Genomic DNA, 52,343 nt, shown 5'->3' with positions numbered 1-52,343 from the left:
TGGGGCCACATAGGTCTGAGGTCCCAAGGAGCTCTGGATGCATTTGATTTTTTTTGCACGTCTGATAGGGCAGGTGAGGTGACAGGCCTTGAAGCCTGAGAGGGCCCAGGGTGGAGAGGGCACCCCTCAAGTACTAACTCCTTCCAGACTGGGGGTGAGCTGACTCAGGGCCTTTTAATTTTTCTGTGTTGGATATAGAACCCAGAACAGTGCATAACTGGGAGGTGCTGAGCCTGGAACCCGGATCTTTCCAACTGCTCTTCTCTGCTCCCCTCATCTCCCTCTAGTCGATGCTGTGCCTCCTGTGGGCAGGGCTGTGGCTTTTCCAGCCTCATGAACTCCCTGCAGCAGGTCAGGCCAGCCCTTCTCCAATGGCCCCTGACCTTTGTAGTCTGCAACTATATCCCAGCATGTTCTAATACTCAGGTGTCAAGGGAGGTGGCAAGAGCTCAGATCCGCAGGACGTTCCTATGTCAGGGACTGTTCTGAAGTCTGTCTGCATCTATTGTATCCTGGGGCTCAGCCTGGATACCTGCCATGGGTGGGTGTCTGTCAAAGCAGGGGAAATTGCAATGACAAATGTGTGTGATGTGGGGTCACATGCAGACCCCTCAGCCGCTCTCAATACATATTCAAGTCAGCAGGTCCTCCCTTCAAATGCTGGGGAAGCTTGGGGTTCCCATGAGGCCTCAGCCTAGTTTAGGAGATACAGAACCAGGTACAAACACTCCAGTCTTGTGACATGAGGGCCAAGTCAGAGAAGGCCAAGAAGCTGGGGAAGTTCTTGAAGTTTTGTTTTGTTCAGGAGGGAATTTTTGTAATTAATGTTAAGAGATGAATAGGGGTCTATGGGTAAATAAAAGAGGGAATTCCAAACAGTCAGAACAATTCATTCAACAAACTCCTGCATTATTCCCTCAACATTATGGGGTCAGAAAGAGAGGGAGGGACGGGGAGAGAGAGACATAATTGTCTTGGCTGTCAGACACACAAACCCCCACTTCACATTCTTATCAGCCCTTTAGAAAATTTCTCTTGCCAGAACACCTCCGGGTTAGCCATGTCTGATCTGGAGTGAGTCACTCCCTCCTCAGCTCGGTGTCGGGACTGCCAGTCCTCGGACATGAGCTCCCTGTCCCTGGATGGAGACTGCATCCTGCCCTTTGGTTCTGAATGTCCCTGATCGTGCCTGAATTCAGGGGACATACTGCCGTTCCAAGCCAATCAGAAAAGGGTCATCCATCTGTCACTACAAGCACGGGACCGAGTGCACATTCATGTCCTCCCTCCTAGTTTCTGGTCTCATTCTGTTCTTTCCTGCCTGGATTTGGAGGAAGGACAAAGGGTGTGGGGGTGCCTGGCTCTGGGGAAGCCCCAAACCCCTCTTCTTGACGGAACTCTAGGTTCTAGGTGGGTTCGGACTAAAGTCCCAGGAGGAAGGGCCTGGACAGGGATCTTGTTTGGCAACCTGGGATTCAACGGGGACCCTGACCTGGGGGATCACCTCGGGGAAGAATTAGGGAGAAGGGTACTTAGCAGCGATGGGGGCTGGGCCATCTGTCGGTGCTCAGCCCACCGTGGGGGTCGCCAGCTGCCCGTGGGCACGCTGCGCTGAGGGCTGGGTCCTTGTGGAGGGGCACCCTCGGCCCCAGGTGTGCGCTTGAAGGCGCATGTGCTTTTGAGAGCCCATTCCGCACTTTTTTTTTTTTTTTTTTTTTGCACAGATACCATAAAGGCTGCGTCCGGACCTCCCAGGCAGCCCTACCCATGCGCTGGGCACCGGACCCTCTATGGCTTTTCCAGGGGCAGGAGGCCGGGCCTCCTCAGTCAAGGCCACTGAGGTGGAGGGGCGTGGCCTCTGGGGAGGGCGGGGCCTTGTTGTCTTCCAGGCCCCGCCCCATCCTAACTGGTGCTAGGGCGCAGGCGCGGCACCGCCCTCCTCGACAGAGCGAGTGTCGGATTTGAGCTTGACGAACTCCTTGGCCACTTCGTCGTTGCTGCGCTGCGACAATATTCGCAGCACTGTAAGCCCAGTGTCGTCCATGTGGATGCGGCGGCCGAGCGGCAGCCAGCACGCGGCGCTCCCGCGCTGGGCCAGCTCCCGCAGCTGCAGCACCGCCAGCCCCACGGTGCGGTCCTCGCGCGCGAAGCAGTAGTCCTTTACGCACACCTGCAGCTCGTAGCACTCGGGGCCCGCGTCTGCGCTCAGGGAGCTGTGAGGAACGACCTACTTAGCGAGGGGTGACCAGCGAGCCCCTCACACCACACCGTCTCCCCCACAGGAACCCACCAACGAACCCCTCACATCACACCGCCACTTCCACAGGAGCCACCTGCGAGCCGCTCACAGCACACTGCCATGCAGGTTCCTACATAGTGACCCTCAGAAGCTGGCAAGCAAACCCCCTCTACTCTCGTCGGGCCACTCGGACAAAGAGCCGGCCAACTAGGCCACGCTCACTAGTGAAAACCACTGCTCAGACTGGATCCTCCCAGCGCATCACTTGGGGCAGGCTGCTGAGGCCACCCCATTGCCTAGCTGAGCTCCAGCCAGGGCCTCGCCCACACCACGCCTCCCTCCTGACCCCTCTTTGGCCAAGCCCACCCCTCTCACTCTCCCTCGCCTCTCCTTCCTGTCCACGCCCCCTTCCCGGCGTTGCTGTACCCTGCCTTCCGCTCACTTCTCCGGGGCCCCACTCGTCAGCCTCCAGTACCTCCCCAGTATCCACCTCTGCAGCATGTCGCACAACACTCAGAGCCAACTACTTTAGATGACAAAACCAATGACCGGGGCAGGCTGTGTTCTCAGTCACCGAACCCTAGTGACCTCAATCCTGTGCCCAAGATCCTCTTGTCCAACCTTCACCTTGTCCTTTCTGCCCCAACCCCAAGCCCATTGACCTCCCCAGGGACCTGCCTGTCTCAGAGGGACCTTAACCCTAAAGTCCCTCTACACATGCACCTTGGTTGTGGCTCCTCCCACCACCCTTGGGTACCGGTGGCCCACTGGCCCCGAGGTTCATCCGAGGGCGCCCAGACCCCTGCAGCGCCCGACTCACAACTGGAAGCTCTCATTGTACTTGGGTGCCCAGCTGTTGTTTTTGGATTTGGTGGCGAACTTGCGTTTCTTGTCGCTGAGCTGAGGTCCAACAATGTTGACCTCGATGAACGGACGGAAGATGCCAGAAGTCTGCCACTTGAGGTCGTTGGCAGCCACCACTGTTGGGGGGGTGGGTAGTGGGGAAGTCTGGTGAGGATCCCCAGTGTGACAGATGAATACTCTGGCTTCCCAGGTAGGGGAAATAGACTCCATTCCCCAGCAAGTCTCTCTGACAGGAAGGAAACCACGGCAATGCCTGGACATGGCTGGAATTCATGGTGCAGCCATACCCTACTCCGGTTTATCTCAGGATTTCCCCATTTTCTAAGCCATTAAAGAAAAAGAAAAAAAAATTCCTGCCTCCTCTGCTTAAATGGGCTTGTATTTGGTCCCCTGCCTGTAAGGCGACTCACCCTTCACTGTGACTTTCTGTTCTCCAGTTCCCGGATGCGTGAACAGCTCCACATGGACAGACACTTCACCCACAGGGTCCTCCACACCCGAGCCTGGGTGGGACAGGGAAGATGTCTGATATGAACTCCGTTCTGTCCCTCCCACCCAGGAGGGACCTCAGTCACCTCCCCCACCATGTGCTGGCGGCACCAGGTCACTAAGGCCCTGAGGGCACTGGGGTGGCAGGTGCCAGGCCGTGGAGTTTTGTCCCTTCACTGTGTGAGGCAGATCTCTTAACCTGAGCCAGTGCTCCTGCTTTGTTTTCTCCTTGGCTCTCACCACCTTCTGAGCTTGCTTCTCTCCTGCTTTGAATGCTTCTGCCTCTTGCCCACCTTTTCTCCATCTCCCTTCCCTGTGTGTCCATCGAATTACCTTGAACTCATCCTAGCCCTGGGTGCGGGGACACAGACAAGTCCTGACCTCCCCAAGAGGGCCCCCTGTCCACTTCATTTCAACCCCACCCACAGGCTCCTCCCCAGCATACCAGGAATGTTCCAACCCTCTACTCCTGGTCTAACAGGCAAACTTCTGTTCCCACAGGGAAGCACTCAGTAGCAGTCAGAGAGCAACTGCTGTCCAAACAGGACTTCCTGCCCAGACTGCTATGACTACCCTATGGATGGTCATGTGACCCAGGTTAGGCTATATAAACTCATTCCTGGAGTGCAAACTGACCAACTGGAGCCTAGATCCCCCTGTTCCTGATGCCAACAAACCCCTAACCTTAGTTTTCCTAGCCAACAGATTTACCTGCTTGTGTGGTAGCCATGCACATGGCGCTTCCCAATCACCACTAAGTGTCATGGGGGCAGTGATGTCAACCTGTGAGTGGTCAGTTTAAAAACTACTGTCCCGATCACCTGTGACTCAGAAGCATGTCCACAGGGCCTGTGGACCTGTGACCGCCAGCAGCTCACCAAACTGCCCCATCCCCAGGCAGCTCCCCACTCTTGGGGCACCCCATGCATGGGCATGGCAAGGAAGATCCCGCCAGTCAAAGGTCCATTAGGTTACCTGTGCTGGATGGGAAGTGATGAGGGTCAGGGATGGAGGTCAGGGGACACCTGCAGCCCCTAAAGGGGGCACATGGCCCCAGCACTGTCCAGCCCAGGCGGCCACCCATATCATCTCAGATACCTCCCCAGTCACATGCTCAGCCCCCTCCCCCCAGGCTGATGCTTCAGCAAGCTCAATCCGGGCCAGAAGTGGGGTGCTGGGGAGTTAGACATGATGGGTTATGTAAGAGGTCAGGCCATGGCCCAGGCTAGTAAGATGAGGGAGGGACAGTGTGGCCCCACCCAGGTTTGCTGGCTCCACCAGGAAGGCCTGTCACAGGCTCCACCCTCTTGCCCCATAACCCAGGTTCCCTGGCAGGGGAAGGAGGCTGTCCCACCCTCAGCTGCTCAAAAGCTGGAGAGGTCAGGTGTTCTTTTTGGGTGGGTGCATGTGTGGCCAAGGCTGGCTGGAAGCTGGAAGTTGTGATCCTCTGGCCTCAGCCTCCTGTGTATGGGAACCACAGGTCTGTGCTATGAGGCATGCCTAGAATTGTCCTAGAGTTGTCCGTTGGTCATGACCGTCTCTGCTTTTCAGATGACAGAACAGTTGGACAGGAGGCTGGCTGCAGAAAGGCTGACCCTGAATCTGAGAGCAGTTCATTCTTTAGTTTTTTGTGCTTTGCTGGGAATGGAAGCTATCCCGTCCAGCCTGGGGTGCCTGTGGCTTGGGAAAGGGGATGTAACTCCTTCCCCATGTGGAGCCAGCAAGCCGCCCTTCACAGTGTGCAAGGACACAGCGCTTGGCGCCAGGAGGCCTGTGTCTTACTAGCCGGGTGAGGGGAAGGAGGGCGCAGGCACAGGGCACCGCGTGCGGGTGTGGGCGGCACAGGCACGTACCCATCTCAGGACAAACGTCTTCACTAAGGGTAAACCTAGTCCCCTTTCCACCATGGACTGACCAGGGTGGACAGGGAGGAGGAGAGGGGGAGGAGTGTGTGTGGCGCAGAAAGAGGACAGCGAGTGACAGGGAGGAAAACGACAGAGAGAGAGAAAGAGAGAAAGGGGAGAGAAAGAGAGAAAGAAATGTCAGTGCAGACGGACGGACAGACAGACAGCCTCCCACTCCGGGAACACCAGGGACACCAAAAGCAGCAAGAACAGGAGGGGAAACTGAGACTCGGGTTCCACCCCCTGTGCGGGGATGGTGGTGGTGGATGACGACCTTCCCTACTCCAGCAGGAGGACAAAGCCTGAGGCCACCAACCTCTGCCCAGCTGGCACTTTTGGAGTAATTCTGAATGGTGGTCCCTAGGAAGGCGTGCTAGGACCCTGGAGCCCTGCCCTGTGGTCTCAGCTGCTGCACGAAGGCTCAGAGGGACGGGGACAGAAGCAAGACACAGACAGAGAGAAGAATAGGGAGAGATCTGTGGCCCAGCACCTCCCAGGTCCCCACACCTCCCAGGTCCGGGTGCTTCCATCTCTAGGATCTGACAATCATTCCACATCCACGTAGCGCGGAGGCCCCGCCCCTAAAGAGGCCTCCAAGACATCAGAGATTTGACCTAGAGCTGTCAATCATTCCTTACTAAAGGCATCACAGAAGTCCCACCCCTGAGCGACAACCAGGTGCCACCATTCATTCTATGGTTCCAGAACATTAGAGGTCCCGCCCCTCGAGGACAGTCACTTGATTGCCCTAAAAGACTGGTCCCACTCTGTACGGTCCCTTCCCAGAAGCCAATCACCCTTGTTTCTTTGCCTGGAAAGAATCGCCTTTGGCGCTTTGAGGTCGGATGCCCCGCCCCCATTGTGATCAATCACCCAGGGGCCAGCAGCCGGGCGGGGCGACTCCGCTGGCCCAGGAGAGTAGTGCAAGGTGCCCTTACCCTGAGCGGACTGTGTCTGCACGAAGGTTTTGATGAGCAGGTCGGTGGCCTGCGTATAGAGCGACAGGGCGTAGCGCAGGGACTGGAGGTCCGGGCTCTTCTCCAGGAAGGTCTTCTTGAGGCCCACGCCGCCCGCGTGGAAGTATTGCTAAAGATGAAGAGGCTGCTGGTGGCTCTCAGCACCTCCACTAATATCCACTTCGCTCACCCTCCGGGTCTTCACCAGGCCATGGCTGCCCCAGGACCTTTGCAATTACTGCACTCTCTGGTGGAAAGGCTCTCCCTGCCCACTACCGGTTTACTTTTTAACTCATGCGTTTCCCAAAACTCACTTCCTCGTACCCTCTCTTAAAGTCCTCTGTGGTCCCTCTCTCACCTTGATGGTATCCAGGGCCAGTTCTACCACAGCGCATTGCTTTGGGGTCAAGCTCTTAGCTTCTTCACGTACCATGTGATCCTGTATGGATGGCAGGAAGAGGTCAGATGGGCAAAGATGATTCTAATTTTGAGATCTTGAGTCTTGACCTTCCATGTTGGGGATCAAATGACCTGTACCCTTGATCAAGCTGAACCTGATCACCTCTTTCCAAAACATTCAAGGGTGTTTAAGTGATGTCCAGGTTCAAGAGTAGGAATTTTGTGTCTTGGTCTGTTCCTCACCTTCAGTTTGGACAGCTGGCCCAGCTCCTTGGCGGCATTGAAGATCATTTGTGTTCCCTGTGGGAAACAGCAGACAGCTGAGGTGATGGTGTGAATTTCCTAAATGGTTCCCCCACCCTGAGTGACCCCAGCCCTCCCTGCCATCTTGGTTCTTGTCCAAAGGTTCCTGGTGACATCAGACAAAGGGATCAGGAGCCTCCAGTGAGATCCCTAGAGAAGCCAGGTTCCATGGGAACACTGTTCAACCTCACACCTACAATGGCCTCACAGTTGGAAGACATAAGAGAAACAGGAATGAGGGGGGGGGGCGTGTGTGCGCGGAGAGGGGAGGCACCCTGAGGGAATTTCCCTCCACTTGGGGAAATTCTACTCCAAGCATCAAAAAGACTCCTCAGGCACTGGCATCCCCAGAGACCCACCAGATGGCAACTGTGGCTGTGATGCCAACAAGCCAGGCAGGCCTAGATGAAAATCCCAGCTATGCAGCCTCAGACAGGTGACTTAACCCCTCTGAGATTTGTCCCACACCCCCAATAGTGGGGGAATCATGACCACCTGGTAGCCTTGAAGGGACATAATATGTCTTTGGTGACTGCTGTCTTAGTCTAATCACAGGCAATGCCTGACAGACTGGATCCCAGCCTAATAGTCTGCTGAGCTGGACAGCTTCATGCAGGCGCCCTCTCTGAGCCTGGTCTCTCCCCAGCTAATTAGCAATTTGTTGAAAGGAGGGCTGCCCCAGGGTGTTCTGGTTGGGCTATTTAAGGTGGGCCAGACCTTTGGAGATCACTAAGGTTTTTGCTACCTCAAGCTGTCATTCAGTTCTTGAGGGGTAGAAGCCCAGACCTCACACACTTCAGGATGGAAACCAGCAGCATCTGGGCCTTCAAGTTCATCAAGCATTCTTCTGCTGTGCCACACACACCCTCAGCCCCATGCTCTCAGGATTCCCTGAGGTTATGAGCCGGAGTTACCAGAGCCCAGCTGTCTGGGACTCAGTTTCCCCTGTTGCACCCACCTGTGTTCTGTTGCAAAGCAGGGGCCCTCTTCATCCCCCACACCTCCCATTGCCCTTCCCTACCCACCCACAAGCAAGCCAGACAGACAGAGGAAGAAGAAATAACAGACAGGGCCACAGGACGCCCCCGACAGCACAGACCACAGAGTGGAAGGGGTAGGAAGAGAGAGGGATGGGGTGGGAGCCAGACAGACAGTGAGAGGCTGGGCTTACGTCTGAGTGGCTTGGCAGTTTCACCCTGCCCTGTGGAGAGAACCAGGTGGAGGTCAGAGTTCTGGTGGCTGCTGGGAGGATACTCAGTGGGACTTCCCTACCCCCTAGAGTTACATCATGAGCTCCCTCCCAGTTGCTGAAGCAGATACTAGCTCTACCCCAGCTAAGACACTTGCCCTTGTCTCTGAGTGTAGACTCCTTAACCAGAGCACACAGTAGGCCTTAGAAGGCTGCAACCCCAGCCATGGGTGCTTGTGGCACTTGATGAGAAAGCAAGGAAAGAGAGGGCTCTAGGTCTCTGCACAAACTCTGCATGCACCAAGCCTTAGTTGGGGAGGTCTGACCACAGAAAACATCCTCATAAACCCTTCAAGCTCCAAGCTCCTTCAGTGTGGATACACACGCTCTCTCTCTCTCTCTCTCTCTCTCACACACACACACACACACACACACACACACACACTCACACATATGCATACACACACACAGAAACACATAGATACACATGGTCTCACACACACAGACAAGCACATACATGCACACACAGAGATAACACATGTGCTCACATGCACATGCATGTTCACACAGACACACATGGTCACATATGCACACACACAGTCAAACACATGCATGCATACAAAGAGACACACAGGCTCACAAACACACACACAAGCACACATGCCTGCACACACACATAGTCAAGCAGTTGCATACACACACACATACAGAGACACAGCCTCACACACTGTGTAAGGGGAGGTCTGACCAACTCATAAACCTCACACACACACTCACACATATGTATACACACACACAGACACATGCATGCACACACTGAAACACACACAGGCTCACATACACACGCATACATGCTCGCACACACAGACAAGCACTTGCATGCACACATAGAGACACACATATACACACCCTCTAGACCTTCAGACAGTATCAGCAGATACTCAAAATCATCAAAAGTTATCAAGTCACATGTGTAGGAGGCTCACAGGACAGAACACACATGTTTTGCATGGTCACATTCAGACTCACATACCCTTGACCACACATGAATGCACACATGGACAGTGCCCCTGGAAAGCTGCCTGGGGAATGGGGATGCCCTAGAGCCAGTCACAACACAAACACCCAACATCAAGGTCTAAGGCACCTTGTACTAATGTACAATCAAGCCAACTACCCACAGCCCCATCTCCTTACAATAAACATCTATTAAAGCAACAAAAACACAGCACTCATGCAGGGCCATCCAGGGTGTGACCCCTGGAGGCCACAGACATCAGCTGAGCCTGGGGTTGTGCACACACACACCCTGACTCTGGAGGATGATCTGAGCCCTGGCTTCCAGTTCCTAGGGAAAAGATCAAGAGCCACCTCCCACTGTGACCTCAGCTGACCTTTGCATGAACAACAGGAGCACTCATACCCGGCACCCAGGGCCCGGCAAGCCAAGGCCCTCATTACCTTTTCTAGGCCCTTGCCATGTTTTCTCAAGAGGGTGCCCTGCAGAGACAATGTCACAGCGAGGTCAGGACTCAGGCACATCACACTCACCCATGTGGGGACAGGGGCTGCACTGCCTAGGGATTGGGGAAGGCTGGGGAACTGTGGGGCTCACTCTTAGATGAGGAGGGGGAAAGGAAGGAGAAGAGAAGGTGTATGATCCAAAGGGAGGAAGAAGTGAGGAGGGAGAAGGGAGGAGTGTAAAGGGGGGAGAAGGAGGAAGCCAGAAGTCAAGGAGGAGGGAGGGTGAGGAAGATGGAAGAGACAGACAAGGGAAAAAGAGGGAGGAGGTTGGAGGAGGATGGGAAGCAGGGAAAAGGAGGGAGAGAAGAAGGTGAAGGGAGGGGAGAGGAAAGAAAGAAGAAGAAGAAGAGAAAAGAGAGCCAGAGCCAGAGAGAGCCCAAGGTAAAAGCCACTGTTTAAATATAAGCCATCTACATTTGGTGTACAAAGGAACCCACTGGACCCCAGGGAAGCAGAAGCACACCACTCCACACTGAGACAAATCTGAACCTGAGCCCATCTCTGGCACCTGCTTGTGTCCTGAGCCTGGTAGTTTCTCTCCAGCCTTGGCTTGCCTCATCAGATTGATTGGACTGAGACCTTCTCCTTCAGAGGCTGTCACAAAAGTGAGTTATGACAGACACTGACCTGCTGCAAGCCGTCAGTGTCATGTGTTCCTATATGCTCTGCCTACAGCTTCAATCTGGGCACTGGACATGATGCCACGATGTGGCTACAGAGACACAGGCTCTGGGAAGGTGAGCTTGAGACAAAGTAAATGTCATCGTGGCCTCGTCTGAGGTGTGTGCAGCGTGGGGTCTGCAGATCACTGGGTGAGCATTTGGACACCTTGACGGCTCCCCTTTCACTCTGACAGCCCAGCATCCTGGTATGAAACTCTACTTCTTCCATAGTCTGAGCAAACTGTTGACACCCATAATGCCTGGCAGCATGGCCACACCTCCCAGGTATGTTGGTGTGTCTGGGGGGACCTAGGGGAGCCATGGGGGCCCACTGAGAGAGAACACAGCATGGTGGAGACCTACATGCAGCAGGGAAGACTCCACCCTGCCTCTATCTGCTCCTGAGACTGGGTGGCTTCCATCCAAGGAACAAGGACACAGTTGGACATGACAGAGTAAGCTGACAGTGTGGATATAGGCACTGCTTCCAAGTCTGGGAAGGGCGTGGTCTCCTGGCCCCACCCCCAATGCCCCACCCACCCCAGCACACAGATACAAAGTAAGGGCGAGGGGAGGAGTGGGCACTGGGAGGAGGGGGCGGCCCCAGTCCAGACACACAGCGGGGGGGAAAAACAACGATGGACAGACAGACGGACAAATGGGTCTCTACTTACAATCATCTGCCAGCCGGAATGGGGGCAGGATGGGGAGAGGGGAATAAGTCACTGTGAGTGGCCCTGGGACTGAGAGGACACTGAGGCACTGACACCCCACCCCCAGCCCTGGCCCTTTCCAGAGGGTCCTCAGCTCCCAGACACAGGCGCCTGGCTGAGATCTCTCCACCCTCTTCTATCTGTGAGCCCACCTAGGGTTATCCTGCAGCCAGCCCTAGGCCCTCAGCCTTATCATTACCCTTGGAAAACATACCCAACTCCCCACCTCAGATGTCCCCAAGCTCTCTGACCAGAAATCAGGGAGACACCAGCTCATGATAGCTACAGACACTGATGGACTCTGGCCTTCCAATCATCCCCAGTGACTGTGCTCACCCCTGAACACTCACTCCTGAGTGACTGCCCTGAACACCGGTGTCATTGTCCTGGCCCCCTCTCTTGAAGACACCTCTCCTGGGCTTCCCTTACAGAGATGGCCAAGTGTCCTGGGACCCAAGTCTCACCGTTTGGTCTGTGAGCGGTGGCAGGACGATAGTCTTCTCCATGGTATTCATCACTAGCTTCCACAGCTCCTTCAGCACACGCTTCAGAACTGTCTTCTCACAGATTTTGGCAAACAGGGTGAGGCTGGGGGTAAGGCTGAGGTCAGTGACAGGAATCACCCAGACCCCTTCCCTCCACACACAGGTGTGGCCCGGCAGGGTGACCACACATGGTGTGCTCAGGGAAAGCACACAGAAGGGGTTTGGGGAAAACACTTGGGCTTTGTGGTAAAGGGGGATGATGTAGAGTGCTCAAGACACACCAGGACATTCAAACATGGAAGAAGACTGTGGGTAATCAAGTTTTCTTCCCTAGGGAGACTGGAAACCAGAGGACGCAGGTGCTGAGGTCACAGCCAAGGACAGAGACAGGATGGGCAAAAGGGCAAATGAGGAGACAATTCATGACATGACTTAAGTGGGTTGTAGGAAGGGGACAATCTGCCAGCGTACATTTCCCAGAAGACCCCTCACTTACTAAACACAGCCCCAAATTCACCACTGCTATTCACAACCCATCCAATTGTTAATGTACCATCCATCCATTCACCCACCCATCCATCATCCTTCCACCACCCATCCATCCATCTATCCACCTATCCATCCATCTATCCACCTATCCATCCATCTATACACCCATCCATCCATCTATGCAACCATCCATCCATCCATCTATCCAACCATCCATCCACCCACCCATCCATCCATCCACCCACCCATCCATCCATCTATCCAACCATCCATCCATCCACCCATCCATCCACTTACCTATCCATCAAACCACCCACCATCCATCCACCCATCCATCTATCCACCCACTCATCCATTCATCCATCCACCCACCCATCCACCCACCCATCCATCTATCCAACCATCCATCCACCCACCCATGCATCTATCAAACCATCCATCCACCCACCCATCCATCTATCCAACCACCCATCCACCCACCCATCCATCCATTTATCCACCCATCTATCCATCCACTTACCTATCCATCAAACCTCCCATCATCCATCCATCCACCCACCCATCCATCCATCCACCCACCCATCCAACCACTCATCCATCCATCCATCCATCTATCCTCCTTCCGTCCATCTATACACCCATCCATCCATCTATCCAACCATCCATCCACCCATCTTCTAAGAGCCATTATCATTTATTACAGCAAATGGCAATTAATATTCTAGGTGTCAACCCACCACCAGAAATAACTTCTGATGGAGGAAATGCATATTTGCAAAGCTTGCGAGAAATGCAGACTCCAGAATATATTTTGCTTCTGTCTGTAATTTTACATGTGCTAAATTGCATTCTTTCCCTAGCAACTGTGGGAAATTCCCCACATCCTGTATCTAATGTGTGTATCTCATGAATATAATCCTGATCTACTGGGCATTTTTATCTGAGGATTGTCCTTAGCTGTATTGTCCAATCAATATTAATAATTTAGCCTATACAGAGTTTTGATGAATAAAATAAATACAAAAATATGCTAAACAAGTCAGGGGCTATAAGTTTCCATTAAGAGCTGTCTTGAAGCATAGCTTAAGAATACAGCTGTATTTTCCCAGCTTCCGATAGGTGTATACTATTAACTGATATAAAACTTCAAAGTAACTTTAGATTAGACCTTGCTAATGGGTTTTAAGATAAACATTTCACAGAAAAATACAATCTTATTAACAAGGACATATTACTAACAAGCTGTCTGATTTGTTGAGCCAAGGTAAATAGCGAGAAGCAACTTAATTTTGGTGCCAGAGGACAGCAATTAGCTCTCTGTACAAATTCTTACCTCAGTTTTATAGCCTTTGTTCAGACACCAGGGGGAAAGATTCTCTAACTGGCTAGGGCAACGAAATATAAACTAGAAACTGGGTGGTGGTGGCACACACCTTTAGTCCCAGCACTTGGGAGGTAGAGGCAAGCAGATCTCAGTGAGTTCAAGGCCAACCTGGTCTACAAATTGAATTCCAGGACAGCCAGGACTATTACACAGAGAAACCGAAACCCTGTCTTGAAAAAACAAAATATAAGCTAACTTCATAGCCCTGGAAAACAGTTACAAATCTCCATTCTTACTGTCAAGGGTTACATGCAGGTCAGAAAAATATATTTTAAGCTTTAAGACACTTTTGTCACTGTGCCTTGGAGAGTGTCAAGTAAGCTCCTCCTCCCCCCTCAGCTCAGCTCAACCAAGCACAGCATTCTCTGTGATGACACATTGCTGCTTGTAAACCATCTTCAGTCCAGGAGCATCTGGCTTTTACAACCATTAACCACAAAATGTTAAAAGTGTAGGATATAACACAATTTCCCTATTTCTTTCTATGTCCTTAGTAATTTGGATTTATAAGACTCCCTCTATAGATATGATAACAAAAAAGACTTCTCTTTTTGCAGCTGTGGGTTGCAGCCCACTAATTAGGGAGTTAACTAAAAGAAGTGGTCCTTCCTTGCTATTGTGACAATTTATCTAGATTTATTTACAACTGTTTCTTATTACTTTCTCAAAAAATGATATGTGGTCTTCAGATGTAAGGCCTGAAAGATACTGTGGGTCTTTATAAGCTGTGGAGAATGAAGAGAGCTGGCTGAATTCAACATGAGACAATAAAGAGTGGCACCATCAGGGAAACATAAGCTTGTTCCCTTTACCTAACCCCTCAGACAGAAAAGTCTCAGCTTTACAACACTGTGAAGTTTTTCTCTGAGCCCTGTCAGTAGCCCAGAAGCTGATTCTTCTGGGCTTCAGTACCCATCCATCCACCCTTGCATCCATCCACCCACCCACCAATCCATCCACCCACTCACCCATCATCCACCCACCCATCCACCCACCCACCCATCCACCCACCCACCCATCCACCCACCCACCCATCCACCCATCCATCCACCCATCCATCCATCCAACCATCCATCCACCCACCCTACCACACATCCATCCACCCACCCACCCATCCACCCATCCACCCACCCATCCACCCACCCACCCATCCACCCATCCACTCACCCACCCATCCAACCATCCATCCACCCACTCACCCATCCACCCATCCATCCACCCACCCTACCACACATCCATCCACCCATCCGTCCACCCACCCATCCATCCACCCATCCACCCACCCACCCATCCACCCACCCACCCATCCACCTATTCATCCATCCATCCTCCCACCTACCCACCCATCACTCACCCATTCTTCTATCCACACAGTCACCCACCCACCCAGCCACACACTTCTCCATCCACCTCCCAAGGACCTGTCCACCCATATTTTTAAGCATCTGTCCCCTATCCACTCTTGTATTTTGTGACACAGCCTGCCTCACCCTTTTATCAATCATCTTGTGCCATCCTCCAGCCACAGGGGCAGCAACAGACCCATCCATTACTATTAACGAGCACACATGCCTGCCCCCCCCCCAGCCCTTCTTCCTCTCTCCACCCTCACTTGCTGTCCAGCAGGTCCATGATGGGCTGCAGCACATTGTCGGCATCCTGGGCCACACTGCTGCAGGCACTGGCAGGCACATTGCCCGTGCCCTTCACCTGGCTCAGGATGTCACCCATCTGTTTGACACACTCTTCGATGTGTGGCTGGAAGCTGTGGGCACAGTGGAGCAGTGGAGAGGCACTCAGTCCAGGCTCTGTGTCCCAGAGCATGGCCTGGAGGATCTGTAGCCTGGGTTCCTGTCCTTAGCACCAGGAGGCAATATCACCCAAGTGATGGTGTACAATAACACTTAAACAGCCTGACTTGAAACTCCCTGTGTGGACATTTCAGTGCCAGAGTTCTTTCATAGTCTGGTGACATCATCACTGCTACTCCACCATTGCCGGATTGGTAGGGGACTCACCCAAGCCACACAGCCAGGCCTTGGCAAAACTAGACCTGAGCTCCCAGTTCACCTGACTGAGCCCTAACTCTCCCTGGTATGAGATGAGCATGAGACGCCCAAGTCTTGGGGTTGTCCCTGCTCATTCGTCCCTGCCCCAGAGATGCCCCCCTACCTGGTGGCGAACACGTGGCTGAGCTCATCCAGGACGCTGTTGAGTTTCACCTGCAGCTCCTTCAGGGTGCCGCTGGCCTCGGCGTCCAGCTGAGGGGAGCAAGATGCTTAGCACACTCCAATTTCTCATGTCCCCGGGAAGGTATCTGAGGGGCTGGGGAGGAAACTGAGGCACGGGCAACCAAATCTCCCTGGTAGGTCTGCAATTCACACCCAAGCCTGCTGTCCACGATCTCAGGGACTCAAGGCAACGGGATGAGCCCCTCTCTACCCCACGCCATCACTCACCTCCTTCCCTCCCATCGCCTCAAACATCTTTTCCAGTTGCACCCGCAGCTGCTGTGTGTTGTTCATGAGGATGCAGGGCTGAGAGAAGTTAGAGTCAGGCTGTCGACTCCCCATACCTCCTGGGGAATCAGGAAGCTGGGGTCCCCTAGAGCATTCATGAGATGGGGGAGGCCTGAAGGACTATCACCCTGGGACACATGCTGGGCCAGGTGGGACCCACTGTGAAGTAGGAAGTCTGAGGGGCAGAGGGGTCCTCAGGGTCCTCCTGCCTCTGCTGGTGCTACACCCTTAAAGGCCTCCACTGGGAACAATCAGTGACCCATGGAGAGGCATGTCCTCCCCATGCATACACAGGACTTACCCAGACACACAGACACAAACACACTCTTGACCCAGTCCTCAACACAGCCACACAAAACAGATAGTTGGGTACAGAGGCACACAGCTGTCACCCCAGCTCTCAGAAGGTGGAGACCAGAGGATTAGGGATTCAAGGCTAGCCTGGGCTACATAGCCAATTTGAAGCTACCTGGGCTGCACTTCTAACTGGAGTTGAGCCTGTGGTGCATAGCAAGTTGAAGGCCGGTTTGGGCTATACAGTGATTTAGAGACCACCTTGGTCTACATAGCAAGATTGGAGCTAACCTGGGCTACGTGAGAAGCTCAAATCCATCCTGGACTCCATTTTGAGAGCTTGTCTTAACCCAACCAAGCAAATCACCACCATCACCAAACCTCACACTATTAGACCCAGATAGACAGACTGTTCCGGTCAACACAATCATACACAATCATATATGTCCTTGAAAATCCGTGTCCCCTAGTAGTCACAGCCTGGGGTAGGAAGGGGACCCTGGACCCTGAGGGAAACTCAGTAGGTCAAGGAGGACTGGGATTGGGAGGTGCGGGAAGGGGCAGGGCGGGTGTCCCTGGTACCACTTTCTCTTTCTCCTTGGAGCAATAGGAGGCGAAGCCTTTGGAGACGATGTCAGCGTACTGCAGAAGGACATTGCTGATGGTCTGAGAACACAGACATGGGTGAAAGAGGGCTGCAGTTTCAGGGACCCTGGTCACTATTTCCAACAACATCCACTTGTAGACATTAGGTGACTTGTGCTGCACAGTGTGTGCGGTGGCCATCAGGCTGGAGAGTTGTTCATCCCAGGTGACCACTAGGACACAGAGGACAGTCCCTCCCCCTGACAGGAGTGTTTACAATAACTCCTGTTTTGTTTTTGTCTGTTTTGTTTTTTTGAGACAAAGTCTTGCTATGTGGCTGAGGCTGGCCTTGAACTCCTGACCTTCCTGACCTAGTTTGCACTGAATATAAGACCCAACATCACCCATGCACCTGCTCTACTTTGAAGGAAACAACTGCAGTATTAACTGATCCCTTGTGGAAGGAATCCAGATGATAGCTTTTAATCCCCAGCTAAACCATCAAAGTCACCCAGAGCCAGCTATTTATGTGAACCCCAACATTGGAGATCCCTAACTCAGAACCCTGCCTGCAGCCCTAAGCCAAACCCTGTTAGCCCAAACTGGAACACTCACCTCCTCAACTTTCTCATTCCCTTGGAGTTGATAATTGCCTTTTCCTTTTTCTTTCTTTTTTCTCTTTTCTTCCTTCCTTTTTTTCCTTTTTGCTTATTTTTGCTTTATTTTATTTAACTTTTCTTTGTGTGGTGCTGGGAATTAGACCCTCAGTCCTCAAACATACTAAACAAGTTCTCCACCACGAAGCTATACATCCAGCCTTTCAACTCCCACCTTCCCAGCATAGATCTGTGCAGGGTTTCCCTGTGCAGCCCGGCTGTCCTGGAACTCACTCTGTAGACCAGGCTGGCCTCACACTCAGAGATCCACCCGCCTCTGCCTCTGAGTGCTGGAATCAAAGGCATGCACCATCATGCCTAGGTAGATTTTTTAAAATTTAATTAATTTGTGTATATGTGAGAAAGAGAGAGAGAGAGAGAGAGAGAGAGAGAGAGAGAGCATGTATGTGATCATGTGTGTATGCATGTGTGCCTTGCAGAAGGTAGCCCTCCTCAGGCTTGGTGACAGGCACCTTCACCCCAAGGCATCTCACTATCCCTCCTCAACTTTTTGTTTTCCTAGAGTTATCAGTTTACTCTCTTTTTATCCGCCTAGTTTTACCTCTTTTGTTTTGCTGTTTGCAGCTCTGGGGATGTATAACTCACTTGCGCTCACTGGCTCTAGCTTCCCTGCCAGACTGGCCTTGCCCCTCAACTTCCATATAAACACCAACCTAGCCAACCTCAGGCACCTAACTTTAGACACAGCTCACCTCCACATCACCCGAGCAGGATTCCACCCCCAGCCTCAACCCTACCCGTAACCTCACCCGATCCCGCCTCACCTTGGCAAAACGTCGCATGTAGTGGCCCACTATCTGGGGGTCGGGACACTCTAGCTTTTTGATGATCTCGAAGCTCTGGTTGAGCTGGGAGAAGACATCCACCACGGAGCAGGAGAACAGGGCGTGCTCTGATGTCTGCTGGAACTGCAGGGAGAGGACAACCACAGGCTGGGTGGGCCCCGGTGGAGGCCTTGGGCTGGAGGGTGACCCCATATCCCACAGCTGCTGAACACATGGAGGAGGGCACCCACAAGCAGGACATGGACAGCGGACACCATTGACCTCTGAACGCCACTCAGCGCCTCCTCACCCCATCCTTCTTGTCCCGCTCCAGTGCACCATGCAGGAAATCCCGGGACACCTCCTCATTCTCATCCAACCACTGGATGACAAAGGGCTCAAACCACCTGGAAGGGGACAAATTAGCTGGGACACCCACAGGGACACTGTGTGCCAGCCCTTTCCCACCCACTGCTGTTGAGCCTGCTTCTAACCTGGTACTGGGGTGCAGGCTCTAACCCCAGCTCTCAGGAAATAATGACCTCGGTTCTGTCCCTGGCTTCCACCCTTCTACAGGGTTTCAGTCACCAGTTTGGTTAAAGTGTCTTTAATACAGTTATTGAAATAGGGGGTTGATGTAGTCCAGGCTACCCTTAAACTCACTGTATACTTGAAGATGACTCCAAAGAGGAAGAAGAATGAGGAAGAGGAGAGGAGGAGAGAGGGAGGAGGAGAGAGAAGGGAGGAGTAAGGGGAGGAGGGAAGACGAGGGAGGAGGAAGGAAGGAGGAGGAAGCTTTCAGTCTCTGCAAGCTAAAAATATTTCAATCATGGCTAGTTTCAACATTGTGGCTTCCTTTCCCCCCGACCCCTGAGCCATGGGACATAGTTGCTTTTTCAGTACCAATGGGTGGTCAGATTCACTGTCTTGAGCATCAGGGAGTTGGGGTCTGGCACTCATATAGGTCTGGAATCCGCTGAGGTCTTGGTGCTGTGCTGGCCTAGGTGGGGACTTACGCAGGGTACTCGGGCACTCTGTCCTTGAAGGTGGGCAGCTCGGCCACATACTCATTGTACAGCCATTTGACCTTGAAGTGCAGGTTCATGTAGTCAGCGCTCTTGCACAGCCTGTGCTTGTCATGCTCTGCCAGGGGGAGAGAGGCTCTGTCAGGAGCCTGGGAGCTCCATGGCTCCAGCTGCCCAGCCTGGGCTGAGACACTCACCGTCCATGGCATACTTCATGTCTTGAGCAAAAAGGCTCCACATCACCTCAGCACTGATCTTTCCCACATTCAGCTCCTGAGGAAACCTGGGAAAGGCCACAGAAACCTGGGGCTATGGGGATACTTGTATCTTCCTGCTGCAGGTCAAAGGGTCTGAGACTTATCCCTCAGTCCCCACCCACCAGTGCAGCTGCCTGCCTCTTACACACACCAATCAACTACCCATTGACACAGCCATGTATCTGCCCACCTGATAATCCACCCACCTACCCACTGACCTATGCATCATTTCCATCCATCTAGCACTCACCTATCCACACACACACTCACCTATCCACACACCCACTCACCTATCCACACATCCACTCACCTATCCACACATCCACCCACTCACCTATCCACACACCCACTCACCTATCCACACACCCACTCACCTATCCACACACCGACTCACCTATCCACACACCCACCCACCTATCCACACACCCACTCACCTATCCACACACCCACTCACCTATCCACCCATCCACTCACCTATCCACACACCCACTCACCTATCCACACACCCACTCACCTATCCACACACCTACTCACCTATCCACACACACACTCACCTATCCACCCATCCACTCACCTATCCACACACCCACTCACCTATCCACACACCCACTCACCTATCCACACATCCACTCACCTATCCACCCATCCACCCACTCACCTATCCACACATCCACTCACCTATCCACACACACACTCACCTATCCACACACACACTCACCTATCCACACACACACTCACCTATCCACCCATCCACTCACCTATCCACACACCCACTCACCTATCCACACACCCACTCACCTATCCACCCATCCACTCACCTATCCACACACCCACTCACCTATCCACACCCATCCACTCACCTATCCACACACCCACTCACCTATCCACACACCCACTCACCTATCCACACACACACTCACCTATCCACACACACACTCATCTATCCACACCCATCCACTCACCTATCCACACACCCACTCACCTATCCACACACCCACTCACCTATCCACACACCCACTCACCTATCCACCCATCCACTCACCTATCCACACACACACTCACCTATCCACACACCCACTCACCTATCCACACACACACTCACCTATCCACACACCCACTCACCTATCCACCCATCCACTCACCTATCCACACATCCACTCACCTATCCACACCCATCCACTCACCTATCCACCCATCCACCCACTCACCTATCCACACACACACTCATTTATCCACCCATCCACTCACCTATCCACCCATCCACTCACCTATCCACCCATCCACTCACCTATCCACACACCCACTCACCTATCCACACACACACTCACCTATCCACCCATCCACTCACCTATCCACCCATCCACTCACCTATCCACCCATCCACTCACCTATCCACACACCCACTCACCTATCCACACACACACTCACCTATCCACCCATCCACTCACCTATCCACCCATCCACTCATTTATCCACACACCCACTCACCTATCCACACACCCACTCACCTATCCACACACACACTCATCTATCCACCCATCCACTCACCTATCCACACCCATCCACTCACCTATCCACCCATCCACTCATTTATCCACCCATCCACTCACCTATCCACCCATCCACTCACCTATCCACACACCCACTCACCTATCCACACCCATCCACTCACCTATCCACACACCCACTCACCTATCCACACACCCACTCACCTATCCACCCATCCACTCACCTATCCACACACCCACTCACCTATCCACACACACACTCATCTATCCACATCCATCCACTCACCTATCCACCCATCCACTCATTTATCCACCCATCCACTCACCTATCCACACCCATCCACTCACCTATCCACACACACACTCACCTATCCACCCATCCACTCACCTATCCACACACCCACTCATCTATCCACTCCCATCCACTCACCTATCCACCCATCCACTCATTTATCCACCCACTCATCCACTTCCTAACCCACCCTATTGCTCACTTGAAGAAACAGATTCACTGGTTCCTTTATCTATTTTATAAATATTTCACAGAGGCCATGCCATAACAAGTTATGCCCACATTCCCACACAGTTGCACAGTGCACAACCCTGCACACTGTATAAAACTGTGTATGATTTATTTGTTATTTCAGGGTCCCTCCATGTTGCCAAAGCCACCCTGAAACTCAAACTCAAACCTTCTGCTGCCCTTGAGTAGCTGGGACCTCAGATGGTCACCTGGAGTTCAATTCTAGGTCAGTAGGATGGCTCTGTGGGTAAAGGGGCTTGCCACTAAGCATGAAGCCTGGGTTCAGTCTCAGAAATCTTATGGTGGAGGGAGAGAATCGATTCCTACAAATTGTCCTGTGACTATGACACACATACACACAGGACCTAGGTTCTATTCCCGCTACCCACATGATGGCTCACAACCATCTGTAACTCCAGTTCCAGGAGGTCTGATGCCCTTTTCTGGCCTCCACAGGTGCCAGGTACAAACATGGTTCATATAGGCATGAATACATATAAGGACAATATTTTTAAAAATAAAGTAAAAGTTAAGAAAAACCTTTTTGATTTTTTGAGACAGGGTTTCAGTGTATAACGGTCTTCGCTGTCCTGGAACCCGCTCTGTAGACCAGGCTGACCTAAAACTCACAGAGATCCCTCTGTCTCTGCCTCCCAAGTGCTGGGATTAAAGGTGTGCACTACAACTGCCCAAGATAAAATTTAAATTAAAAAAAGTTCAAGTTCACATCACAATTGTAAACCCAAATACAATTAAGCTCATATAACCAGACTCCAAATTCCATAGGCCTGTTCTCCCAGCTTCTCAGAAGACCCAGGCAGGGAGATCTCAAGTTAAGGGCCAACCTAGGCTACAGAATGAGTGTGAGATTAGCTTCATGGAGACTTTACCTCAAAATAAAAAGTAAAAAGAAAGCCAACCTACAAGGCCTCTCACACACACATTTGTCAGACACAATTTCTGTGAGCCAGGACCCAGCCACAGAGTGCCAAAGCCCGAGCATGGCCTCAGTGGGACTCACTGGTTGAGGCACGGTGTGTAGGAATTTTTATCCTCCTCAATGATAGACACAATGAGCGTGATCAACTTGGACCAGAAGTCCAGGTTCTTGATGCTGGGACCTTGCTCCTCAAGGGGCACCTCCCCCTTCTTGGCCTAAAAGGGGCAGAGGAGATATTGCTTAGAAGCCAGTGTAGGCAGGAGTGGGGTAGCCCGGTGCAGTGCTGCCTCATGCTGCAAAAACAAACAACAAATGCGGACAAGCTGGCGTGTGCTCGATGTAGAAGCTGTGGCCATCACCTTCCGATACTAACTCTGAAGCCAACCTGGACTACAAGCAATAAAATCCTCATTTCAAACAAACAAACTGAAAAGCAAGGCAAAACTAAAGGAAATTCAGCCCAATCCAGTGTTTTCTTTTCTTTTCTGAGACAGAGACTCAAGATGTAGCCCAAGCTGCCCATCTTATGTCTCAGCATCATGGGCCAGGCTGATGCTGGCCCTGTGAACATTTTTGTCACGTTTCATTTACTTTTTTCTATATGTGTTGGAGGTGGGCATGTGTTCTACAGCATGCAAAAATCAGTGGACAACTTGTGGGAATGGGGTGTCTTCTTCAACATTGGGTCCCAGGGATGCACCACAGGCAACCAGGCTTGGCAGCAAGCTTTACACCCACTGAGCCCTCTCAGCAGCCCTCAAATTTCTTTTTCCTTTAAAATATTTATTTGATGTCTGCTTCTCTGTAGTGCATGCCTCAGGTGGGTGCACTGGATTAAGAGGTGGGTGTGAGCCCTGTGTGGGTGCTAGGGGTCCTCCGGAACCGCAGCAAGGGCTCTTAACCATTAAGCCATCTCTCCAGATCAGGACTCACTGAGCCTTGCATAAATGGACACTCTCCACTAGTCTTGAGACCTTAACCAAAACTCACCAAGCACATTCTTGAGGGCCTACTGTGTGCTCCGTGCTAAAACCTCCAATGGAAGCCACCGAATGCCTTTTTTCTTACTCAGACCATTCCACTTGGCTCCTAATCCCAACTCCCAGAAGAAAATCCTGAGAGTCTAAGAACAGCATGGCCCCTGGGTGCCCTCAAAGGTGACATCCCACCTAGGGCCTCACCGGGTCCACCTGGTACTCTCGGCCATAGAGCTCATGGCAGTTGTTGAAGATATACTCGTAGGTGGAATTGAGGCAGGCCTTCACACAGTCCTTCACCACCTGGCTGGCACGTGGAGGACTCTGCAGTTCCTGAACCTGAAGACAGAGACAGAGACGGGCCCTGGTGAGGATGGCCGGGACAGCAACACCAACACCCTGAGCTGAGTCTGAGTTGCTATGTGTTGACTGCCTGGTGGGTTTCCTCACAATGTTCTCATTGTCTGTGATTTATTTGTCTTGACTAGACTGGCCTCTGCTTCCAAGTGCTTTAGTTACCTAGTAACTTTTCCCCTTGTGTGCCTGTGTGTGTGTGTATGTGCGCGCGCGTGTGTGCGCGCGCGTGCAAGGGTATGCACACATGTACACGTTATATATGGAGGTCAGAGAACAACCAGTGGAGTTCAGCTCTCTCCTTCTACCATGTGGGTTCAGGGGCTTGAACTCACATTGTCAGGCTTGGCAGCAAGCACTTTACCCACTCACCATGTTGCTATCCCCACCTATGTGTTTAAAGGTGCAAGGTAGCAGTGGCCTCAGTCACACCGGTAGGAATCTTCACATGGCTGTGTGAGGACAGGTGTGGCTGCCTTGGGGGCACCCACCTTCATCCGGAAGAAGGTGATGCTTGTGAGGAGGTCCACTGTGGATTTGAGGTCCTGCAGCCGCTCGGGGCTGCTGGCCGGGAAGTTGTTCTGTGGGCATCAAGTGGGTGATGAGAGGCTTGGGACAGTGGGACATGGTGACAGCCCCCATTGTCAGCACACTGGGGCAGGGGCTGTCCATGCAGGGACACAGGGACATGTACAGGCTGCACTGAGTCCCCAGACTCTTTCCTCTTGGTGACTCCCCAACAGGCACACAAGCTCCAGAGGCTTGAGAACAAGAGCCTCTTACCCGGTACATGGACAGGTCGATCCTCAGGGAGTTGTGTAGCTGGTCCAGAAGTTTCACAAAGCGTTCTTTCTAAGTGGAAGATGAGGCAGAGCTGGGGTGGGGCATCTGCTGATATCTCTGAATATTGGCTACTAAGCTGAATGCTGCCTAACCGCTAGGCTCACCACCCAGCCAACCCCATTCCTTCTAGCTTTAAAAAAAAAAAAAAGATTTATTTATTTTTGAGTATAAGTGCTCTATCTGCATGTACACTTACATGACAAGAAAGGGTACCAGATCTCATTACAGATGGTCTTGAGCTACCATGTGGTTTGTGATTGCTTAGAATTGAACTCATGATCTCTAGAAGGGCAGCCAATGCTCTTAACCTCTGAACCATTTCTCCAGCCCCTCTTTCTAGCTTTTTGTTTGATTGTTTTTGAGACAGTGTTTCTCTGTGTTACCCTGATTGTCCAGGAACTCACTCTGCAGACCAAGCTGGCCTTGAACTCAGAGAGATTCACCTGTCTCTACCTCCTGGGTGCTGGAATTAAAGGCATGTGCCACCACTGCCTGGCCCCTTTCTAGCTTTTTGACACAGGGTCCCTGTATCCCAGGTTGGCTTGGACCTGGAGATCCTCCTGCCTCAGCCTCCTGAGAGCTGGGATGACAAGCATGTAGGTTACCACGCCCAATTTACATGGTGTCAGGGATGGAGACCCAGGGCCTCATTCATCCTAGGTAAGCACTGCACCCACTGAGCTACCACACCCTACCCACTGAGCTACCACACCCTACCCACTGAGATACCACACTGTACCCACTGAGATACCACACCCTACCCACTGAGCTACCACACTGTACCCACTGAGATACCACACCCTACCCACTGAGCTACCACACTCTATCCACTGAGCTACCACACCCTACCCACTGAGCTACCACACCCTACCCACTGAGCTACCACACTCTACCCACTGAGCTACCACACCCTACCCACTGAGCTACCACACCCTACCCACTGAGCTACCACACTCTACCAACTGAGCTACCACACCCTACCAACTGAGCTACAAGCATCCCACCCACTCTTAACATCCATCAGATTCCATTCTTACATACAAGCAAACAGAGGTTCTGAGGCAGGTAGACACTGGGGAGACACACTGGAGTTACTAATCACAGAACTGTGTACAGCCCTAGCCCCTAAGACTGACCCCAAAGTTGGAGGCCGCGAAGCGGTCAGAGGCAGACACGTTGGTGGAGGCGGTGGTGTGTGCGTAGTAGGCGTTGATGTTGGCAAGCAGCGTGCTCATGACAGCAGGTACCCCAGGGCACATGTACTTGGAGGAGAGGCAGGCAAAGTGGCTGGTGGGTGAGAGCAGGAGGCATTGAGTCTGGGGACCAAGACTGTGGGGTTCCCAGAACTCCAAGATACCATCTTAGCACAGCTTCCCCTCAGCCTGGATTTGCCTCTGAGAGTCCACACGTCTCTATCCTTTCTTCCATGTTTTTGAATTTAATTTTTGAGACATGGTCTCATATAGCACAGGGTGGCTTCAAACTCTATGTAGCCAAGGGTGAGCCTGAGATCCTGATCCTCCTGCCTCAGTCCCTTGTGCTGATGGCTCAGGTATGTGCCATCTCCTGGCTCATCTCCATCCGTTTGTCTAGGGACCACATCTCTGCCTCTCATTGGCTCCCTGCCTACACCTTCCAATAGTGGCATCTTGATAACCGCTAGAGATGTGAGACACCCTCCCATCCCCAGGTCTCCAGTGCTGACCCAGGCACCTGCCCACCCACTGTGCCCTCACGTCATGGCTTGGTAGATGGACTCCACACCATAGCGCATGGCAAACTCATCCACAATCTCCTGGGCCGTTTCATCATAGTAAACCTTCCAGGCATCATCGCCCTTGGCATCAGGGATCTTCACCACACCACTGTTCTGCACATCGGTCACAAAATGGAACAAGTTCTGTACCAGAGAGACAGGGAACCAGGGATGAGGAGCTCACCTCATTCAACCATGCACTGTTACCCAGCATATCTTCATCATCCAGGTTTCATATTTGTACTCATCTATCCATACACCCACCTACCCCCACTGATCATCCACCCAACCCTCCATGCACCCATCCATCCACCCATCTATCTGACTGTCCCACAAATTGTATCCATTCCCTGCATTCCCATCTGTCCATCCAATCATTTACCAATCTGTCTCCACCCTCTACCAACCTCCACTTCTCCAGATCCACCCAGCTACTCACCTTATTTCTATAGATTATTCAGTTCCACCCATCTGAATCTACCCATGCCCTCAGCCACACCCCAATCACTCCCTGGATCATTGATAATATTCTTCACTCCTCAACACTCATTTGAGCAACCCTATGTGGGGACAGAGTTTTCTCCCAAAGCCCAGGAAGGAGCAGGAGAGTTCAGGGCTGGGATCTGCTAGTAGTACAGCTATGAGAGCCAGCAGGGAGGCCCAGTGGGGATCCCTGGATGGGCCTTGATGCATACATAGGAGTTTATTATTTGTTAGGAGGAGAGAACCGTGTGAGGAAGCACCCCTGAGGTGCACAACTGCACAGTGTGTTGGGGAGTGGTAGACATGGTGAAGAAGCCAGCTGTATGCTTCTTGGCACTGGGGGCTCAGTTCATGCAGGTGGGTTACTGGGGGTGCTCACCTCATGCAGACAGGTGTACTGGACATGGTACGGTGCCACCTTCTCCTCCCCTTTGATCTCCACACTGATGTGAAGCCGAATGGCACCTGATACGGCAGACTTGTCTGTCCTCTTGTCTGTGGGTTGTGGGGGATGTTAGAAGGTCCGGGAGAGCCTGGTCTGCTTTAATGCTTATGAGGCTCTGAACCCTCCCTAACCCACTGGGGTCTCTCTTGTGCTACACTTCCTGGGTTCCTTCTCCCTCTGTTTTCAACCTCCCTGAGTCCTGCCCTCACTCACCCAAATTGTACCACACATCCATCTCTCCACTGAGCGTCCGCACCTCGATGATCGTTTGCCCTAGGAAGTCATCAGACTCCCTCTTAAACCTCTGTTTCACTCGGGATTTGATGTCATCATCTTCATCCCAGACACGTACTTTGATCCGGTCAGAGGAGTTGTGACACTCACTGTGTAGGGAGTCAGATTGGAGGACAGGCATCAGGCAGCCACCATGTGCCTGGTCCCAGAGGCCCCTATGACTTGGCCCAGAAGAAAGCCTAGTTTGGAGCTGGGGACCCAGTCAGTCACTCACAAGTGGAAATTCTCTTCCCACACTGGGTTGAGGTTTCCATAGATGGTTTTTGTCCTTTTCTTAGTCTTCCCGACCTGGACGGTGACATAAGGATCACTAGAGCCTGTCTTGTCCTTGGCCTGCAAGCCCTGGGCACAGACCACTGAAAGACACACACCACACAAATGTGCTTTCAAGAGGGGGAACTTGCCTAAGCAGCCACCAGCATGTGCCCTGGGAGACCTGTGGCATGGGCCAGCCACAGACACAGCCCAGCTACTCTTGCTAAAGAGTTCCACAGGACCCACAAGCTGATGCATCCACACACACAGACACACACACCCATCCTGCCACCCTATCACTTACCGACCCATCCATCCAAGCCTTCAGCCACTCACCCTTCCAGCCACTCACCCATCAACCTATCCACCCATCTATATATCTATCCATCCCTCAATATATTAGGTAAGCATGCAACACCCGCTCACCCATCAAAGCCTGCAGGCCTCATCTATTTTATGCACCATAGGTGGGACCACTCTTGAATGCATATGGAAGAGGCTTCCCTGAGGTTCCCAAGCTGGAGCCCTCTATGCACCCCTCAGGTCTGGGGGGGGGGGAGCCGGAGGCTATCTGCGCATGCGCACCTGTTATGCTGATTTTGGCAGACCACTTGGACGTGCCGTCCAGCACACTCTGCTTGACAGCCTTCATCTGCTGTGTGTGAGCACTCTTGGTGACAGCGAAGACTTCCTGGATCAGCTCAAAGATCTCGGGCTTGTTGCGCTCACGGATCTTCATGCGGTCCTTCAGCACCATGATGATGTTCTGCGTGCGGTCTTCGGCGCCATGCTTGGAACTCTTCTCCGCCGCCCCTGCCAACGACATGCACCTGGCCTTGGTGTCCAACTGCTCCAGCCTCCAACCCTCCATCCCAGGCCAGTCCACAAAGGCCCACCTTCTGGCTAAGCCACGCCCTGGATTCCACTCACTGGGAGTCTCCTGCTGTCCCAGAGCCAAGTCCCTTGAGCCTCTGCCACTCAGATTCTCTGCCCACCTTTGGGCTCCACCCAAGGCATTACCCTATGCTCATACTCTGCACTTCCTGTCTACTAAGTCCTGGGCTCTGCCCTCACCGTGAGTCACACCTACACGGTGTCTCTCCCCACCTAGTTGGTGTCTGAGGCCAACTGAGGGCACATCCATCTAAGATGCACCCCTCCAAGGCACACCCTGCCTCCCTCCCGCTCTTGTCACTGACCTATCACCCATGTTCACGTATAGCTTTCCTATCAGGTGGGCAGCCTTTCTTTCAAAGCCCCGCCTGTTAGATCGTGCGCAGTTTGACCACCCCTCAGTTGCCTCACCTCTAAAGCACAGTCGTGGGGGCAGATGTGCCTTTCTCACCCGGAAGCGGAAGCCCCTACACAGATTAGCACCCTCTATCTCCTCAGTTCCTCTCCACTCCCTCAGCCTTGAGCCCTCTTCTCCTGTTCCAGAGCGTAACCGTGGTTCTCAACCTTCCTAACAACCCTTTAATACAGTTCCTCATGTTGTGGTGCTCTCCAACCATAAAACTATTTTGTTACTACTTAATAACTGTAATTTTGCTACTATTATGAGTCGTAATGTAAATGTCTGATATGCAGGACATCTGATTTTTTTGTTTGCTTGTTATTTTTTTGAGATAGGGTTTCTTTGTGGAGCCTTGGCCATCCTAGAGCTAACTGTAGACCAGGCTGGCCTTGAATTCAGAGAGCCACCTGCCTCTGCCTCCCAAGCGCTAGGATTAAAGGTGTACACCACCAACAGCTGGCCTGTTTTTTTGTTTTGTTTTGTTTTGGTTTTGGTTTGGTTTTTGGTTTTTGCAGGATATCTGACATGGGACCCCCAAAGGGGTCATGACCCACAGGTTGAGAATCTCTTCACATAATCCTGTGGAGCCCCTCCCTTAGCCTAAGCCACGCCCATCAAACCTCTCCCATTGCCTTACCTCTAACTCATTATATACCTGCCTGACCCTAAGCTACTAGCTGGCCATGTCACGACCTCGATTCGCCCAACACTGCCTATCCACTCCCCCTCAGCTCACCCTCCCGGCCTGGCCCACTTCAACCTGGCCCTTCCCTCTCATCTGGGGCCCCTACCTGGCCTCAAGCAGCGGGCAGTGTGGTTGACCCAGCCCCGCCCACCTATCTCAGCCCCGCCCCCGGATGGCCCCGCCCCTCACGCTGCAGGCAGTCCGCGTTGAGCAGATCCTGGCACTTCTCGTGGCACTTAACGCCACACTCGGTGCAGCGCATCCCCTGCCGCGCGATGCCCCACAGCAGCCCCTCGCACTCGTAGCAGTAGGTGGGCGTGGTGGCCGTCCACACCTCGAAGTTATGCGGTGTGGTGCAGGAGATGGGGTAGATTAAGGCTTGCAGGGTCTTTTTGTAAACGTGATTTTTCTGTGGGGAACAAGGGCCGCATGGGGCTGGGGCGTCCCAGGTACCCCAGCCCCACGCCCTGCTCCTCTATCACCACAGGGGCACTCCCAGAGCCCCCCTCCACCCCACTCACCAGCTCCTCATTGTTCAACGTGCTGGAGGTCAAGGCCGAGGTGATGCCCGCCTTCCGCGACTGGACTAGTGACTATGGCAGGATGGTCACCAGGTGAGTGTGTGAATGCAGGTCGCAGTGCAGGGTCGTGGGGGAGCAGGGGGGAATTATCAGAAGGAATCCTGGGAGGTGAACTTCCCACACCCCAAAGGCTGGTCTTGGGAGACACTGGCCAAGCAAACTCTCAGCTGGGTCATGCATCAAGGTAGTTTGGAGAAGAGAACTCCTGCATCCCCACCCATGACCCTTGGGACCCACATGGGGGCGACAGTTGATTCCCCTGGGAGAGGGTTGTCTGGGGAGAGACTCCGGATCAAGATCACTCACCATAGCCTGGGGTCCAGGATGCATGGGGATGGAAATCAGGCTACATTAGTCCCAAGGACTGCCTGGGCAGTGCTGGCCCCAGGGCCACTGTGGGCAGGTGTACAGGCCACACACTGCTCACAATGGTCCTATTTAGGGTAGGAGCATGGAGCTGCTCACCAGGTCGCTCACGAGGGGAATGGGCTTCCGCTTCCTGATGTCTGGCATACTGTCAATGATGATAAGGCCACCACCTGGGCTGCAAGACACACAGTGACACTAAGCACCCAGGCCTGTGCTCCTGGCTTTACACCCATCCATCAAAGTGCAGACAGGACCTTTGACCTTGCCGTGGGCAGAAAGCTCCACATCTGTCAAATGACAAACTGAAGCACTAGTCAGTCTCCAAACCTAGAGACATGATTCTTTGGTTCTCATATGGGTAGGCTGGCAGAGACTGGTACCCTTACATAAAAAGTCAGTGATTAAATAGTCAGTAGCTCAGGAACCTGAGGCTGGAGGACTGCTCCAGGCTGGAGTTCAAGTCTAGCTTAGTCAGCACAGGAAGACTCCATTCAAATAATAATAATTAGCACACACCTTTAATCCTAGCTCTTGGGAGGCTGAGGCAGGGGAATCTCTGTGAGTTTTAGGTCAGCCTGATCTACAGAATGGGTTTCAGGACAGCCAGAACTGTTACACAGTGAAACCCTATATTTCAAAAACCAAAAACAAACAAAAATCTCTCCTGTAACCAAGATGCTCTCTCTCTCTACTTACCCGCCTTTGAACCACAGGGACTTGGACATCTCTCCTTCTCCTCGAGCCTGCAGGACAGACAGACCAGTCAGCATTATTGCCCCTCTACTCACAGGACAAGTTGTATAACCCTCCTGTCTCCTACATGGGTGAGGAGTCAGGGCAGCCAGTCCTGCACCTCCTGTGTACCCCAGGCTTTTGGGGTTTGAGCCTGTAAAGCAGGCTGCAAGACACAGAGCACCTGTCAATCAAACGTCTGTCAGTTCTGAACACATGACATCATTTTCCCATAGAATCTCGTTGGTCTCTTTTTTTATTTTACTTTTCGACTGAGTCTTCCCATGTAGTAGTCCCGGATGGCCTTGAACTGCAATCCTCCTGCCTCAGCCTCTCAAGTGCTGGGATGACAGTCCTGTGCCATCATATCCAGCTAAACATCTCTAATATTCTTTACATTTTTACTATGGCTTTTATGTGTAAAGATGTCTTGCCTGCATTTGTCCGTGTGCCATGTGTATGTCTGGCATCCACAGAGGGACAAGGGTGCTGAGTCCCTTCTAACTGGAGTTACAGACAGGTGTGAACCTTCACAAGGTACTGGGAATCTACCAGGCCCTATGCATGAGCTGAGACATCTGTCCAGCTGAATTTTTACATCCTCTTCTTAAATGGAGAAGAAACCTGGTTGGTATGTCTGCACTGTGACACCAGACAGTCTAAGCAGTCCAGCCATTTGGATGGCCACTCTAGATACAAACACGGCTCGGTCCACAGTCCAGGACTAAGAAGCCTCTGATGCCCACTCTCTCATCTCCTCCTACAGCTGGTCACCCCTCAGCCTCAGACAGGCAGCAGCCTTCGCGTGCCCCAGCAGGTGACTGTTCTGCCAAACACCAGTTCTAACGCTGACCTCTGACCTCTCATGGCTTCCCTGACCTCTCATGGCTTCCCTGACCTCTATCTTTACCCCAGTTGTGGCTTCTTCTGTCTCAGCCTCCAATTCTGTTCACTACAGATTTGGAAAGTCCAAGTTTCTGAGGGGGAGGCCGGGCTGGGGACAGTGGACCAGAGAGTATAGAGCCAGAGGGTCAGAGCAGGGCCAGGGTCAGGAAAGCTCAGGCAGTGGCCTTCCCATCCGTCTGCTGTCGAGGGGAGGTGGGTGGTGGGCATGATATTGTGGAGAGTGGTTGTGCTGGTGTATGGGTGATGGCAGGTCTTGCTGGGCATGGCCTCCATACCCAGAGTGAACAGGGGTGGCATGGGCTGGCCTGTCACTCACCTCCTGCAGCTGCATTCGCACCTTGTTGAAAGCTCGCAACCAGTTAGATTTGGCCCTGGACATAGTATCCTGGCCTTCCTGATCCTCTCGAGACCTGAAACTAAGCCAGGGAAGGCAGGCAGAGGCTCAGTGGAACCCTGGCCTCCTGTTCACATTCTTCCCACCCAGTGGGCAGCCCTCTGGAGCCCACAGAGCTCTCTGTATCTCAGCCCTGTGAGTGCCCTGTGCCTCAGATTTCCAGATACCTCTCTTCAGCCTTGGGGGGCTCTGCTTCCTGTGTGCACTCTGCTGCCGCCATCTCTTCAGGTGTGGGCTGCTTGAGGATGCCCTTGGCTATGTCAGGGGCTTCTGTGGGCACGGCTGGGACCTTGTCATCCTTCTGAGGTGTGGCTGGTGGGAAGCTGATACGCTTGAACTCTTTGGGTTCAGCCACAGTGGTATTCTCCTGCTGGGCATAGCTAGCCAGGTCATCAGGCACCTCCTCCTCTTCCTCCTCTTCCAACTCCTCCTCTTCCTCCTCTTCCTCCTCCTCGGGCAGCTCCTCATCTTCCAAATCTTCTTCATCCTGGTCCCAATGGGGAGAGTCCTTGTGGTAGCTCACAGAGCTGTGACAGGAGTGGTAGGAGTCACGGTCCCTTTCGTCATCCAGCTCGGAGCCCTGCAGGCTGTGCTCATCTGGGTCGAAATCCTCACTCAGCTGTGAACTGCCCTGGCTCAGCTCTCCAGAGGATGCATAGCGGCTGCTGCCTGTGGGGCTGCAGAGAAACAGTTAAACCTTGGTCACACTGCCAACCCTGCACATGCACTGTTCATCCAGGTTCACAGTAGGAGCACACAGAGCATCTACTGTGTGTTCACTCTTGCTCAATATATGTAGGCCCCCAACAAGCCTGTGATCACCATTGATTGAGTGCCTATGTGTGCTTGCTGCTGGAAAACAGACCACACATCTGCTCATCTTGGATTGAACACCTACTATGGGCTCATTCTTTTCTGCTCCAGGAAGACAAACCTGCAATGACCCACACATGTGCTTATCATGTATTAAGCACTGAGTGTGTATGTGTTCTTGCTCAAGACACTAGGAACACAGGTCATGTCACCCAGACACCTGCTTGGCATGAAATGAACACCTGTTGTGTGCCTGCTCCTGTCCCAAGCACCAAGAAGTGCTGGCTTGGCTAAGACAAACAGGCTCTTCCTCTCCTGGTACAGATTCCAGCCTCAGTACCCACTCCCTTCCCCTCAGCCCTGGACACTCTGGCCATGTCCAGTCTTCCATTATAAGCTCCTAATGTTTGCCCTATGTCATCCCAGACATAACTTGTCCCTGCCTATGGCCAATCACTGAACCTTCTAGCACTCATTCAGTCACTCAACAAACCTATTGTTCCTCATCTTAAATACTGCTGGGGCCTCTTCCCTAACTATCCCTGGGAGTGCTGTTGTAATACCTACTGGAACCCCTTAAACTCTTGTTTGTCAGTTGGAAGTGTTAGCTACATTTAATTTGCAAGGAGCTGGAGGCTGGATAGGCCTGGATGTTAACCTGGACACACACACACACACACACACACACACACACACACACACACACACGCCCCCTAGGAGAGGAGACCTATCCACCACCTCAGGCTTGCTCCCTCTGCTTGCACTAAGGGTGGTGGGACTTAGTGTCACCAAGTTTCTTTCCCACCACCTCCATTCCAACACATTCCCTGCCCCTTGCCTCCCTCCAGTCACACAGGGTCTTCCTGCTTGAGCTGCCCACCTGGTAGCTGCAGCCACACTACCATGTTCTTTGCCAGGACCCCCGTGCCCTGATGGAAGTCTTACTTGGCCTTTGATGGATACTCCAGCTCTCCTCCAGAAAGCCCTCCCGATGTTCCTGACCCGGCTGAGCACTGACCCCATAGCAAGTCCAGGTTCACACCAGCCAGCACATTCCAGACCAGGCAACATGGCCTGAGTGGAGGCTGCTCTCAGAAGACAGGTGGATTCTGTCCGTTCCTGCTTCTAGAAAGCATGTTAGTCCTTCATAGCCTGTCCACAGCCAAGCTTAGTGGGCTCACACACCTGTTCCACTGTCTGCCGCTCTCAGAGATCCTCACAAGAGTCTACCAGAGATGTGTGGAAAATGAGAGTGGTCCATCCCTAGCTGCAAACCAGAGGTGGGCACACACCTGTTATTGCAGCACTCGGAGGCAAAGGCCAGGAGCACATGTAGCCAGAATGTTTTAAATGGGGCGTGCATGTAGGATGGGAAGTGGTAGCTAGGTCTTGTTTGGTTTGGCTTAGTTCTTCAATATAGAATTTCTCTGTGTAGACCAGGCTGATCTCCAACTCAGAGATCCTCATGCTTCTGCCTTCCAAGTGCTGGGATTAAAAGCATGTGCCACCAGTGCCCAGATTTTGTTTTGTTGAGACAGGGTTTCATGTAGCCCAGGCTACCCTCCAACTCCCAATGTAACTAGAAGAGCTGTGAGCTCCTAATTCCCCTACCTCCCTCCATCTTAAAAGGCTCCAGTGCTAAAGAAAGCACCAAGGGCCAGCGAGATGGCTCAGTGGATACAGGTGCTTGCTACCAAGCCTGGTAACCTGAGTTCAATGCCTGGGATCCCACAAATTGTTGAATGACACACCCCTCCACAGACACCCACCCAAACTAAAGGAACAAATGTAAATAAAAATGTTCTGTGAGATGGGCCCAACTTGACCCAGGCAGGACCCTAGTGCACTCCCTGGCCCCACAGCCACCTGAGTGCCCTCGGCTCTGAGAATTCCTCATAACTGTGCATGGAGTCGCTGTAGGACTCCCGGGACCCTAGAGGGGGTGGCCGCACGGAGTACTGGTGCACAGAGGCATTGGGCTGCGATGTCGTGTAGTAGGGCGGCGGGATGCTGTTGCTGGTCTCACTGCGATAGTCACTGTCCCGGTCATCCACCGCACTGTCGGGATCGTCATCTGCAGTAGAGGCGAGAGCACATAATGGGGCTAAACCAACCTCCCAGGCATCTTCAACCTCCGATACCCACCCCACCCCCACCCATGTGAGGGCTGCAGAGCTCGTGAGGACAGTGCCCCAACTATGGGAAGATGGGGGGCACACTGTTTCATTTGGGATGGGGCCCTGGCATCAGCATAGTCTGTGTTAAGGCCTGAGCAACCGTGGGGACTCCTCAAACAACCTGGACATGGACGCCTCGGGCTCACTTCTTAGTGTAGGTCGCCCTCTAGCGGACAAATGTTCTGACACTCAGGACAGTTTGTGGCACTCACCCAAGCACCCTGCTGTCCAACCATTTCCTCCATCAAGTTATCTGGCTTTTGTCTTTGACCCAGACTCATAAACCAGTTCAGCTCAAACTGTGTAGCTCTCTCCAAGTAAAAAAAATTTTTGGGGGGGGACAGGAAAGCCATCTCGGTTGGAGTCTGTGCTTGTTTACCAATTGTTCATAAAATTACTACATTTATTCATTGTAGGGCACACATGACAGCGTCTGCATGGAGGGCAGAGGGATAGCTATTATAGGAGCCGGTTCTCACCTTCTAACATGTGGGTCCCAGGGGTCAAACTCAGGTCATCAGTTTTGGCTACAAGCGCCTTTTACCTGCTGAGCCATCTCGCCTGCGCCAACATACTTTTTTTTTTTTTTTGATCAAACTGCCTGCATCTACCTACACCATTTCCAGGCATTTTGAGATAATCATCTGCTTTGGGCTCCATTAGCTTCCCCTTCACTCAGCAACACCTTCTGCCAGATGGAGTTTTTAACCAGAAGTATTTGTGCTTTGTACATCTGGTGCTGGAACCAGAGCCTCATGCATGTTGAGCTGGTGTTAGGGACATGGGGGTGGCTTTCTACCCCCAAGGTGCATGTGCTTTAGAGAACATGGCCCTGGGGTTCTGTGCCTGACTGCGGTTTATACCTGGGTCCACTCTCCCACATTGGTGACATGGGGCCACTTCCAGAGTGATAAGGAAAACAAGCAGAAACAGGAGGTGAGGTTACACATGGAGACAGGTGAGGGGGTCCCATTGTCAGCTAGGGACAGTTAAGTCCCTAACTCAGTGTGTGCCATGGCCTCTGACTCCACTGTGCCCCACAATGCCTTGTCCAGTGCAATAAGGAGCATTGGGCTCCCTGAGGTGCCTGTATCCCCAGAACCTCCCAGTGAGTTACTTACTCTGCTCTCCCCAGCCAAAGTAATTCCAGTTACCTATGAGAGAACAGACAGAGAAGCTAGGGCCACGCCCCTCACCCCAGCCTCCCCAGGGCCTGTCAGGTGGGTCTCTTGGTCCCACTCGGCCACCTTGGGGTGTGGGCTGTCATTCCATCCCAGGTCAGTGCTTCCCCACATCCCCGACATCATCTCCAGCATAGGAATTTTCAAACCACAGCCCCCTGCCTGCGCCTGAGGGTGTGGGAAGTGGTCTTTCACCAGCTCTTGGGCTCCCCAACAGGATGGACCAGGCAGGTCCTCCTGCCTCTGTATCCCCAGCACTGTGCCCAGCTTTAACAGGTCCTGGGCTTTGTAACAAACTTTACTTGCTGACTGAGTCATCTCATTCAGCCCTAGCACATTCGCCTTTCTGTCTGTCCATTTTCTCCCTTGGGAATACCAACTCTACATACATCTTGATTTACTTTTTTTGGTTTTTTCTTTTTTTTCTCAGAGAGGGTGAGTGAGCAGCTTGAAGCCACACAGCCTCCCACTGGCAAGGCCAGAGACACAACCATGTTCTCCATCACTCTCCAGCATTCCACATCTCAGAAAAGGCTGTGAGGTCACAAGGCCACCCCCTCAACTGCCTGTTCTGGGACATTCAGGGTTTAGTGATGGACAGTGGTGTTCACGGCCCCAGTTTGAACCCTGCTTTGTCTTCAGTTTACTGGTCTAGGGGTTCTCCATGCCTCCTGCAGCCCCCCCCCGTTCCCTCCAGCCCCAGTCCCTGTCCTGGGCACTTGGGGGAGTGGGTGGGGGACACTGAAGAGAGTGAAGGGAGCAGATGGAGGAGGCTAGAGGATGATCTGGGGCCACACAGGTTGAGTAGGAGCCCGTGGCTGCTGAGGACTCCTGAGGAAGGGACCTCTGTGGCCACCTGGGTGTGTATGGGTGTTTGAGGATCAGACTACCACCACAGGGAGGAGCCGCCTCTGTGACTAAGAGGCTCAGTGCAGCCCAGCTCACACCTGGTCCAGCTTCTCAGAAAGCTGAAGCAGGAGGGTGGCTGGAGCCCAGGAGTTCAGGTTAGGCTGGGCTACACAGGAGCCACAGTGTCCCTAAGACAGTGGTAGCAGATGTGATGGGGTCTCTTAGCCCTAGACTTCATGTATGGCTTGGCCCTGGCGATCACTTTCTCAGGTCATCGAGGCAGCTGAGGCAGACGCTGTTGGAGATCTGCCGCGTGCCCTTGGCCTGGCCCCAAGGTGCAACCCACTGGACAGGATAGCAGCAAGAGGACTCACAACACTGGCTGCTGGGCACTGGCAGTGGCTTGTCTGGCTGGTCCTGGAAGGCGTACTGGGGAGAGGACAGTGAGTCAGGAGACAGCAGGGACATGGGCTTACCCCAACAAGCCATTTACACCAGATTTCACGTACCCACAGAGTGGATAGGGAGGCAGAGAAGACGACTAAGGAGGAGCAGGCAGTGTCTGGTCAGCCACTCTCACCCCCCACCCACCCAGGACACCACACAGGGCTCAGCTGTGGCCTGGGACACTCTGTTGCACAGAGGATACTTCAGACAGCCAGGCTGAAACTGGGCTGGCAAGGAAAATGGGGCATTCCAGAGTGTCCCCGTATGTGCCTGGAGAGGTTGAGGTGGCCAGACTTCCCATGATGAACCCTGAACCTCACATGCCCTCAGTGTGCTGGGCTCTGAAACATCAGGAAGCCAGGCACAGGGAACAGATGCTGGAGTACACACCTCGTCCTGGTCACGCATGGCATTCAGCTGCTCCAGCTTCTTGGCCCAGTATCGAGCCTCCTCCTCAGGGATATCTGAGAGAAAACCACCATGTCAGGCCCGCAGGCCCTGGCTGGCTGGTGTGGGGAGCAGCCTGGGGAAACCCAGGAAGGTTGGGAACACCCAAAAGGCCATGGTCTCTACCATCTCAGGCCCCATGATGAATGCTGTGGTCTCTGATTGCGCGAAGCCCTAGGACTTACCCAAGGGCAGCTCAAAATGCGCGTCCAGGAGGATGCGGTGGAAAGTGGGGTCCTTGGTCCCACAGATCTCACTGTCTGCCATGATGGCTTGAGAGTCCAGTGTCAGCCACTCTCCCGGACCCTCCTGTCATTGGCAAAGGCACAGGACTAGGGTTAGAGCCCCTGGGAAGGCGACAATCTGAACCTTGACTGCACACTGGCCTCTCTTGAGGTGACCTCCTCGTCCCAGTCCCTGCCACTTCACAGGTGAGGGGTTTTGCAGTTCAGGCTCCTGGTCACCCTCGGGAGACTTTGTGAGGAAATGAGACCCCCCCCACACACACTGTTCTGGTACTGTGAACAACTGGGGCCCACCCTGGCCCTCAGTTTCTTTATTGCTCGTATGATGACAGTCTTCCGTGAAGAACACCTTCTGCTGTGGGCCACTGAGATCATGTCCCAAGATTACCAGGCCAAAATTACCTTCACACCTGTGGGTCACTGAGGAGATCTGGTTCCAGCTTTCATGGATGCTGTATTTACCCCTCCCTTCACTCACTTACTTATTGGTTAAAAACAAAACAAAAACAAATATATCCTGGTTCTTGTCAATGTAGGGTCTACCTTGGGTGGTAGTCCCCCAACACGTCCCAGTCACTAGCCTAGCTCCTGAAGAGCCCACAGTCCAGGGACACAAAAGCCCCAGACCATCAAGGCCAGGAAAAAGGAGGTTGGACCCTTAACTGAGACTAAATCTGGGATGTAGAAGCTTTGGGGAGCCTCCGGTGACACTTGGAACTGTCAGGGAGGAGTCAAGTCTCTCTTTAGACCACAAGCCCCTGGGCCTCTGCCAGAACCTCCTTCCCTATTTGTCACTCACTTCATTGGATTGACGGATGGTCCTTAGCGGGATCCACACAGTGCCTACCATCGTATCCCAGATGAGACCCTTGTTCCACACCTCCACTGTCAGGCCCAGATCCAGGCGGTTGATCTCACTGTGCACAGGAGATGGGGACAGAAGGGGAATGGGAAGGGGAGAAGGGAGGCTCAGAGAGGTCAGGGAACTGGCCTGAAGACACACAGCACTGCAGGAGGAAGCTGGGCCTGGAGGAGCCCAAGTGCCAACAAAGGTAACACACTGGTTTCATTCTATGAAGGGAAACTGAGGCCCCAGGAAGGAGCATCTAGCTTGGACTATCACAGGCAGCCAGAGTTGCATCCAACAGCACAGAAATGGGGACAGGAGGGATCATCACGCCTTCTGTCTTTCTGGCCCTTCCTGAGGCCATGAGGCCCCAACAACACTGGGCAGAAGATGGACACACGCCTCCATGGTGGTTCCTGGCCAGAATCCTCTCATGGCATATGTAACTTGGGGTTAGCCATGCCTGAGTCTACACACTGGCCAACCCACGCTGAGTGACTTTTCTGGGTGCAGCCTGTTCGGTAGGCATCGGAACAGATGGGACAAGGACAGGTGTGTTGGTTCAGGAGGCTGAGGCAGGGGGTCAGCTTTTCTGTCATCTTTAGCCATAGTGAGGCCAGCCTGGGCTACATGAAACCCTTCCTGGCTGGGGGTTGAAGGGAGGGTACAGGTATTAATTGACAAGTATTTGTTGAACAACAGCAGGAGCGACAAACCCCTGGGGATGAAGTGGAGAGAGAAGAGGGTCCCAGAGGGGAGACCAGCTGCGCAGCTGGGGGAGGGGTAAACCAGAGAAGGAGCTCCTGGGGCCTGGGAGAGCAGTGAGTTTTATTTAAATGACACTGAAGAGGCTTTCCTACTACCTAGAGGGCAGCAGGCTGAGGGTTACAGGAGGGTAAAGGAGAGGGCAGAGGGGAGGGACCAGGGATGGGGCGGAGGGGCCTGGAAATGTGGTGGATGTGGCACCTGGTGGTTAGGCGGGGCCCTCAGGAGGGAATGGAGTAGTGACGTGGACATGCCAAGCTGTGTCTTCATGCTGGAAGAGGGGCCTGGGCCTGGAGTATGACCACACTGGGTAGGGGTTGATGCACCAGAGATATTGGAGCTGCCTGCTTGGGGAGGAGCTTAAAGAGGGAGCTTGTTCGGGGCTAGAGTCTCGGTGAGGTCTGGGGCTGGGCCTGTTGAGGTGGGTTTTGTTTGGATTTGACCTGTGGGGTCTGGAAGGGCTCTGGAGGTGTGGTCTATGGGGGGTGTGGTGTTGGGGGTAGGGAGGGGAGATGGGACTGAGGCCCCTCCAATGTGTGTTGTGGCGGGGCTGTAGGTCGTGCCTGAAATGACCTGTGGTGGGCAGGGCCTAGGTAGGAAGGATTATTGTGGGTGGGCGGGGTTTGTGGTGGGCGTGGGTGGAGCCTTCGGTGGACTGGCCTGAAGAGAGCAAGCGGAGCCTGTGGTGGGCAGGGCTGCAGTGGGATGGAGTCAATTCTGAATAGGACCTGTTTGGGGGAGCCTATGGGGACCCCAGGCAGGGCTATGGGTGAGTTCTTCCTGTAAGATGAGATGCTAGCAGTGGTCCTGTTTTGAGGTGGGCGTGTTTTGTGGGCGGGGCATGTCGCTGAGGGATTGTGGTGGGAGGAACTTTTCAGCGGGTGGGCTTGTGGTGGGCGGAGCTTCTGGAGAAGAGGTCTATTGTGGGCGAGCCTTATGGTGGGAGAGGCCAATGAGGGCGGGGCTTCTCACTCACAACATGAAGTCCTGCTCCCAGCTGGGCTGGCTGCCTCGCACAGCAATGGTGGTGCTCTTCACGTTCTGCACCTTCAGGGTCACGTATGTGTTGAACTTCTCTGCAGCGGAGAGTGGGGCAATGGCCGGCTGTCCCCTCCCAGGTCCATGTGCTCACCTCAACCCCGTGAACCAGCAAGCCCGGGTCCCAGAACTGCCAGTTACCATCCAGTCTTAAAATTACACGGGGAAAATGGAAGCCAAGTCTAAGGAGTTTGGGGAGACTGAGGCCCCAAGAGGGACTGACAATCCATGCAGGAGGCTGGCCAGTTCAAGGACAGCCTCAGCTACAGAATGAGTTACAAGCTAGCCTAGCCAATTAGTGAGACCCTGTCTTAAAACATAAAGGGACAGACAGCTAGAACTGGAGTTTGGGGTGGGCGGTATCCAGGCCTTGCATTTCACTTGTATCTCAGGCACTCCCTGACCCTGGATCTCTCCCCAGGACGACTTCTGGCCTGGCTGGGGACAAAGCTTACACTTGAGATGAACCTGCCGTCTATATGGCAACAGGTGCCGAAGTCCCTCCTCAGGCCCAGGAGACCAGACAAGAACAAACAGGACGACAGGTGATGGGCACAGTGCAGTACAGCCAGGACAGGACACTTACCTTGGGCACCATCAAACTTGGCTTTTTTGACTGTGAAGAGACAGCAGCAGGGTGTGGGGAGGTGAGGGAGAGAGCAAGGCATGCAGAGATGAAGACAGAGATAGAGTGATATAGGCAAGAAAGGGAGACATAGGGGAGAGAGATGAAGGGAAGAATTAAAAAGAGGTTCCAGAGGCAGAGAAGAGGAGGGAGAGGAGAAAGAGAAGGGGGGAAGGGGAAGAGAAGGGAGAGGAGGAGGGAGAGGAAAAAGGCCATCAGATAGACTCAAGCAGAAGGTGTCTGGCCCATGGACACAACCCTCCCCTTCCCCCAGGCTCCCTGTGGCCCCTTCACTCCAATCCAACAAAGCTGGAACTAGGGATGTGACAGGATGTTTCCCCTCAGAGGCCTTCCAGGGTGACATATACATGTGGAAGTTCCCAGACATTCCCTGTGACCTGCAGGGTCAGAGCCCCTGACTTAGTTGTTACCTTGAGCTTGATGCTCAATACTCCAAATCCTGGTGGAGGCAGAGCCTATGGACAGAGGACCCTTGCCAACCTCTGTCCCTTCTGGTCTCCAGCTGTCCTTCCCTTCCCTTCGCTCCCTGCCTCTTCTGTCCCTTCCCTTCCTTTCCCTTCTGAGGTGTGTGTAGACAATGTACAGGTCCCTCGGCAAACCCAATTCAGGGACAATAGTTGTCTTAGAAAGCTAGGCTCACCGGGCATTGGTAGTGCACGCCTTTAGTCCCACCAGTCGGGAGGCAGAGGCAGGTGGATCTCTGTGAGTTCAAGGCCAGCCTGGTCTACAGAGCTAGTTCCAGGACAGGCTCCAAAGCTACAGAGAAACCCTGTCTCAAAAAAGAAAAAAGAAAAATAAAAGAAAGCAAGGCTGTCTTCCCAGGCCCCACCAGCCCTTGCCATCAACATAGCTGGCTCCCGGTGACACTGTGGATAGTCCATGAAAGACAGTCTTGTGCACATGACCATCTTTTACTTCAAAAATAGAATCACACACACCCGTTCCAGACCTCAATATGTGAGCTCCTATGCTATCACCAAGTCCCTGCTGAAAAGCCCTGTCTGTAAATGCCAATAAATTTGATAGTGTGCCTGTCACACTTGTGACTGTGGAGCATGGAGAATGATGGACACTGGGGGAAGGGAACAGGGATTCAGGCCAGTGTGAAGAATTCTACATTTTTCACCCCAGTGCTGTGTGACCAGCAGTTAGTAAGGGAGCTCACTTTCTCCTTAGTTTCCTAGACCTAGGCTGATGTCTCCCCCACTCCCCGACCTCCTGCTTCATCCTCTTCTCCTCTTCCTTCCCTCTGGCTCCCTGACAAGTTCCCCTCCCCCTCCATGATCCTTAGCTTCTGTGACTGGAGGATGAAGGCTATTGCCAGCTCTCATCCCCAACCCCCATGTTGGGCGGAGACCTGAGGCTCTGACTGCCCAGGCTGGCTAGGTTAGGACCCAGGAGATCCAGGACAGGGAGAGGGGAGAGTCAGCAGAGGGGAGGGGATTAAGGGGGGGAGCCGGGGAGAAAGTGGTTAGGGATGAAGTCTGGGAGAGAAATAAGAGACAGAGAGGAGAGAGTGTCAGAAGGGTTTGGGGAAGGGTTTTGGGGTGCCTGTGCAGGGAGTCAGGGGGATGAGTAGAGGTACTTGGGAAGGAGGAGGGTGTCTGGGGAGGGAGAGGGTTTCTGGGGAAGAGGGAGAAGATATCTTGGAGCAGGGGAAGAATAGGGGAGGGGAAGGTGTCTGGAGGAAGGGGAGGGTCCTTGGGGGAATAGAAGGGGAGTCTGGGAGACCCAGGTTGGGGTTCTGCCTGAAAGTGTCTGGGGAATGGAGGGTGGGGCAGGCTAGAGCTGCTTTATCTGTGTGTCCTCCTCATCACGCCCCCGCCACATCACATCCTGCCACCTCTCAGCGTCGCGCTGGGGTCAGCTTCAGAAGTGCCTCATAGGCTCAGCTATTTATAGGGCATTGCGGGACCCAGACCTCGGCGCTGCTGGGGATTAGGTGCCCGCCCCTCTCATGGCCTCAGTTTCCCTTCCTGGGCAGGGCAGAGGTGGAGCTGTCTCTCCCTTGGGTCACTTATCACCCGCACTATTTTTATTCCCTACTGGCAGCCTCGGATGCTCAGATCCATTTTCTGATTAAAGACAACTGTCCTCGAGAGACTGGTCCAGGTTCATTGGGGCATGGTGGGGGACCGGTCCAATGGGAAGCATCTGGAAGGCCACAGGGCTTACTAAGCAAGGCCACTAGACCTTTCAGGGAGCCTGTGCACGCGGAGGGACTAAGCCAGGACTGTCCCCCTCCACCGCACAGTCACTGGGAGCAGGTCCCTGTTTCTGCAAGGTATCAGCTAGGGACAGCGTCTTGCAAAGGATTCTGGGAAAGGAGGAAGGAAACAGACCATTCCAGGTCAAGTATCTCACAGAATGACCCTGACCCAACCTTTCTCCCAATTCACAGCCAGCCAGAGAGTCCTCTGAATGTCCCTGGGGCTCAGTTTTCCTCATCTGTGAGGTGGGGTTGCTATGATGAATGGACAAATTCGACTCTGTTTCCATTCAGAATTCAAGGCACACACACACACACACTCATGAATGCATACACACTTATATCCCCTCCTCTGCTCATTTTATTCATGAAATAGTTATGGAAACTTTCAGATATATGCTTGTTGTCCTAGCACTCCTGAGGTTAAAATCAGAAGTTCAAAGACATCCTCTGCTTCTTAGTAAGATCCCAGCCGCCTGGGTCACCTATGGCCCAAGCAGACGCTGGTGATAGGACAAGTGCAGAGGGATTGATTCAGCCACTGAGAATGTCCCCCCCTTCTTTTTTGTGTCTTTGCTATTGGGTTTTGTATTTTGTTTGGTTTTTTGAGGCAGGGTCTCACTATGTAGCCCTGGCTGTCCTGGAACTCACTCTGTAGACCATGCTAGCCTTGAACAGAGATCTGACTGCCTCTGCCTCTAGAGTGCTCAGATTAAAAGTGTGGGTCATCTGTTCCTGGCTAAAATGTATCTTTTTCATTTTTAAAGACAAAAACAGAGGAAGGAGTAGGGAGGTAGCTCATGGGTAAAGAGGCGGCCACACAAGAAGACCCGAGTTCAGATCCCCAAGGCCAAGGTAAAGAGCAAGAGGGATGGCAGGTACAAGTGGATCCTGGAGTCCCAATGATGAGTGAGCTCGAGTTCCTGTAAGAGACGGTTTCAACAATAAAAGTGAGAGATGCCTCAGCAGGCAATGATCCTGGGGATCAAATGATGGAAGGACAGAGAAGACTCCCCAAGTTGTCTTGATCTCCACAAAGTCTATAGAAGTGAGGGGTGGGGTGAGGTATGGTCAAGTATGTGTGCCTGTGTTGGGATGGGAGGGGATCTTCCTCCCTATACTTTATTCTTGTGTGTATGCCAGGGCTCATGTAGCCCAGGCTGGCCCGGAACTCATTACTCCTGATCCCCTGCCTCTGCCTTCCAAATGCTAGGATGATAGGCACGTGCCACCAGGCCTGGTTTATGTGGTACAGGGGATGGAAATTAGGCCTTCCAGCATGCTGCAAGCACTCTACCCACTGAGCTACCACAGTCTACCCACTGAGCTACCACACCCTACCCACTGAGCTACCACACCCTACCCACTAAGCTACCACACTCTATCCACTGAGCTACCACACTCTACCCACTGAGATACCACACTGTACCCACTGAGCTACCACACCCTACCCACTGAGCTACCACACCCTACCCACTGAACTACCACACTCTATCCACTGAGCTACCACACTGTACCCACTGAGCTACCACACTCTACCCACTGAGCTACCACACTCTACCCACTGAGATACCACACTGTACCCACTGAGATACCACACTGTACCCACTGAGCTACCACACCCTACCCACTGAGCTACCACAGTCTACCCACTGAGCTACCACACTCTACCCACTGAGCTACCACACCCTACCCACTGAGCTACCACACCCTACCCACTGAGCTACCACACTCTACCCACTGAGCTACCACACCCTACCCACTGAGCTACCACACCCTACCCACTGAGCTACCAGTCTACCCACTGAGCTACCACAGTCTACCCACTGAGCTACCACACTGTACCCACTGAGCTACCACACTGTACCCACTGAGCTACCAGTCTACCCACTGAGCTACCACAGTCTACCCACTGAGCTACCACAGTCTACCCACTGAGCTACCACACTCTACCCACTGAGCTACCACACCCTACCCACTGAGCTACCACACCCTACCCACTGAGCTACCACAGTCTACCCACTGAGCTACCACACCCTACCCACTGAGCTACCACAGTCTACCCACTGAGTGCAAGCACTCCATACATTAAGCCTCAGCTTCAGCCCATCCATGTATGTGCATATTCTAACATTGATCAGCATATGTGTGGACAGTCCAGATCTGTGTCTGCAACATGGAAGCTTCTATTGCAGGAAGACTGGAGCCCCCATGGAGTCTTAAAGGGTCCAGGGCCTAGCTATGAACACGTAGGGACAGTAGTGGGTAGGGCCCTGGCTAGCATGAAGGTGTTCCCTCTTCTTTGAGGCTTTGACCAAGCCCAGCCACTGTCCCTCGCAGGTCTCGCTTATGCCTCCCTATGGTCTTCCTCTCCCAAAGCCCAGCCATTCAACCCCGGGCCTCCCCAGCTGGGGCGTTCAGGGAATACAGTACAAATGTTGCCCTGGGCCTGGCTTTCCGGAAGCCTTCTTTCTGATGCTGCCCGCCCTCCACCCCCGCAGCCGAGCCTCCGGTTTGCGTCACACAAAAGGCAGGATGGGAGGATGCGGGGTGCAAGGAGCTGCCGAGAAGGGGGTACACCTCCATTTCTGGCTGGGTCTGTGGGAGCTACTCAGAGGCTCCTTTTCACGTTCAGCTCCACTTACTTCCCAGACCTGGAAGTCCCGACAGCTCAATGACCCTGAGAGGTCAGAATCCTTCTCAGACCGGTTCACGGAAAAGGCTTCCTGTGCCTTTAAGAACACCCGCGTCCACCCAACTAGAGCCAAGCACCGCGGGGCGCGGGCGGGAGGGGCCCGGTTTGTGAATGAAGTGCGAGCGGAGGGGGAGGGGCAGAGGGGGAGGGGCAGAGAGGACGGGGCCAGTCTGGCACGCGCAGCCACCGAGCTCAAATCCGCACTCCCGCCACCCATGGTCTCCAGTAGTTTGAGATCTGAGGGTGTAGGGGACTCGACCTCCTCCCCACACAGCCTCAGGGAGATGGGGAAGAGAAGGGACGCAAGGGGACCCACCCTCACCCCAAAGACCCAGAGTTCCCAACTCTATCGGCATGCAATTCTATCTGGCTACTCTGCTGCCCAAGGTCTACAGCAGCAGAGTTACCCCACGGCTGCTCCTGGCCTCACCCAGAGCTTCGAGGGGTGCAGGGGTCACACATCTCCCGTGGTTCCCGGGAGCGTGGGCCTCTGTGCAGATGGCGTTTTGGCCCCAAAATAGCTGTGCCCCCCCCCCGCGCGTCTCCCTCCCTCCCTCCAGCCCTAGGGGTGAGGCGAAGAGGGGACCACGAGCTTCCACGGGTCCCACTGCACTGTTTGAGGGACACAGAGAACCGGAGGGGTGTCCCCACACCCAGACCGAGCCCACTACCCCCACACCCCGCACCATTTCGCGCATGAGCCGCCCGACTCCCCGGGCCCCTACCAACGCCTACACAGCTTCTACAAAGGCGCCCAAGCCCCGCATTCACGCGTATTGTGCGGCAGGCAGAACCCTGGAGCTGATCCGTGCGCGCCCTGCAGCACGCACCGGGGGTCCCCTCCGTGGTGCAGCCAGGTTCGGCGCCACCACGTGGACCCTGCACCTTGCCCGCGTCCACGCAGCCCCTACCTCCAACGCACAGCAGAGACATGACTCCGGGCGGCCAGAGCGCGGCGGGCGCAGCGCGGGGCTCGGGGCTCACTCACGCCGGGGCCCGGCCGCCGGCCATGTCGCTTCAGCACCGGGGGCGCGGACAGCGCCCGTCGCGCGCTCCCGCTCGACGTGGGTGGAGCCGGAGACGCGTGACGGGGCGGGGCCGGGCCAGACGCCTTAAAGCGTGAGGACAGGTCGGGTGCCTAGGCTGGCTCCCTTTAGCTGCAAGCTCAGCTTCTCTGAGTCCCTGTTGCTTCCTGTCTAGGTTTCTATTTCCCTCTCTGAGCCACCTAACCTGTGCTCTTATTTTACATCCTACTGGGTAACAAAACTCTTATTTGTTTTCCAATGCCCCAGAATGCCATCCCTGATTTCCTAGCACTGAATGATATTTGTTTTTTATTTTATGCTGGTGCTGACACTTGAACTCAGGACCTCCCGCATGTGAGGCAAGTGCTTTACCACTGGCAAGTATCTCTGCTCATTTTGTAACTTTAAACAATTATATTTCTTGCCTGAGGCAAGAGGCAGGAGGATTTCTGTGAGTCCGAGGCTAGCCTGGTCTACATAGTGAGACTATGTCTCATAAACAAAAAACAAAACAAAAAGCCCAAAACACACAAAACAATTACGTTTCGTGGGGCTGGAGAGATGCCCAGTGGTTAAGAACAATGGCAGCTGTTTCAAAGGGACCAGCTTTCCATTCCCAGCACCACATGGTGGCGCCCAACCATCCGCAGCAAGCAAAACATCTATGCACATAAAATAACTTTTCTAATTTTTAAATTATTTATTTATTTTTATTTATTTATTTATTTTTATTTATTTATTTATTTTGGGTTTTTGAGATAGGGTTTCTCCGTGGTTTTGGAAGCTGTCTTGGACTAGCTCTTGTAGACCAGGCTGGTCTCCAACTCACAAAGATCGGCCTGCCTCTACCTCTCAAGTGCTGGAATTAAAGCTAAATTTTTTATAATGCATTTTTATTTTATTGCATTTCCCTACATGTATGTCTGTGTGAGGGTGTCAGATCTTGGAGTTACAGACAGCTGTGAGCTGCCATGTGGGTGCTGGGAACTGAACCCAGATCCTCTGGAAGAGCAGTCAGTGTTCTTAACTGCTGTGCCATCTCTCCAGCCCTAAATCTAAATTTTTAAAAATTACATTTTATTATGTGAGTGGGAGTGAGGCTCACATGTACCACAAAGCTTATGTGGAGGTCAGAGGGCAACATTCCAGAGATGTTTCTCTCTTTCTACCAGGTGGGCCCCAGGAGCTCAAGTCCTCAGCTGGGAATGTGTCTGCTCCCTAAGCGGTTGCTCAGGGCCCTATTGCTTTGTTTACATGTGTGTAAGTGTGTGACTGTGTGTGTGTGCATCTGTGTGTCTGTGTATGCATGTGTCTATGTGAGTTGTGTGAGTGCATGTGTATTTGCTTGTGTGTGTGTGTGTGTTTGCTTTTGTGTGTGTCTGTGTTTGTGCATTGGTGTGTCTCTGCATGTTTGTGTATGATGTTGTAAGACCCTCAGAATGAGGAGTCTTCCAGTTTCGGTTGGTACCTCCAAGAACTCAATGTCCAGTCCAGTTGCTGCAACACGCAAGAAGCTTTAATGAACAGGAAACGTTTGCGCAAACGGGCTCCTCCAGCACGCAGGCTAGGGAGAAGCCCTCTCCCCCGGGCCCAGGTGTTTTTAAAGGCAACCCCACAAGCTTAGGGAGGGGGTGGGACCCTCTGTCCATTGAGTAGTGACCCTTGGAGGCCGGATGGTCTGCTATTAGGGTCAGCAGACCTTAGGGCCTCAGGTGTGCTAATTAATCTTGTCTGGGCAAACCAGAGTTACAGCTCTTGACCCTATTTACCACCTGTTGACTCACAGGAAAGGAGGGGCAGTGTGAATTTTTCTTATCTCAGGGCCTTGCGAGAGGAAGCTAGCAAATTCCAAGGAACAGATATTGGTTTCCAGGTCAGTCCATCATTAACACTACTTTTTGGTCTTTCAATGTGAGTGTGTATACACACACCTGTGCATTTAAGCTCAGCAGACAACCTTGGGTGCTATTCCTCACACCTATTCATTGTTTTTGTTGGCAGTGTCTGACAGGCCTGGGGTTCACTCCTTAGGTTGGCTTCCTGTCTGCAGCTCCCAGAGACTGGACTGGTGGAACATACCACCTTTGTAGCTTCTGGAGACAGAATTGCTTCCTCAAGCTTCTTTGGACACCTTCATAGGCCGTCTAGGAGCACATTTACCTCTGACCCTCACGACCTCTGCTGCTCTTGTGTGTGAGAGAGAACATGCGCACCATGCCTCACTTCTGCTATTCTTGTTGAAGCTTATTTACTTCAGCTGGGTGGTGGTAGTCATAGCACTGTGGAGGCAGAGGCAGGTGGCTCTCTGTGAGTTCGAGGCCAGCCTGGTCTACAGAGCAAATTCCAGGACAGCCAGAGCTTCATAGTGAGACCCTGTTGCAAACAAATCAAAGAGCAGAAGCTTATTTACTTTTCTTTCATGTGTGTAGGTTGTGTTTCTGTCAGCTTAGTGGCTGCACCTGAACCTACTGTACTGATATTTTAACTACTGTCAGCACCCAGCCAGGCATGCACAGACCAAGGCCAGATGGGCTCTCAAGTCCCAACTTGGCCACAGCTGCCAAATATAGATTTAAACTAAGTCTCTATGTTCCTATTTACCAATAATGACCCAAGAATCAGATGCTGGGATGAAAACCTTCTAGCTCAGAGAAGCTGGGAAGCAATCAGCTAACCTTTTTTTTGGGGGGGGCTGGAGAACCAGCAAGAAAAGCATCTTCCCACTCCTCCCAAACCAAAAAGACTGCAAATCTCTAAGTCCCACCCTGCTCCTTCCTGTGCCATTCTATATCCATATCCCTGACTCCTTTGTCCTCTCTATGGCTAATTCCTGTCAGTCACTACTCACTGGCTCCCACGTCCTGATACAAAGTTGATTTTATTAACACACAATCTTTGTAGTTTCACAATGTATTCAGCAACAGTGAGTGTCTGTGTGCCACTTGAGCACCTGCTGGAGCACCAAGTAGAGATGAGAAGAAGGTGCCAGATCGCTAGGACTGGAGCTGCAGATGTTGTGAGCCACCATGTGAATGTGAGTGCTGGAAATCAAACTCAGGTCCTCAGCAAGAGGTGTGCCTAACCACTTAGACTTCTTTCCAGCCCCTCTCTTACTTTGCTGTTTTGTTTGGTGTATTGTTTTGTTTGTTTGTTCACTTTCGAGACAGGATATCTGCGCAGTTGGTCTTGAACTCACAGAGATCCTCCTGCTTCTGCCTCCCAAGTTCTGGGATTAAAGGCCTGCACCACCAACACCCCCTCTGTTACTTTGTTATACTGCATAATGAGCTGATCCCCTTAATACCCTACACCCCCTGACTCCCTTTGTCCTCCCAGTCACCTTCATATACATGCGTGATTATATGTGTTGTCATAAATTCTAGAATCTGCTTCAGTTTTGACACAGGTGATCCTCAATGACCTGCCCTGGAGAACTAAGCCTCCTGACTTTTCTGCTTCAGCTTCCTGAGTTGCTGGACTGCAGGCCTACAGCCACCACACCTGCCTCAGAGCTGACTCCTCTCAGCCTGAGACCCTTCCCTTTGTGTGCTTGGATTCTGATTGCAATCCTGCTATGCTTACTGCCATCTATACAAGGCAGCCTGAGACCCTTCCCTTTGTGTGCTTGGATTCTGATTGCAATCCTGCTATGCTTACTGCCCTACAAAGCTCTTCCTATTTGGACTTGAAAAATCAGTGCAACACCAGATTGAGCTCACAGAGTCTCTGTCATGACATAACATGAAGGTTCATCAGAATAGAGTGTGATTGGGATCTTAACCTCGTCAGGTCCTGCCTAGAATCCCCCAGTGAGATTCTTTATCTCAAGGTCGTGGGTTCGTCCCCCATGTTGGGTGCCAGATATTGGGCATGGAAACCAGTATGCTTGACTAGTAAGA

General features: G+C 52.9%; 1 protein-coding gene across 1 annotated transcript; it reads right to left on the bottom strand.

Annotated features, from left to right (window-relative positions):
• Positions 1-1,778: 1,778 nt before the first annotated feature.
• On the bottom strand, positions 1,779-48,479 carry Unc13a (unc-13 homolog A). The gene is made up of 44 exons (XM_051178140.1): positions 48,331-48,479; positions 42,456-42,485; positions 41,808-41,907; positions 40,019-40,136; positions 39,160-39,283; positions 38,918-38,991; positions 38,455-38,509; positions 37,172-37,204; positions 35,740-35,947; positions 33,228-33,737; positions 32,983-33,082; positions 31,725-31,771; positions 31,125-31,203; positions 30,600-30,671; positions 30,268-30,487; positions 28,685-28,912; positions 28,059-28,200; positions 27,764-27,933; positions 27,485-27,600; positions 26,603-26,766; positions 26,003-26,153; positions 24,807-24,875; positions 24,515-24,604; positions 23,874-24,008; positions 22,774-22,907; positions 19,662-19,747; positions 19,456-19,582; positions 18,750-18,846; positions 18,440-18,583; positions 16,996-17,079; positions 16,060-16,137; positions 15,773-15,861; positions 15,213-15,365; positions 11,707-11,830; positions 11,204-11,209; positions 9,805-9,843; positions 8,326-8,355; positions 7,095-7,151; positions 6,811-6,891; positions 6,435-6,582; positions 5,446-5,502; positions 3,514-3,606; positions 3,060-3,219; positions 1,779-2,213 (listed from the first exon to the last, which is right to left on the bottom strand). Exons 1-44 carry the CDS (start codon positions 48,350-48,352, stop codon positions 1,913-1,915), a joined length of 5,145 nt encoding a protein of 1,714 aa, XP_051034097.1. The 5' UTR covers positions 48,353-48,479; the 3' UTR covers positions 1,779-1,912.
• Between the last annotated feature and the right edge of the window lie 3,864 nt (positions 48,480-52,343).

This window comes from Phodopus roborovskii, unplaced genomic scaffold, assembly GCF_943737965.1.
Source record: "Phodopus roborovskii unplaced genomic scaffold, PHOROB, whole genome shotgun sequence".
Taxonomy (NCBI): Eukaryota; Metazoa; Chordata; class Mammalia; order Rodentia; family Cricetidae; genus Phodopus; species Phodopus roborovskii.
Note: the sequence above shows the minus strand (reverse complement) of the source record. Positions and strands in the feature narration are given on the sequence as shown.

Coding starts and splice junctions, on each gene's coding strand:
- Unc13a (XM_051178140.1), bottom strand. CDS start 48,352: ATGTCTCTGCTGTGCGTTGGAG. Junction 22,908..23,873: donor GAGAGTACCAGGTGGACCCG/GTGAGGCCCTAG, acceptor TGCCCCTTTTAG/GCCAAGAAGGGGGAGGTGCC. Junction 15,862..16,059: donor AGGCGATGGGAGGGAAGGAG/GTGAGTGATGGC, acceptor TGCTCCCCTCAG/CTGGACGCCGAGGCCAGCGG.